The sequence below is a fragment of the Tasmannia lanceolata genome, unplaced genomic scaffold, assembly GCF_043159265.1.
Source record: "Tasmannia lanceolata isolate RefF3 unplaced genomic scaffold, GAP_Taslan_0.1 ptg000008l, whole genome shotgun sequence".
NCBI classification, from domain to species: Eukaryota; Viridiplantae; Streptophyta; class Magnoliopsida; order Canellales; family Winteraceae; genus Tasmannia; species Tasmannia lanceolata.
The window spans coordinates 54,399,169-54,471,257 of record NW_027518685.1 but is presented as its reverse complement, the minus strand read 5'-3'; the positions used below and the strand labels follow the sequence as shown (position 1 = coordinate 54,471,257).

General features: G+C 37.8%; 1 non-coding gene and 1 pseudogene across 1 annotated transcript; one reads left to right on the top strand and one right to left on the bottom strand.

Annotated features, from left to right (window-relative positions):
• The first annotated feature begins 29,838 nt into the window (after positions 1 to 29,838).
• On the top strand, positions 29,839 to 57,651 carry LOC143883054 (uncharacterized; annotated as a pseudogene).
• LOC143885673 (small nucleolar RNA R71) lies at positions 41,334 to 41,440 on the bottom strand. The gene has a single exon (XR_013253540.1). It is a non-coding gene; the product is annotated as a small nucleolar RNA R71 (small nucleolar RNA).
• Positions 57,652 to 72,089: the final 14,438 nt, after the last annotated feature.

The following is a 72,089-nucleotide window of genomic DNA, read 5'->3' as shown; positions in this document are numbered from 1 at the left end:
TTACCGATTGTGAGCTTATCTTACCTTTGGTTGAGTTGTGGGAATCCTTTCTAGCGTCGTCATGCTGCCGGATTTTTTTTCGCAGAATATTTTGAGCATGACCGATATCTTTTAGAGTTAGTTAAACTATGAGTTTACCTTACCTTGGCTTTCTTGTCTAGTTGTTATGCTGCCGAATTTTTCGCAGAATATTTTCAGCATGACCGCTATCCTTTAGAGTTAGTTAAACCATGGGTTTACCTTACTTCGACCTTCTTGTATAGCTGTTATGCTGCCGGATTTTACCTGGAATATTTTGAGCATGATTGCTATTCTCCAAAGTCAGGGATAAACCATCAGTTTGTTGTATCGTGATCATTTTGTTTATTCCTATTTATCCATTTGTGGATTATCATCAGATTCTTGACTTTGGTCATAATCTATTTTTTTATATCTTTTGTGCATATAATGATTCATATTTTTCGTCATGGATTTATCCTTCTTATACCATGATCATTGATGGATTAGCTAAATCTTGCCTATCTGTCGCGAGTGCATGACTATTGTTGAGGTCTAAAGTCATTTAGATTAGGGGTGTTTGTCATTCCTAACTTTTTCATACCCCAAAAGAGAGCAGTCATATTCCAAAAAGACTTAAAGGGATAAATTGAAGATTCCTTGAGATCCTGTTGGTGTAGGTCATGCTATCAGTGCCTACCTTTCCTTGACCTTCATAGATTGACTTACCTGTTTTGTAATTTAAACATGTTCAAGACTGTTTTTGCCTCTATTAGTACAAGATATTTTATCTCCGTTATCATCCATTTAACCTAGTGTTTTAACCTCCATTTCAGGATTCTAAAGAGTGCAAATCACTGTTCCTAAAAAGACAATCCTAGCCAAACCTGCTTGGTCTAGATCATCTTCCATATGTAGACTCAGTTGATTCTCCCATTACATCGAGAATACCTTTACTCTCTTTGTCTTAACTGTTTGAATTACCAGAGGTTCATCCAATGGTTGACCCAGTTGATCCTATGATAGCCATTCAGGAGATGCTGAAAAATCTCACTCGCGACATGGCGAGCATGAAGGAGGAGATTACCCATTTAAAAGTTCAAAGTACTGACAAGGCCCCCGATTCTAGAGGGCCAATACCCCAATTTCCTCAAGTTACGTCTCCAGATTCGAACAGACCAACCGTTTCACCATTTGAAATCAATTTAGAGGATGGGCAGTATGCTGAGGAATATTGTGTACCTATGGTCAGTAAAGAAAAAGAGATGTATGACAAGTTAGAGAAGGAGATGTATGACAAGTTCAGAAGGTTGGCTCAAGATGTAGAGAATATGAAATTTCAGGGGCCAAAGAAGTTCGACATTTCTGAGTTTATGATACCTCCTGAGGCTATTCTACCACCCAAATTCAAAACCCCTGAGTATGATAAATATGATGAGATTGGGTGTCCTCGGGGTCATGTAGGATGGTTCATAAAGCTTTCCCAACAACATGGACTCAACCCTGAGCAGATGGCACAACTATTCCCTGTGTCCCTTGTGGGAATCGCAAAACAGTGGTTCTTGCGCCTGAAACCCGAAGAAGTCAGAACTATGGAGGCCATAGCAAACAAACTTGTCGAACAATTTTGGATGGAGGACGGAATAGAGGTTACGAAGAGGGATTTGAAGCAGTTGAAACAAGGTCCGCAGGAGACCTTTACCTCTTTTATCCGGAGATGGAAAAGAAAGTTAGCGCAATTGAGTCAAGCACTCTCAGAGGCAGATCAAATCAAGCTGGTAGTAAAGAGCCTATCCTCCGAATATTTTCATTTCATGGCACCTCAGCACTACCCAAGTTTTGATCATCTGATAAAGACGGGAACTCAAATTGAAGATGCTTTGGTAAAAGGCTTGAGGTCCAAGACTTTATCTGATATCAAAGAAGGGAAAAGACCTATGGTCCAGCCAAAGGAGGTGCATAATGTCAATTCTGTTACGACTCCAGTCAAAACAGTATTGGAAGGGGAAGAATCAGCAGAAAAGAAAACAAGAAAATTTACTCCGCTCCTTTGCTCGTTATCCTACCTTCTCAGGAGATTGATCAAGGACAACAAGATCGAATTGCCTGAACAAAGGGTCCTCCCTAATCCTCTGCCTAAGAATTGGAGAAAGGATTTATTTTGTGCATATCATCGTGGTTCGGGTCATACGACTGATAAATGTTATACTCTGAAGCATAAAGTGCAAGATATGATCGATGAAGACGAGCTCACTATTGAAGAGCCTTTCGATGTTCATGGTGTCCCGCCGCTAGCTTCGATAAATGTCATTTCTACTGAAGGACCAATCTTGGATCCTGCATCTCTCATTCACCCTATTTCTAAGACGTCACTTGTCCCACCAAGCGCCCGATCTGTAGAAGAATCTGTTGAGAAGACTACACTTGTCAGAATGGAAAACTGGATGGTCAAGCTCTTTGGTCAGATGGCTATGCTAACTGAGGAAGTGAGGGAGATGAAAATTCAGATGCAGCACTTGTCCATTAAATGTGACTCTGTTCCAAAGCAACTTGTTGATATGGGTACTATGACAGAAGAGGCCTCTGTTCAGAGTTTAATCCTTGATAGATATGTTGATTTGCATAATGGGAAAAAGCCTTGCATTGCTCCAAAGAAAGTTAAAAGTGTTGGACCTTCTCGCCAACCTCTTAAGAAGCCTCTCATTGCTCCGAGAGAGGTTAAGAATGTTGGACCTTCTCGCCAACCTTTAAAGAAGCCAGTGGTAGAGGAAGAAAAGATGGGTCAGAAATGGGAAAGAGAATTCACTCAAATGCCTTGTTCTCTTATAGCCGTCATGAAGAAATGGGTCAGTGAAGGTTGTTTGAGACTTCCAGATATTAAACTTGTGCCTGAACCATTCCCCAACAATTGGAGGATGGATCAATACTGTGAGTATCATAGAGGCCCGGGTCACCTAACAGAGAATTGTTTAGCTTTGAAGCATGCAATCCAGAACCGGATAGAGAAAGACTTTTCTGCTCTTACTGAAATCTATGCTTTTGTGAACCAGACACTTGAAAGAACAATTCAACCTCGCAGAGATCCCGTCACTTATGTCACTCCAGAGCCAGGGAATAAGTTGAAGGGAAAAGAAAAAATGTCAGAGTTTGAATATCTTGAGAATGTTGAGGCAGAGAAGGTGCTGTCACCAGCAGGTTTTCAAAGACAATTTGGGCCAAGTCAACAGGACTTCAGAGGACCACCCTTTCCAAGGTTTCTGAACCAGGGTCGAACTCCTTAGCCAGCATTAACATGGAGGAAGGCGTGCTACTTGTGAACTTCAGTGCCAAATCCTTGCCTCTATTCAACTGTTATGTTTCAAGAGTCATATGTCAAGTATCTTGTTTCTAGATTTATTTTTTGTGAAGTTTATACCAACTCCTAGGTTGAAAGTTGGTGAGTCTGGTAGTGTCAATGACACCCAAAAAAAAATAGAGTCAGTGTTTTGTTTTTTATCAGAACTGATGAAGAGCCCATAGAGGCGTGTCTGTGAGTCATCTATGTACTTCAAAGTTTTCAATTCAATATAACATTTGGTTCTGTATCTTCAAATTTTTATAATTCACTCTTGGATTTAATGTTTAAAACAACTACAGACCCCTTTATCGGATGAGAATGCAGACGAAATTCACCTCGAGATCTGAAAGATGGTCAAACGAGAGGAAGAGCGTCAAGCATAGCCACTTGAAGAAGAAATCGAAGCCATTGATAATGGTATCGAAATTCGAAACTCGAGAAAGATGGAGTGGCAAAACTTTATCTCCCGAGGAGCGCAAAGAATTGATAAACCTGTTTAGAGGGGTTTGAGGTAGTCTTGCTTGATCCTATAAGGATAAACTAGGGGAATGCCCTGTCGTTGAGCAAAGCATGACTTCATTGTCTTTAGACATCCAGTTGAAAAGTGAAGATTTTAAAGAGTGAAACATCAGACATCCTATGGAGCTGATGAAATATTGAGAGAAGACTTTCTGGCAAGAAAGTTGTATGATAAATTTGAGCCTTAAGAAAAAAAAAAGAAGAAAAAAAAAGAAGAAGAAAGAGACAAGGAGTTGTGGAAACTTGAGCATAAATTCAAGATCTTCGAGATGGGACTGGAGCACAGCGGTTGAAGTTTTGCCTGACATGCCGTCAGACTTCTCGAAAAAATTCTAAGTCTTTGAACCTTAAGCAAAAGAGCTTGTACATCAAATACATCAGGAGGCCATCATTGGACGTCTGAACTTTTATAGCCAAAATCCTAATGTTTTAAAATCCATTTGTAAACCCTTTGGGCCAAAAAGTCAAATCAAACCATATTTTTTTATAATCTATATGAACCTTGGGACTCTTGGAACATCACCTAAGGACTTTACAAATATTTTAAGAGCACTAAAAGGCATTCATTCTCCTCCTCCTCAAGATCTTTACTCTCAATCTCTCTTGTGCCATTTACCTTAGATTATTCTTGAGAGACTTTAGGACTTTTATTTGTTCATCTTGTTCTTGTGAGAGTGAGTGAACTTTACTTGTAAACTAGCCTATCTAGAGGCAAGCAAGCTAAAACCTTTCATCTTCTTTGTATTTGGCACGAAGGGCACCGTAGAAGACCCTTGGAGCTTGAAGCTCGATTTGTACAAGGCGGAAGGAACGCCGTATTTAAGTTCATTGGAGAAAATAGTGGAATCCTCAAGGAGAGTAACTTGAGAAGAGTGGAGTAGGTCTTGAGCTAAGACCGAACCACTATAAAAATCCTTGTGTCAAAAGCTTCTTTGTCTCTTCACCTCTTCTCTTGTGGTAAGCCTTTTACTATTGCTTTAAATATTATTTTTGATTTCCTATTCAAATCTAAAACTAGTGCTATCTATGTTTTCAAAATCCTTAAAATTTAGAAAGAAACCCAATTCACCCCCTCTTGGGTTGCTAAGTGGAATTTCACTTGGTATAAGAGCATAGGCTCTTACATAGGATTTCTCTTTGAGAACCTACAAGGGAAAGATCCAAATGGCAACCTTTTCTCATAGCAATGAGAGGCAATCTACTACTAGACCTCCCTTCTTCAATGGGTCAAACTATCCATATTGGAAAGCTAGAATGAAAGTGTTTTTGAAATCTTTAGATTTTGATGTTTGGAGAAGTATCCAAAATGGATATAAAGAACCTAGTGTTGATATGGAACTATGGGATGAAAATGAAAGAAAGGAGTCCACTATCAATGCAAAAGCAATGAACGCCTTGATTTGTGCCTTATCTCCCGAGGAGTTCAATGAAGTTTCTACTCTTGAAACCGCTAAGGAGATTTGGGATATGCTAGAGATAGCTCATGAAGGGACAAATCAAGTGAAAGAGTCCAAGATGAATCTTCTCTTTAGAGAGTATGAACTATTCATGATCGACCCTAATGAAACCGTTGCCGAAATGCATACTAGGTTCACAAACATAACAAATGGGTTGAGATCATTAGGTAAACAATTGTCTAGCAAGGACTTAGTTACGAAAATACTTAGGTCATTACCTAAAGATTGGGATCCCAAGGTCACCGCCATTGAAGAAGCAAAAGACGGATCAAAAATGGGCTTAGAAGACTTAATAACTTTTGAAATGGTTTTAAAAGGAAGAGAAACCTTAAACAAACAAAAGGAAGATACAAAAATGAAAGGAATAGCTTTTAAAGCAAGAGTTGAGAGTGAAGAGGAAGAGAGTGAAGAAGACACACAAGATGATTTTGCTCTCTTCACCAAGAGATTCAAGAAATTTCTCAAGTTCAAGAGAGGAGGCAACTCTAGCCAAGGAAGAAATAGGCCTTCAAGCAAAGAGAAAATGAGATGTTTTAAGTGCAACAAGGTTGGTCATATAAGGCCAAATTGCCTACTCATCAACAACAATGACAAGGATAAGAAGAATACAAGAAATGGCAAAAAGGCTTTGTGTGCGACGGCTTGGGATGAAGGGAGTGCTTCATCCGGAAATGAATCCAATGGAAAGGATGAAGATGACCTTTGCTTCATGGGACTCGCCGACGTGACACAAGATATCTCCATATCCGAGGTAAATGATGTTGATGATATATCTTATGAATTCTCTAATGATGAACTAATATTTGCTTGTGAAAAACTTCATGAAAATTTGGATTTACAACTTGCGAAAAATAAAATAATGAAAAAGTCCTTACAAGATATAACTAGGGATTTTGGGTTCTTGAAAAAGGAATTTGATTTACAAACCAATGCAAGTGAAAAATTAATTTTGGAAAACAAAGCTTTGAATGAAGAAGTAGACAAATTAATCTTTGAAAACAAAAGCTTGAAAGAGGAAAATGAGAAACTTGTTTTGAAATGCAAAGAACTTGATTTAACGTTTAGAAAATTCTCATGTGGCAAAAACAAACTAGATGAAATTCTTGAAAATAAGCTTGTCTCTTTAGAAAAAAATGGTCTTGGTTACCAACCTCTTTCTAAAGGAAAAGCCTTATTCAAAAATAAGTTTATGATGAATTCCTCCCACATTCATGCTAACACTAGTGCTTTTATTCCCACTTATCACTATTGTGGTAGAATAGGACACTTAAGGTTTGCATGCAATGTTAAGAAATCAAAAGCATCTAAATTTATGTGGGTTAAAAAAGATGAGCTTTATGATGTTGCTAACCTTGAAGGACCCAAGAAAAAGTGGGTACCTAAAACTTCAACATGAGTTTTGATTCTTGTAGGTGTGCTTTAAAGGAAAACCCTCAAAGGACAAGTGGTTCTTGGATAGCGGTTGCTCAAGGCATATGACGGGAGACGTAACGAAGTTCGCCTTTGTCACCATGAGTCATCAAGGAAATGTCACCTCTGGGGATGATACAAGAAGCAAATTCATCGGTGAATGTACCATTAAAATTAAGGACATTAAAGTTGAACATGTTTTGTCGTTGCCAGTCTTTCATTTAATTTGATAAGCATTAGTCAACTATGTGATCTTGGTCACAAAGTTCTTTTTGAAAAAGATAGATGTAAGATTTTGAAGGCTGAAGATAATGAAGTTGAATTTGTTGCATATAGAGATGGCAATGTGTATTCATTAGCATTAAAAGATCTTGAAAATCAAAACATCCAATGTCTCTCCGCCATGGATGATAACCCTTGGTTATGGCATAGGAGACTTAGTCATGCTCATAAGGATTTGATTTCAAGATTATCTTCTAAGAATCTTGTGAGAGAGTTACCTAAACTCAAATACATTAGAGATAAAGTTTGTAGTGCTTGCATTCATGGAAAACATGCTAAAGACTCTTTTAAACCCATAAGTGTATTATCTCCCTCTTGTCCACTACAACTCCTTCACATGGACCTATTTGGCCCCATGAAGACTCGTAGTAGAGGAGGCAGTAGATATGTATATGTGATTGTTGATGACTACTCTAGGTTCACTTGGGTGTTGTTCTTAACTAGTAAAGATGAAACCTTCAAGAAATTTGTCAACTTGTGCAAGCGAATTCAAAATGAACGAGGGATTTTCATCAATGAAATTAGAAGTGATCATGGAACTGAGTTTGAGAACATTGAGTTTGATACCTTCTGTAATGAAAATGGAATCAATCATAATTTCTCGGCTCCAAGAACTCCCCAACAAAATGGGGTAGTTGAAAGGGAAAATAGATCAATTATTCAATGGCTAGAACCATGTTAAATGAGCACAATGTTCCAAGAAACTTTTGGGCGGAAGCCGTTCACACGGCTTGCTATCTTTTAAATAGAGTGCTCATTAGACCTCACCTTAACAAAACACCTTATGAACTATGGAGTGGAACACCCTCCAAAGTTAGCTATTTCAAAGTTTTCGGTTGTAAATGTTTTATATTAAACATGAAAGACACCCTACACAAGTTTGATTCAAAATCCGATCAAGGTATCTTCTTAGGCTATTCAACCCATAGTAAAGCTTATAGAGTCTACAACAAAAGAACTCAAATTGTCGAAGAATCCGTGCATGTCAAATTTGACGAGTCATTTGAACCTGCTAAAGTCATTAATGAAGATGATGATGGTGTCAATCTTCTAGAGCCTCATAGTCAAGTAGAGTCCATTGTTCAACCCTTAGAAAATCTTGATTTAGAAGGTCAACCTATAGAAGAACTTAAAGTAGAAGGTCTTCCCAAACATAGTAGAATAATGTCTAGTCATCATTCTACTCAAATCATAGGTGAAACCTCACAAGGAGTTAAGACAAGATCTCACTATAATAATGTTTGTGCCAACATGGCCTTTATCTCCCAAATAGAACCCAAGTCCATAAAAGAAGCTAAAAAGGATGAATTTTGGATGATTGCTATGAATGAGGAACTAAACCAATTTGAAAGAAACCAAGTATGGACGTTAGTTCCTAGGCCTAGTGATCACCCGGTTATTGGGACTAAATGGGTGTTTAGAAACAAACTCGATGAGCATGGAGATATTCAAAGGAATAAAGCTAGATTGGTAGCCCAAGGTTATAACCAAGAGGAAGATATTGATTATGATGAGACCTTTGCTCCGGTTGCTAGATTGGAAGCCATAAGGATGCTACTTGCATTTGCATCCCATAAAAATTGTAAGTTGTATCAAATGGATGTGAAGAGTGCATTCCTAAATGGGTATATTATGGAGAAAGTTTATGTTGAACAACCTCCCGGTTTTGAGGATTTCAAATACCCTAATCACGTATATAGGTTGGACAAAGCCTTCTATGGTCTAAAGCAAGCTCCTAGAGCTTGGTATGAGAGGCTTAGCTCCTTCCTATTAGAAAGTGGCTTTCAAATGGGCACGGTTGACAAAACCTTGTTCATTAAAAGAAAAGGAAAAAATATGCTTATTGTTCAAGTTTATGTAGATGATACAATATTTGGTGCTACCAATGATAAGATGTGTGAAGAATTCGTACAATCCATGCAAAAAGAGTTTGAAATGAGTATGGTGGGAGAGCTTACCTATTTCCTAAGACTTCAAATCAAACAATGTAAAAATGGAATTTTCATCAACCAAGAGAAGTATACTAGGGAACTCCTTATGAAATTTGGCATGGATAGCTCACAAATCAAGCCAACTCCTATGAGCACTTCCACCAAATTAGAAAATGATGAAAGTGGGAAACCGATTGATGAGAAAAAGTTTAGAGGAATGATAGGTAGTCTATTATATTTGACCGCTAGTCGGCCGGATATAATGTTTAGCGTGTGTATTTGTGCTAGGTTTCAATCCGGTCCTAAAGAGTCTCATTTGAGTGCCGTTAAGAGGATATTCAAATATCTCAAAGGAACTCCTTCTTTAGGTTTATGATATGAACGATCGAATGAATTCAACCTAGTAGGATTTTCGGATGCCGACTTTGCCGGTTGTAGAATTGATAGAAAAAGCACAAGTGGCACTTGTCAATTTCTAGGAAGGTCTCTAGTGTCTTGGTTTAGCAAAAAACAAAACTCGGTAGCCTTGTCTACAACTAAAGCAGAATACATTGCGGCCGGCGCTTGTTGTGCACAAATCCTATGGATGAAGAACACTCTCATGGACTACAATCTTGCATTTAGTAATGTTCCAATCCATTGTGATAATACAAGTGCCATCAACTTGACAAAAAATCCAATTCAACATTCTAGAACTAAGCAAGTAGAGGTAAGGCATCATTTCTTAAGAGATCATTCTAAAAAAGGGGATATTGAAATTAAGTACATCCACACCAATGAACAATTGGTGGATATCTTCACAAAACCCCTTAATGAGGATCGATTTTGTGACCTTAGGAGTGGACTCAACATTTGGAGCTCGAATCAAGTCAAAGAGTTTGCACATGAAGCATGAATAGAAGACACAATTCTCCTTGTATATATCTATATATATATATCTCTTGTTTTGATAGTGACTATATGGTTTTAGATGATCCAACCCTAACTCTAAAACTCACTCAATTGGTACCCATAGCCCACTTCATGTCAAGGGGGAGTCGGTACCATCACCCTTAGTTAAGATACTTAAAACTTTGGCCATGTGCCATCATCTAAACCTTCGGTAAGTCATATGTGTAATTCATGCTTTGGATCATGGTTTATACTTGCAATGTCACATATATATATATATATATATATATATATATATATTTATGTGTATGTGTGTAACTATGTCCTCCTTACAAAAAAATAATAATTCTCAGAACTCCGAGATTTGGTCTCGGAACTCCGAGAATATGGGCAGAGGGCACCTGGAAAGGTTCTCAGAACTCCGAGACAATTTCTTGGAACTCCGAGATTTCGTCCAGGTGGTCTTCGGAGCTCCGAGAATCGGGCCAGTAGAAAATTAAAAATAAAATAAAAATCGTGTGTTCTCGGAACTCCGAGATTTTTCTCGAAGCTCCGAGATTTTTCTCGAAGCTCCGAGAATCGGGCCAGGAGCGTTAAAAACCCTGGACCCGGTTCGTTTTTTCTTATTTTTCTCTCTTATTTCCCTCTTCCTTCCCCTTCTCTTCACACCTTAACTCCATTTTTCTTGTTTTTTCGTCATTTTCTCCCTACATCTTCCTCCAAAACCCTCTTCTCCATTCCAAATCCCTCTCTTCTTCCTAAAACCCTAGTTCTTTCCATTCAAACCCTAGGATTTTACCCTTTTTGTTTTTTTCTTTCTTCCTTTCTCTATTTCTCCTATTTTCCTCCATTTTAGGGCTATTTCTCTTCTTTATTTTTCTCTCCACCCACATTTTCTCTCACAATGCCTCCTAAAACCAAAAATCTCAGCATTGGAGGCTCCTCTCAAGTTGAAGACCCCGAATACGTTCCTGAAGAAGTTCCCGAGGAAGAAGGGCCTTCACGGAAGAAGGCGAAGGCGAAGGCTGTGGCGGCCGAGGTTGTGTCCAACTCCTATTTCACTGGGGATAAGGCCAAGAAACTCTGGGCCGACGTCGGCACTCGGGGCATCCTCACCGGTAGGTACATTAATCCCCCTGTCCTTCAAAATTTTGATTTAAAGGCCAAATTTTATGCTCTTCATTGGACACCCATCCTTCACATCAGCGAACCCGTTTACCCTCGATTGGTGCGTCTCTTCTATGCCAATCTCACAATTTCCCTTTCCTTCTTCAAAATCGAATCTAAGATCAAGAAAACTGTCATCAAACTCAACTATCACACTTTTGCCACACTATTTGGGATTAGCCATGAGGGCCTCTTACACTATTTTTGGCCGGAAGATGGGACACATTCACTTGATGATCTTGATCATGACACTATCTATGGTCGGATAACACGGTGCTACCATGCCAATATGCCCGTACAATCTGCAGACCTCATTCCGGTTGCACGCATGCTTCATAACTTCATGTACCACATCTTCATACCTCGTGCTGGGATCCGTGAAGCCCTACGACCCTTAGAGGCATATATTATCTACAGCATCCTAGAGGGCCGCCAGCTCTGTCTGCCTTATATCATGTTTCGCTACATGTTTCAGACCCCTGGCCGTTACCGCTCTTCCTTGCCATATGGCATGATTCTCACCCGTGTCTTCCGCCACTTTGGAATCATCTTGGATGGAGAGATGACCATGACTCCGACTGCCCCGTTTGATGTTTAGACCTTTAACCGCATGGCTCTCAATCAAGCAGCGATTGACATTGATTATGACGATGGAGGCGGCTACGAAGCCGAGGACCAGGCTGCACCGGCACCCCAGCCGTCACAGGATACATCTCAGTTCTGCACTCGCCAGGATTTAGCTCACATGCAGGAGGCTATTGAGCGATTCATGGCCTCACAGTTTGTGCGGCTGTCTACCCATGTCGACTATGAGATTTCTGCTCGCTTCCAGACCATGACTACCCATGTTGATGACCAGTGGGCCGCCTATTATCGCTACCTCTCCGGTGACTAGTGGGGCCAGGCGCCGGGCAGTTCTTCTCATCAACCACCGCCTCCTCCGCAGCAGTAGATGGCTTTCGCTCTCTGATGATGGATCCTGTCTTGCTCAGATTTCTCTTTATATTAGGCTTATCTATATGTTTCTATAGTCTTTGAATTATCAGTTGGTGGTATGGATCCTATTTTGCTAGATGCTTCTATAGTCAGTTGGATCTTTTTGGGATGTATTCCTTTTTATCTAATTCTGTCACTGTTATGATGTGTCGTGGATGCTATGTCCTTTGACTGGATTGTATGCACTTTTATGTATGTCATTTCACATCATCTATATATATATATATCTCTTTGGTTTACTGTGCGGCGTGCTTCTCTGTTATATTTTTTTTGCTTGCATACCTTGTCTTATGCCTGCTTTCTCTATTGCATTGCACTTCACTTGTCTCATTGGCTCTCACCTACACTCTTTCCTTTTGTTCCACCTTTTTGCTGATGACAAACGGGGGAGAATATTTGAGCTCCAAAGTCATAATAACATGCATATATTAAGGGGGAGCAAAGCTCTATGCTTATAATTTTGCAATCAAATTTCAATCATTAAAAGTAATGCCTTAAATGTTCAATTAAATCGAACTCTTAGGGGGAGCTCCTACCCTGAAACAAATTATGTTTGTCATCATATAAAATGAGGAGATTGTTAGCCCAAGGGTTCAACAAGTACTCCCATTGAAATGTTTTGATGATTAACAAACTCAATTTGTTATAAAATAAAAGTTTTATACACTAATGATTTCTGGTGGCAAAGTTATGGTGTTGATAGCATAGCATCCTCAAGAGTGCATGACAAATGGCAAATCATTCAAGCTCAAAGTGATATCAAAGGCATGAAGAAGGCATCACCATCTCAAAGGTATTCGAAGACAAGGTTGAACTCTAGCCTAACAAGAATGGTAATCAACTCAAAAGTTCAAGCTTGGCTCAAGCATCAGTGGAGCTGAGTGAAGACATGTCAAAGCCTCTACAAGGTGCCAACAAGATTGAAGACCAAGTAAATTTAGAATGTAAATGGTCCTTCATGTTTAATCTAGGTCTATGGCACAAAGGAGATTTAAAATCAAACTAATTAGAACTTAATGGGTTTGTCAATGATCATAGTGGTGTCCCAACATTGTTGGACCCTCATGATATTCCATTTCACTTGATAAATTAAAGTTTCAAAAGCCCAAACAAAAACAGCAAAAATATAAGAAAAAATATGCTGTTCGTAGGCTTCTCGGAACTCCGAGAATGGTTCCAGGTTATAAAAAAAAAAGGACTCGGAGCTCCGAGCCCGGAGTCCGAGAAGACCGTTGGGGAGCTTAAAATTGTGTATTTTTCTCCCCTCTATTTATATGAACCTTGGGACTCTTAGAACATCACCTAAGGAGTTTCCAAATATTTTAAGAGCACTAAAAGGCATTCATTCTCCTTCTCCTCAAGAATTTTACTCTCAATCTCTCTTGTGCCATTTACCTTAGATTATTCTTGAGAGACTTTAGGACTTTTATTTGTTCATCTTGTTCTTGTGAGAGTGAGTGAGCTTTACTTGTAAACTAGCCTATCTAGAGGCAAGCAAGCTAAAACCTTTCATCTTCTTTGTATTTGGCACGAAGGGCGCCGTAGAAAACTGAAAAACCGATATAGGGGGTCCCAAGTTATAATAGAAATGGCAACTATGAGGAGGGAGAATACGGTTGTTTAAGAAAACTAGAATTTACCAATTTGAAAAACTTAAACCGATTAAGAGATCAAAAACAATATTTTAAGCATACAAGTTAAATCTAATGGTGCAATGCAAATGAAAGAGCAAAGAGATAGAAAGAGTGCACCCGAGATTTAAAGTGGTTCGGTCCTCAAACCCGAGGCCTACTCCACTCCACCAACCAAACCCGTTGATGGCTTCACTATTTGATCTTCTTAACCTTGGCGAAGATCGGTGCCAATTACAATTGCTTTAACCTTGGTGGCAATCCTCACCACGGAGAAAAAGGGCTCCGCTTCTCCGAATACTCGCCCGAATACAAATCTTGAAAGATGAGAGAAAGAACTAAAAAATCCCTTCACAAGGGTTACAAAAGATGTACAATTGAGAGCCTATGATCCAAATCCTAGAGTTGGTGATGAGAGGCACAATTGAAGCTTGATTCACTCTCGGGTATTCAAATGAAGTTTAAGAGTGTTAGGATTGATAGTTTGTATGTTTAGAACACCCATATTTATAGGAAAAACAAAATATGACCGTTCAGTGGCATTACGGTAATTCCAGCAAAATTCCAAACGGCTCTTTTTCAGACCGTTGGAGTGTTCTCGGAGTTCCGAGAATAATTCTCGGAGTTCCGAGAATTCTCGGAGTTCCGAGAAAAAATCTCGGAGTTCCGAGAAGCCACACAGAAATTGGAAAAAGTCTACTGGACCATTTCTCGGAGTTCCGAGAATAATTCTCGGAGTTCCGAGAAAAACTCTCGGAGTTCCGAGAAGCCTATGCAGAGCAGATTTTCAATTCTGTTTTTGGGCTTCCAGTTCTCAACCAAGATGGGATTGCTATGAGGGTTCCAAGGTGTTGGAACTCCACAAATACAATCACTTGTTTATTTAGGGTGTGTGAGATTACCTTAATTATGCCTCTAAAAACCTAATCTAGGTTTGGATCAATTACATTCTAAAAGACAAAAAAAATGGTCTTCAATATTAATTTCTTCATGTATTCAAGTCTTCATGACTTCTTGCTTGATGACTTTGGCCTTCCAATTAGTGGTCCAATGTGGGCTTCTTGGCCTTCAATCCAAGCATCCTTGATCTTACTATATCAAGATCTACAACTTAGACAAACAAACACATTAGTGATAAATGATCACTTGTGTATTGGAATCATCAAAACAAGATGGGAATGCCAAGGTAAAAACCATTGGGCTTACAATCTCCCCCTTTTTGATGATGACAAGCACAAGAGATTTACAAATCAAAGCACATACTCTTTTCACATTTTTCTTACACTAGAGACTTTACTCTAGATTCTTCTCCCCCTTTGTCATCAACAAAAAGAAGGGGTAAGAAAAACAAGGGTTTAAAATTTACAATTTTAAAGCTCCCCCTTTTTCAAAGAAAAATTCAATTTTAACTCCCCCTAGTTAAAATAATTTTACAATACAAGAGGGGTTATAAAAAAAAACATACAAATGAAATATATTCAATTTTAAGTTCAAAAACCCCTAATCTACACAATATGAATATCATCATATGGGGGTTTTGGGAACCCAAGATTTCTTGGTCCCACATCTAGCCCTACTCTTGGATGCACATTGGAATTGGTAATGACCATTCATTCCACAAAAATGGCATCTAACAAGAGGGTTAGATACACTAGTCCTATCATGATAAGCATGTTGAGGTCTAAGACTAGTTTTACTTAGGATTATGTCAATAATTTTATTTCCATTTAGAAATCCATGTAAACATAATCTAAGTCTTTCATTTTCATTATGAAGATGGGATGTTTGAACTAAAAGCTCATTTCTTTCATCTTCATAAGAATTGGAGGAGCTTGCCATATTTTGAAATTTTAAAAGTTGGCAAGTTTTCTCATCCAAACTACCCTTAAGGGTATTAATCTCAAGTTTATGATTTTCAAGTGTAACTTGATCTTGAGATATGGAAGAAGATAAATCACTTTTCAAAAATTCAAGTTCTTTTTCTAACTTTAAAATGGATTTTTTAAGAACTTTGTTTTTGGAAATTTGGGTATGCAAGGTTTCACATAATTCATCATAAGGTATGCTATCACTTTTACTACTAGATGAAGAATATGAGGGGTTAGAGTTTACCTCAACTTCATGGGTGAATGTCATGAAGCAAAGATCATCTTTTTTATTTTCTTCCCCTTCACTTGAGCTTTTGCCCGATGTGCTTAACGCATCCCAACCGGCGGCAAGAGCCTTATGCTTCTTCCAATCCTTCTTACCCTTGTACTTAGAGGAAGTTGATTTTAGAAGTGGACAATCCGGTCTTTTGTGTCCTATCTTCTTGCAATTGAAGCATCTTAAGGCTCCATCAACATCACTTTCTTCTTTCTTTTTCTTATCTTTCTTATGCTTCTTTCTCCACAAGCTCTTGAATCTTCGTAAAGCTTCTTCTTCGTCACTATCCGCTTCACTTGATGAGTCTTCCTTGGAAGCCTTGAGTGCTAGGGATCTAAATTCCCTCTCCTTCTCCTTTGGCTTCTTTTCCTCTTGTCGGCTAGTAAGGAGCATCTCATGGGTGATGAGAGATCCTACAAGCTCCTCTATGGTTAGCGTCTTGAGATTTTTTGACTCTTGAATCGCGGTCACCTTTGGATCCCAATGGGGAGGAAGAGACCTAAGTAACTTACTCACAAGCTCATCGTTAGGATAAGATTTACCAAGATTAGCTAGTTCGTTAGAAATAATAGAAAAACGAGTATACATTTCCGAAATACTCTCGTTTGGACTCATTCTAAACATTTCATACTTTCTCTTTAACAAGTTTATTTTGGAATCCTTGACTTGTGATGTTCCCTCATGGGTAGTTGCAAGGGTATCCCAAATAGTCTTGGCGGAATCAAAAAGAGCAACTCTATTAAACTCCTCGGTAGCTAAGGCACAAAACAAGGAATTTATTGCTTTGTAGTTCAAATTAGCTTGCCTTTTCTCTACCACATTCCATTCTTCAAAAGGTTTGGAAGGTACATTGTATCCATTTTCAACAATGTACCAAAGTTCCACATCTATCGAAAGAAGATAGATGCGCATCCTTGTTTTCCAATGTCCATAGTTTGACCCATTGAAGAAAGGAGGTCTAGTTGTGGAATGGCCTTCCGGAAGTCCGGTTCCAATTTGGTGTGCCATTTCACAATTAGAAGTTGCCAAATAAAATCTTTCCCTAGTTAGATTTTGAAATAACTTTCACAAAAAATTTTAAAATCTTTTAAGAGCCAAGGCTTTGATACCAAGTGAAAAACCGATATAGGGGGTCCCAAGTTATAATAGAAATGGCAACTATGAGGAGGGAGAATACGGTTGTTTAAGAAAACTAGAATTTACCAATTTGAAAAACTTAAACCGATTAAGAGATCAAAAACAATATTTTAAGCATACAAGTTAAATCTAATGGTGCAATGCAAATGAAAGAGCAAAGAGATAGAAAGAGTGCACCCGAGATTTAAAGTGGTTCGGTCCTCAAACCCGAGGCCTACTCCACTCCACCAACCAAACCCGTTGATGGCTTCACTATTTGATCTTCTTAACCTTGGCGAAGATCGGTGCCAATTACAATTGCTTTAACCTTGGTGGCAATCCTCACCACGGAGAAAAAGGGCTCCGCTTCTCCGAATACTCGCCCGAATACAAATCTTGAAAGATGAGAGAAAGAACTAAAAAATCCCTTCACAAGGGTTACAAAAGATGTACAATTGAGAGCCTATGATCCAAATCCTAGAGTTGGTGATGAGAGGCACAATTGAAGCTTGATTCACTCTTGGGTATTCAAATGAAGTTTAAGAGTGTTAGGATTGATAGTTTGTATGTTTAGAACACCCATATTTATAGGAAAAACAAAATATGACCGTTCAGTGGCATTACGGTAATTCCAGCAAAATTCCAAACGGCTCTTTTTCAGACCGTTGGAGTGTTCTCGGAGTTCCGAGAATAATTCTCGGAGTTCCGAGAATTCTCGGAGTTCCGAGAAAAAATCTCGGAGTTCCGAGAAGCCACACAGAAATTGGAAAAAGTCTACTGGACCATTTCTCGGAGTTCCGAGAATAATTCTCGGAGTTCCGAGAAAAACTCTCGGAGTTCCGAGAAGCCTATGCAGAGCAGATTTTCAATTCTGTTTTTGGGCTTCCAGTTCTCAACCAAGATGGGATTGCTATGAGGGTTCCAAGGTGTTGGAACTCCACAAATACAATCACTTGTTTATTTAGGGTGTGTGAGATTACCTTAATTATGCCTCTAAAAACCTAATCTAGGTTTGGATCAATTACATTCTAAAAGACAAAAAAAATGGTCTTCAATATTAATTTCTTCATGTATTCAAGTCTTCATGACTTCTTGCTTGATGACTTTGGCCTTCCAATTAGTGGTCCAATGTGGGCTTCTTGGCCTTCAATCCAAGCATCCTTGATCTTACTATATCAAGATCTACAACTTAGACAAACAAACACATTAGTGATAAATGATCACTTGTGTATTGGAATCATCAAAACAAGATGGGAATGCCAAGGTAAAAACCATTGGGCTTACAAAAACCCTTGGAGCTTGAAGCTCGATTTGTACAAGGCGGAAGGAACGCCGTATTTTAGTTTCTTGGAGAAAATAGTGGAATCCTCAAGGAGAGTAACTTGAGAAGTGTGGAGTAGGTCTTGATCTAAGACCGAACCACTATAAAAATCCTTGTGTCAAAAGCTTCTTTGTCTCTTCACCTCTTCTCTTGTGGTAAGCCTTTTACTATTGCTTTAAATACTATTTTTGATTTCCTATTCAAATCTAAAACTAGTGCTATCTAAGTTTTCAAAATCCTTAAAATTTGAAAAGAAACCCAATTCACCCCTTCTTGGGTTGCTAAGTGGAATTTCAACCATTGATCTCGTTCAAGCTTCTTGGGTTCGAGTCTCTTCTCGGTTAGTATGGAAGTCACCTCCCCCACCTCCTTTAGAAGCTACTCTGTCACCTCCTTCTACACCCATGACGGAAGACATTGAGAACCCTCAGACCAATAACCATGAAGTTCTGATGGCTGCACTCCTTGAGCAAATGAATGAAATCAAAGAAGATAATCAATTTATTAAAGGCCAATTCGCCGAGAAGCTTGATTCATCATTTCCTTCACCTTCAAAGGGCAAAGAATTCATGAACCATGTCATGTCGGAGCATCCTTCTAAGCCTATGGTGATCCCCATTCCTCAAGGCCCATTTGATGTTACTGATGAAGAACAATATGGTGATGAGAACTGCAATCCGGTCTCACTGCCAGTTGATAAGTCGGTCATGGAGAAGTTGAAACAGCTAATTAAGAAGGTTGACAATAGACAGATTCAGGAGCAAGGGGCATTTAGCTTGAATGATCTCACACTCTTTCCAGAAATTCATCTCCCTGAGAACTTCCAGATGTCGAACTTTGATAAGTATGATGGCAAGGGATGTCCTACTTCCCATCTCCAAATGTTCACTATCATGTGCCAACCTCAGAGCTTATCTTATGAACAAATGGCTCAGCTTTTCTCAGTCTCTTTAACTAAGGTTGCTAGAAGGTGGTTCTTGGGGTTGGACAAGACCTGTTATGGAACATAGAAAGATATTGTTGAACAGTTCGTAAAACAGTTCAAGTATGATGACGGAGCGGAGATCACTAAGAAAGACTTGGAGAAAACCAAATAAGATTCAAATGAGTCTTTTTTGACATTTGTGAAAAGATGGACGGGGTTGGCAGCACAGATGATTAACCTTCCCACTGAGAAAAAGCAAGTTCAGATGATACCAAAAAACATGTCCCCTCAGCTTTATTATCACATGTCTCTCTAGTATTATCCTGACTTCGAGCACCTCATTAATGCTGGCACACAAATTGAAGAAGCAATGTTTTAAGAGGTGTATAACCGAAGCATTCCTAATACCCAAGATTTTAAGAAGCCTGCACCCGCACAAGTCACAGAGGTTGGCAGTGTCTCTCGTGCCAACCCTCAACCGCGAAGACCTCAAAACCCCATAGTCATGGATTATGATCAACCCATGATCACGCCCCAACAGAAACCAAAGAAGGATTTTGATACTCTACATCTTCTACCTTCTAAAATCCTACAAGAATGTTTAGCCTCAGGTGCATCACTTTACCTCTCATTAGACCACCTCCCAATCCATTACTCCAAAGTTGGAGAGCACATGAGGACTTTGATTACCACCAGGGCCCGGGCCACATCACTGATCGATGCATAGCCTTGAAGTATGTAATTCAGAAATTGATTGATGAGAAAAAAATAGCATTTCAACAGAGGTTGAACATCGTCAATAATCCTATGCTAACTCATGCAGTACCATCGCCGGCAAATTTCAATGCTTAGACAACCCAGGGCTCAAAGAAGCACATGTCCAGTTGCAGTGAAGAAGAATCAGAGGTTGAAAGTACTAGACGTGAGCCAGCCTTTGCCGAGCCTCCGAAGCTAGACCATTGCAGCAGTTAATTTCAAAGTTTCGGTCATTTACTATTTTATATTGAGTCGAGTCTTTGTGGTCAGTCCAGTCATTGTGGTCAGGTCAGTTATTCAGTTGAGTCAAAGTCAACGCCTGGTCTGGGTGAGTCTTTTTCTGCATTTATTTTCAAATCCTGAGCATGTTTAGGATGGGTCATAATATTTAGTTACTTTCTATTCGATAAAATTTGCTTCCCAATAATGTTCCAGTGATTGTTTCTGATCTTAACAAATAATGAAAATGGGACTCCCCTCAAGGGGGTCGACAAAACTCCACTTGAGTTACAGCGAACGCTTAAACAAGTGGAGCAACGCCGATCTCCGCCTTTCAAGGAGGAAATTGAAATTGTAAACAATAGTACTGAAGTTTTAATTCAGTAACTGTGAATGGGAAATGAACTACTCTCTAAGGAGCATGAGGAATTAATAAATCTACTTTGAGGAGGAAGAGATGGTTCAGTCAGCATTACCATAGATACCAGGAGCATGGCCCAAAGAAAAGTTCAAAAGAATAAGGATGTGAAGCATACCTATTATACTAGGGGCATGGATCGAAAATCTCCTCTTCTATTTTCAATCATTGGCCTTAGTTTCTAAATTCATTTCAGACACTTAACATGGAAAAAGGTTCAAAAACAGACATCGCAAAGCAATTGTCAATGTCAACAATCGAAAAGAAAATTTGCAGAATAAAATTCAAGTTCAGATATTACATTCAAGGATATTAAAGATTGGATCGCATCCTCAATAACAAAGTATACATTAAGATTCAAAAGAAATAAAACTCATTAATTCTTACCTGGATATGTCGTCAAACACCGAGGAAAATGATCAAAGATGAAAGTCTGTCAACCTAGATCAATTCTAAGCTTGAAAATTAGAAGGCCTCTTTTGGCCGAACAAATCCCCAAAGTCATAACCCAATGTCAAAAAGAAAAGAAAAGAATACCCTTTTGCAAATCCTTTGAGACTAAATAATATTTTCTTTGAAAGCCCATTACACTAGGGGCATCTGCCCTGAACTATGCTCGGCCTGATCCCTACACTGGTACGTAGGCAGCTTGGTCAATCCAAGTTCGGTCGCTTTCAAAATCAATCCATCAAAGATAAAAAACATTTTACCTTTATACTCGGTCAATCCAAATTTATACATTCTCAAAAAAAAGAAAAAAAAAGAAAGAGACAAGAAAAAGTCTATCACAAGAAAAAAAAAAGAAAAAGCAGAAAAAAGAACTATTTTACCATTATACTAGGGACATCTGCCCTGAACTACGCATGACCTAATTCCTACACTGGGATATGCAGGCAACCTGGTTACAGATTCGGTCAAAATTTGCAAGCCTATAGCCTTTTCTTGTCTAACCATATCCAACCTACAAAGTCCTTCAGGTGTTTAAAGTTAAGGTTCTAAACCCAAAAACAAAAACAAAAAAAAAGAGTGAAAAGAGAAGAACACGGAGTTTGAAGATCCGCTAGGCTGAAAACCCAAAAGGGCGGTCTAGGCAAAATTTAGGATCATCCACCTGCTGAGTTGAAAACCTAAAAGGGCGACTCAGGCAAAAGTTAAGGTGAAATGGTCTGCCAAGTTGAAAAATTGAAAAGGGCAACTTGGTCGTGGTAAGAGAAAATATCCAAGGAGGTTATATCCAGTGTCAAGATCAAGGATTCAAGAAGTTCAAGCAGGCACACTTTAAACCCTCAAAACTAGGGGCATGAAACCAAGACATCCAAGGGGTGGTAATCGAAACCTTGGAATATTACTGTTTTAAAGGAAACGTCCAATGTTTATTAATTGCAAAATTACTCTTTGAAAGGCCAGACCTACCAAATAAAATGCTAACTAAGTCAGGAGCATCACTTTGTGTCCGTCTAGTCAGTCAATTCATGTTCCGTTTTATTCATCCGTTCAGAAACCTCAATCCCTTGAATAGTATCTTCTACCAAGTTTTTCTCTTTTAAGTAGAGTCGGTCATTGTCTTCATATTGAAAGGTCACAACTGTCTTGGTGAAAAAGGTAAGGCATTAGATTATCTGCAACAGTACGTGAGCCATACAAATCTTGAAAGAAGGACTTCAGGAATCAAGTGAAATAAAAGCCAGCCACTTTCGAAAGCATTCAGAAGCATAAATACCAGAAAGTGCAGTTTCCATAAGAAGACCCTGTCCCAGAAAGGCACCATAGACTTAGGAGAGTCTCATAGGTCATGATGATTGGGCCGATTTCTCAGCAAGATGGATCATTAAAATTTTGAATTTCCTTTCAGTCAATTGAATACCATCCTCATCAAGAAATGTTTGTCCAAAGTACTTGCTAGGAGAAAAAGCCCACCTTCCAATTTTAGTATCTAAGAAAACCGTTGTTCTAGATTACAAGTTCAGGTATTTAGATCAAGATTTCAATTGCCAATACTAAGAATCCCCAGTAGTAAAGACCAACTGTCTCTATGCAATAAACTCTTTTTAATGCTTCCACAAAGCATTCTTAGCAATTCTCATAAAGTCATGTTTCATCATTTCTTCTCTAGGGATTAATGTCAATAGCCGTTACATTTAGCTCATTATAAGGGTTGTCTCGTCATTCGTTTGAATTTTGGTCTTGCACAATATTTATTGTCCTCGAATCCAATTCCACACATCAAAAGTTTATCTATTTCCAAATTTATCAAATTCTAGTCCATTTCAAATTTTCAAATTCAAGTTCATTTTAGGTCAACAAATCAAGTTCAGATTAAAGTTTAAAATTTCTTTTCAGAGAAAAAGCTAAAGTTCCTCTAGATCGAAATTCATCTTCTATTTTCTTTTCAGAGAAAAAGCGAAAGTGCCTCTGGATCGAAAATTCATTTTCCTTTCTTTTCAGAGAAAAAGCGAAAGTGCCTCTGGATTTAAAATTCCTTTTCCATTTCTTTTCAGAGAACAAGCGTAAGTACCTCTGGATCAAAATTTATCTTCTCTTCAGAGAAAAAGAGAAAGTGTCTCTGGATCAAAAATTCATTTTTCTTTCTTTCCAAAGAAAAAGGGAAAGTGCCTCTTGATTGAAAATTCATTTTTCTTCCTTTTAAGAGAAAAAACAAAAGTGCCTCTGGATTGAAAATTACTTTTTTTCAGAGAAAAAGCGAAGGTGCCTCTGCACTGAAAACTCCTCTTCTTTTCAGAGAAAAAGCGAAAGTGCCTCTAGATTGAAATTCATCTTCCTTTTCTTTTCAAAGAAAAAGCGAAAGTCCCTCTGGATAGAAATTCATCTTCCTTTTCTTTTCAGAGAAAAAGCGAAAGTGCCTCTGGATCGAAATTCATCTTCCTTTTCCTTTCAGTGAAAAAGCAGAAGTGCCTATGGATAGAAATTCATCTTCCATTTCTTTTCAGAAAAAAAGCGAAAGTGCCTCTTGATCGACATTCATCTTCCTTTTCCTTTTAGAGAAAAAGCGAAGTGCCTCTGGATCGAAATTCCATCTTCCCTTTCTCCTCTTTCCAGAGAAAAAGTGAAAGTGCCTCTTAATCGAAATATTCTTCTCCTTTTTTGTTTAGAGAAAAAGCGCAGGAGCTTCTAAACCAAAAAGATTTTTTCTTCTGTCCTAGAAGAAAAAAACTTAGTGCCTCTATGGCAGAGAATTTCATCTGAATAATCCAATTTCTCAAAATTCTAAGACTTCGTCTAGGGTCTTGCATTAGGAAGCATTTAGTATATGTTTGCATTTAGGGTGCATTGTGTGTAGTAAATCTTTTGATGATTAAAGCTACGCAAAACGGCACTGTCATTTTTGCTTTGGTATTCGTTGACTATGTCATCTCTACCAAAGAGGGGCATCTGTAGATACCCCCATTTTGCTACGCTTTAAAATGCGAAAGGTTTGTTTAGTCTGTGTCAGTCATCTGCATTAGGTTAGGCATTCTTGCATTTAAATTTCACCTCATTCTAAGTGTTTTAGTGTTGATTCATCATCCCGAATGTCTCTAGGAGGTTCCATTAGTCTTTGGAAGAAGAGAATTCAAGTTTTCAATTGAGTAAGAAAACCTGCTATTTTTGGAATTTCTCAGGGTTTTCCCTATGTTAATCAATTTTTGCAACACAGGGGTATTTTGGTCATCTCCACTGTGTCTCATTTGACCCCCGGGTTGTGTCTAATAAATCATGAGTAATTTCATTAATTTTGGAAAACGTGCCAAATTTAGACTTTCTCATGGATTTTACTTGTTTTGGAAATTTTATGTGTTGAGGGCATTTTCAGGGGATTCCAAGTGATCCTGTTAGATATCACCCACTAAAATGTACTAACTTAAAAACTTTATATTTTAGAAGTTTGACCATGAAGACTTTCCATTTTTAACTTTGTCCTTCAAGGGCAATTCAGTTTGAGGACATTTTGGTCACTTTTTAATATGTGTTGATCAAACGAGGTCATTTGGGCAAAAATGATTTTTCCAAGGGCTGAATGAGGTTAGGCCATGTGTGTAGGACCCACCATATCCATCACATGGTGTGGGCCCACCATAATAAATTTCGAATTATTCTTTGTGGATTGGATTTCATAAAAGATGAGAAAGAGAAAAGGGCTAATACGGCCAGGTTACTAAAACGGCCATACCCTTTTAACCACTTGTCCAGAAAATTTGTAGTTGTACTTGTTGGAAACGTCTCAGGAAGCGCTATAACTTTTTGGTTTGTGACTTCTCGTGATTGAGAAAATCATTAAAAATTGAATTTAATGCTAAATACTATGAAAATTTCCTGAATATCATAATTTTCCAGAAAGCATGGAATTCTTAAATGGCATAAACAAAAACCTTAGGAATCATTAATCTCTTTTGTAAACTTGTTATTCTAGATGCAAAGATTGTATTCATAATCGTATCATAATTGCAATCAATCCTTAACAGTTTAAGCATTTAAATTATAATATGTTATTGGCTCCGAGGACGTTGTCCACGAAAATCCTGAGAAATTGTATAAGGATGGAAGGCACGATTCCCTTCCATGAATGCAATCTGAGCACGGATCTTGTCAACCCTTAGAGCCTTGGATTGTTTTCCAAATTCTAAGTATTAGGAACCCTTAAAGAACTGAAAAATCAGCAACTTAATGAATTGAGTTGAATTAATCCAATTTCAAGCTATTTTTGGAACCGTTAGATTGCGGTATCACCTCATAGGAACCCTTAGAGCTGATTAGGAACACTTACGTCGTGTTATGTTCTAGGTTTTAGGGTGTCCTAGAGTTAGGAATCCAGCCTCATCACGGCCGGTTGCTATTGATAGCAACTGAGTCTTAGACTAGTTTCACTAGTTAACCCTTTTCCATATAGGACAAGCATAGTTAACCTAGGATGGTCAGTTACATTAGTTTAGGGAACGTTTTACACATTAGATATGATTATATAGCATCTTAGATGGAGTCCTAGGATAATAAAAGTCATCCAACTTGAATTAAATAAATTTTCTTAAACTGTTGAAACAGTCCTTTCAGTCTAGATCAATGTCTTAGATGTCTTAGGCATGTAGCTTAGTCTAGGCCACTGAACTATGTCGACTCTGATCCTAGTGAGGGTTGGGTATGTAGGCAACTTGGATGTTTGGATGGCATCCCAAGCACGAGTCGGCCCCACACACTTCAGTAGGGTTTTATTTTGTTTGTTTCTTTATCATTTTCAAAACCTAAATTAAATTGATTAAATCACATAGGATTTTTTCCAAAATTGGAATTTAGGAGAACTCTCATATAGATCGAATCTAACCAATTTAAGAAAATCAAAAAACACATCTAGGAACCACATCGAAGTTAGATTTAGGGTGCAAGTCACATAGATCACATTAACAGACTTTAAATGAGCATTTCAAAAGAAATTCAAGAGAGTTAACCTTTTGAATTGAAGACCGGATTATCGGGCAAGAATGGTGCATGTGGTGGTAATTCTCCAAACCTTCCATTCTCGTAATGAGGTAACGAATCTAGACTTCTGGGACTGCAGATCATTGCAGTGCCACTTATGGGTCATAGGTCTCTTACTTAGGTGGCAACTCTGATTATTCTCTTTTGTGTGAAATTTGGATTATTTTAGTGATCCCAAGTTCACCGAAAAGATGACTTATATTAATAATAAAATGGCACACGCCATTCGCATGGGTACGAGAGACAAAGAGAGGGAGACGGGTCGCGCCCCCCTCGCGGGATTGGGTCCCACAACATGATTTTGATATGATATTGTATTACAAACAATGTTTGATTTTGATGAGCTACCGTGTACAAACGAACTTTCTCGGGCTTTCATTTGATTTGCAGGATCACTGCATGGGAGTGGACTAATCTAGTTCAGAGGTTTACCGCATATGAACGGGCTCACCTTAGAGAGCTAACATGTCGGAACGGGTTTGCTCGGTTTTGGATACCGTGTCATAACGGGTTTACACTGGTTCAGAGGGTTAATGCGTTGGAACGGGACTACCCGGAAGCTAACGCGTCGGAACGGGTTTACTCGGATCGGATACCGTGTGATAACGGGTTTACACTGGTTCAGAGGGTTAACGCGTTGGAATGGGTCTACCCTGGAGAGCTAACACGTTGGAACGGGTTTGCTCAGATTGGATACCGTGTGATAACGGGTTTACACCGGTTAACGCATCGGAACGAGTTTTCCCTGGAGAGCTAATGCATCAGAACAGGTTCGCTCGGATTGGATACCTTGTGATAACGAGCTTACACCAGTTTTGAGGGATAAAGCGTAGGACGGGTTTACCATGGAGAGCTAATGCTTCAGAACGAGTTCGCTCGGATTGGATACCTTGTGATAACGGGTTTCACCGGTTTGAAGAGTTAAAGCGTCGGAACTGGTTTATCCTGGAGAGCTAATTCGTCGAAAGAGGTTCTCTCGGATTGGATACGGTGTGATAACGGGTTTACATCGGTTTGGTGGGCTAAAGTGTCAAAACGGGTTTACTCTGGAGAGCTAATGAGTCGGAACGGGTTCTCTCGGATTGGATACTGTGTGATAACGGGTTTACACCGGTTTGGAGAGTTAAAGCGTTGGAACGGGTTTACCCTGGAGAGCTAATGCGTCGGAACGGGTTCACTCGGATTGGATATCGTGTGATAACGGGATTACACCGGTTTGGTGGGTCAAAGCATCCGAACGAGTTTAACGAGGAGACCTAATGAGTCGGAACGTGTTCGCTCATATTGGATACCGTGTGATAACGGGTTTACACAGGTTTGGAGGGTTAAAGGGTCAGAACGGGTTTGCCCTAGAGAGCTAATGCGTCAGAACGGGTTTGCTCGGATTGGATACCTTGTGATAATGGATTTACAATGGTTTGGAGGGTTAAATTGTCGGAACGGGTTTATGTGGATTTGGATACCGTGTGATAGCGGGTTTACACTGGTTTAGAGGGTTAACGCATCAGAACGGGTTTACCGTGGGGAGCTAACGTGTCGGAATCAATTCGCTTGGATTTGGATATCGTATGATTACGGGTTTTCACTGATTTGGGAAGGGCTACCGTGTTCAGACGGGTTCACCTTGGAGAGCTAACACGTCGTAACAGGTTCACTCAGATAAGATACCATGTTGGGACGGGTTGACTCTGATTTGGGAAGGGCTACCATGCGCAGACGGGTTCACCCTAAATAGCTTGCGCATTGTAACGGGTTCGCTCAGATTAGATACCATGTTCGGACGGGTTGACTCTGATTTGGAAGGGCTACCGTGTTCAGACGGGTTCACCTTGGAGAGCTATCGCATCGGAACAAATTAGCTCAGATTAGATACCGTGTTCGGACGGGTTGACTCGAATTTGGAAAGGGCTACCGTGTTCAGACGGGTTCACCCTGAAGAGCTAACCCATCGTGATGGGTTGGCTAAGATTTGGATACTATGTTTGGACGGGTTGACTATGATTCAGAAGGGCTACCGTGTTCAGACGGGTTCATCCTGGAGAGCTAACGTGTCGGAACGGGTTAACTCAGATTAGATACCGTGTTCGGACGGGTTTATTCTGATTTGGAACGTTTCTGTGGACTCTTGCTGGACATGACGCCTTAGGGGAGTTATACTGGTTTAATGCCTGATTCGGTCACAAACTCTGTTGTGGATGTGGGTGCAAATTCCTCTGGGGATTTAGCTTCAGACTCCGCTGGGGATTTGGGTTCAGACTCCGCTGGGGATTTGGGTTCAGATTCCGCTGGGGATTTGCTCATAGACCCTTCTGAAGAATTTTTGTGTTTTGAAGTTCTAAGATCGTACGTCCTCTGTTGAGGGCCGGGTACGAAAAATTCTTTGGAGGCAAGAGGCACATAATTCACTAGGAATATGAAACGCGCAACTCTTTGGGGATCTGAATATTTCTGGGAGGGAAAGTCGATATTTTATCGACGAATTGGGGAATCGACTCTGAAAGGGATGTAAACATCCACTGATAGTGTCAGAATTGGTCGTGTTTGAATGAGTTTTGATGAATCCGTTGACAGACGGATTGTACGAGCATGAATTCATGTTGAAGGGTGATTGGGAGGTCTCCGTTCACCGTGACCTTGCTAGGGATTGCTCGTCCGATTGGAGAAGAGGACCAAAGGCGCACATTCTCTGTGGGGAGTTTAAACGTATGCGAATTGCTGGTGAGCATGACATGAGGATGATATGAACAAAAGCAGCATTTGCCGAGGAAAAGGGATTTTTCGATTGATTAGAACGGCGTTTGGATTGATGATCGAGTGAGTCAAACTATGTTGGTGAATCGATGTTCTATCGAACAGATGTAAGGTTTCGACTCTACTGAGGAGAGAGATTGCTCTGATGGAGAGGTTTTTGGGTGGCAAAGGATTGCCTTGTAAATTTCCCAATAGTGAGTAGGCATTGGCATACTTAGCTGGGGAGAAACGGGGTGGTTCCGTCTCATGGTTGGCTTTGACGAGATGCGAAACTCGCTCAGAGTGATTGGACCTTGCCAGAGATGCGAAACTCGCTCAGAGTGATTGGACCTTGCCAGAGATGATGCAAGGTGCCCATGTGGACTCTGTGAAGAAGGATGTGCAAATCCTTGATTTTTCGGGAGTAGGGGAGACCTGATCCTGTTGGGGATACTCCGAATAAATGCATTTTGAAAATCCTAGGGACTGCCTAGAGAGTTGATTTGATTCACTGTTGGAAGATTAGCGAAATTCGTTAACGAATTGCACGTAAAACGGGCGAGAACCGGCGAAAATGGGCAAAATGGGGGAATATTCCCCCAATTTCGCCCCAGGCGAATTCCAATTCGCCCTGGGCTAAATTCAGGAGGTTCGTACGGGTATATATCCGTACGACCTTCATTTCATTCATTTCTTCTTTGCTTGAGTTGTTTTCTCTCTGAGGTTTTTGAGTTTTCTTCGCATTCTTCGCATTCTTCGTGCGCTCGCAGAGTTTTCTTCAGCTTTCAACAGATATGGTGCGCCGGCCTCATAATCGGGGGAGAGATATAGGGCGGGAGTACTCTGGGGATGAGGAGCATGCTCGCGCTCCATTGTACCGAGGTACACTTTTGAGGGGCACAAATACTCATATCGCACGATTGTATCACAACGGAGAGGTATGTCCTTTGAATTAAGCTTTTGATGTTTGCTCTCCTTTCAGTAGTATAACTCTTTTATTTTCCTCTTGTTATTTTTGTACAGGCCCTTACTATTTGGTTACGAGAGGGTCAGTGAGATACACTAGGACTAGATGAGATGCCCTAAATCCTTGGGCTCGAGCGTATATCGTGGGGACAGGTATGGACAGATTCGTCCATACTGATTCAGAGGGGGTGGGTGCAGGCTTTGTACTGGCTCTCGCTGAGCGATGGTGGGAAACGACCCACACTTTTCACTTCCCGATCGAGAAAGTTATGATGACTCTTGTGGCCTTTTCTGCGCTAACAAGACTCTGTATGGGAGGGATTCCCATTCTGCTGACCGATGTTACAGCGGCAGAAGTTAGAGAGCTTCTGGGGGTGCCAGAGCAGGATCCGCAGGATGAGCCCGGTAGGCCTCCACATGCTTCCTTGCCGAGGCTACAGATGAGCCGATTAGATCACTGTAGACACCTCCATTTTGCTACGCTTTAAAAAGCGAAAGATTCGGTAGTATCATCGAATCTTGAGTCCGTATTCAGCATTAGATTAGGCATCTATGCATTTTAGGGTAGATTTCACCTCATTATGGGAGTTTTCAAGTTAATTCGTGATCCTGAAGGTCCCTAGGGGGCTCCTTTGGCCTCTGAAAGTTGAAAGTTCAAGTTTCCAAGCAAATGAAAAAACCTGCTATTTTTAGAATTTTCAGGGTTTCCCTCATTTTTGCCTATTTTGAACTGCACGGGTATTTTGGTCATTCCCAATGTGTCTCATTTGACGCCGAGTTATATTTGAGAAATCTTGAGTGATTTTACAAATTTTGAAAAAGCTGCTATTTTAGAAACTCATGGGGCTTCCACATTTTCATCATCTTATGGATATTTCAATCATTTATCATATGTCTAAAACCATCTCGAGGGTACGACTGATGGATTAAGAGTAATTTCGTAAGATTTGGGAAATCTGCTAAATTTAGATCTCTCAAGATTTTCTCTTAGTCTTGCACTTCGGGGGTATTTTAGACATTTCCCAAACATATCATATTTGGTCCCTAAGTTGTGTCTAAGAAATCTTGAGTCCGTTCATAAATTTTCAAAAATCTGCTATTTTTAGAATTTCTCTGGGTTTTCCCTAGTCTTGCCAAATTCTATCACCTCGGGGTAATTTGGTCTTTTCCTGTGTAATTCTTTTGATCCCCGAAATATGTCTGAGAGATTATGAATGATTTCCCGACTTTTGGAAAACCTGCTAAATTTAGAATTTCTCATGAGTTTCGCTTAATTTGGAAATTCTAAGTGTTGAGGGCATTTTGGGTATTCAGGGGGTACCAAATGATCCTGTTTGATATTGCTCATCAAAAGGACCCAACTTTAAAAGTTTCTATTTTTGAAGTTTGATCACAAAGACTTTCCATTTTTAGCTTTTCCCTTTAGGGGTGAACCAATTTAAGGTTATTTTGGTCACATTTGGATGTGTATTTGTCAAATAGGGGCATTTTTGTCCGAAAAATTATTTTCCCAAAAACAGATGGTTCGATCATGTGTGAAGGATGCACCATAAATGTCAAATGGGTTTGGTCCATATATAGAATGTTGAATTTAGAAAGATTTTATTGAATTTTTACGGAAAAACCCGAAACCCGTGTGAAATGGCCCATTGGGCTAAAGCCCGTAAAGATGGAGCTCATGTGGGTTCACCCATATGGGTCGACCACCATGGAGGGCGCCCCACATGGCTGACCCACATGAATTGAGCACCCAACCTTGATGATGTCACAATGGTGACATCATATTTGTTAAAAGAAAAATAAAAAGAATATAAAAAAGAAAAGAAGGAAAAGAGGAATGATTGCTTAAAAAAGGTTTTCTTCCAAAGAAGCAATATGGAATAAAGAATATCATGTCTTGATTGAAAATAAATTAAGATTGGAATCAAATCCAATTTGGAAACAAGAAAGAAAGCAAGCAAGAGGGGAAAATTGGAAACAAACCAAAAATGAGAGCTCTCACATTGAGAACTACTATTTCTCTCTTAACCCTAGCTTTTTTGTATAAAAATAAAAGCAAACAATCCTAAAAAAAGATGGGAAAAAGATCCAAATTCGTTTTTTTGTCTCTCCTCCCAAGAAGAGAAATTTTTTTTTTTTCTCTTGAAGTGTGATCTCTCTCTCAAGTGTTCTTCACAAAAGGAATTCTTGAATTCCTTCTTCTTCTCCAAGGCATCACACAATCAAGAATTATTGGAGTGTTCTTTGGGTCTTCTTCATCATAAAAAAGGGTGCGACAAAGCGTATACCTCGGATCTACGCACCCTAGAGACAAGGAGCGCGATCAACGGTAGGATTTTTATCTCTATAATATCAAAAGTAGAAAAGCATGCTAGCGTTTTACTTTTGATAGATCAAATCAATGAATTTTTTCTTGAAATTCCATTATGTTATAATATAGATTATAAGTTTTCAAAATTCAAAATTTCACCAAAAAATTAAATTTCCTCCATTTAATAATGATTTTTTTCGTTTTTTATTCAATATGGTTTTAAATCGGATTATCAAAGCAAGTGTTAGAAAACGTGGGTTTCTTTAAAAACTGATATTTTTTGGGATTTCTATAAAATAAAATACTGCTGGAAACTTAATTTTCAATCACGGTTTGGCCGTTTTAATTTTCATTCTAATTTTCAAACAATAACCCCGAAAGGGGTTATTTCTTGATGAACGAATCCAAAAGTATATCAAACCATGTCCAAAATTTATAAAATATTATTTCCAAATTAATTTTTGGATTTGCAGAATACCCAAAAATTTTCGGATTTTTTTGAATTTTTTTAATCCAGTTTTAAATTATTTTAAATTTTGGCCATTTTTAATAAATATCAAAATATTTTAAAAATTAATGAAACTCTCCAGAATTAATTTTCAATAATAAATTAAATTTTTCATGAGATTTGTTTTTGAAAAAAAGTTTTTTTATTTGTTTTCTAATCGCTTTTTCGTTTTACGTGCCGTAATTCTTTTTTGTATTAAATTAGTAAATTTTTAAAAATTTTCTTTACAAACCAGTAACTTAGGTTACTGGAATGTTAGATAAAAATTTTAAATTATTTTTGTAAAGTTTTAATATGGTTTTGTAATTTATTTTAATAAATGGGTTTCAATTTCTAGGAAATAAATTCCCCTTTTCTATTTAAAAATCGATTTTATGGAGGAGATTTAATTTTTAAGTTTTGAAATTTTGATAGAAACTTTTAAAATCTATTATATATCTACTGGAAATTTTTATTTGATTTTAGGATACTATTAGGTTTGCTTTTTAAGTAATTCTTTGGTTTCATCCGATTTTTGTGTGAATTTCAATTGGCATCGAATCGTAATAAAAGTTTATGAAAGTCATACAGGAGTCTAATCTCATGATTATCTTTATGCTGTAAAAGTTTGGATTAATTTGAAATTGATATGCTACAAGTTGATGTCTTAATCTATAATCTGATTCAAATTTTGGAAAATCCGAAATGGACATAAAATCTTAATGATAATTCATGTAATTTTTCCAGTAAGCCAAAATCATCCATATATTATTATTGAAAAAGTTTCAACTGATTTGGAGTTCTATTGCTTAGGGTTACTGTGTATTCCTAGCAATCTGGTCTTAATGATATTAAATCGCAATTTAATAGCAAATCAATATAAAAGTCAGTAAAAATCTCCAAAAAATCTTAACTTTCAATCATAAATTCAATCCCTAACTTTTTGAAACAGAAACCTTAGGGTTCATAGATTGCCTTTGTAAATTGGCTATGCTGTGACAATTTACCTGCCGAGATCGTAACCATAATCGTATACTAATTGCGATCGATCCAGCATAATTAGAGTGCGTAAATTATAGTATGATATTGGCTCCGAGGTCCACTGTCCACAGAAATGCTGAGAAATATGCCAGGCAATAAGATACTATAACTTAAATGCTAAATTATACGAGGGTTGAGAGCACGATTCCCTTCCATGGTTGCGATTCAAGGCTGAAGCTTGCGAACTATAGAGCCTTTGGTATTCCTTAGAGGTTTAGGAACCGAAATCCCTTGAAATCTGAAAATCATTAACTTCAACAAATTGAATCAATTTACCTCATGTCTTTCGGAACCGTTGGATTGCGGTTTCCATCATAAGAACCATTAGAGCCCCATTTAGGAACACTTACGTCATGTCATGTCCTAGGTTTTAGGGAGTCCTAGAGGTAGGAGTCCAGCCTCATCACGGGCGTTTGCTATGGATAGCAACCGTGCCATAGATCTAGTTACACTAGTTACCATCTTTTCTCATAGGACAAGCCTAGTTACCTAGGATGTAGGTTCACCTGCATTAGTCTAAGGGACAACTTGCACTTAGATAGGATCATATAGTATCTTAGATGAAGTCCTAGGATAATAAAATCTTCAACTTGAATTAAATAACTTCTCTTAAAATTGTTGAAACATTCAATCCAGTCTAAATCGGTGTCTTAGATGAGTTAGGCATAAGTAGCTTAGCTTAGGTGCACCGAACTACGTCGACTCTGATCCCAGTGAGGGTTGGGTACGTAGGCAGCTTGGATGCTTGATGGCATACCAATCACGAGTCGGCTCCACACATAAGTGAGGTTTTGTACATTAATCCTTAAATTAAAAGTAATTAAATCACTTAGGACTTTCCATGAAATTAGAAGTTTAGGAGAACTTTCACTTAGATTGAATTCAAACAAATTAAGAAAATCAAGATACACATTTAGGAATTACATTGAAATTAGATCTCAGGATGCATGTCACATAGTTCGCACATTAATATAGAGTTAAATGAGCCATTTAAAAGAAATTCGAAAGAGTTAACTTTTGGAATTGAAGACCGATTATTGGGCAGGAATGGTTCATGTGGTGGTAACTCCCCATACCTTCCATTCTCATAACCAGGTAACGAGTCTAGATTTCTGGTCAATTATGGGTCCTAGATGCCTCATCTAGGTGGCGACTCTGTCACTCTCTTTTGCGTGGAATTCGGATTGCCTTAGTGATCCCAAGTTCACGAAAAAGATGAATTAAATCACACCTTGCTAGGCTCGGCGGCTTACCCCTGCCGTTATGGGTACTGGGTTGCACATTTGTTTGCACCCTATGGCTTGGTTGCTGCCTAAGAGAGCGTGGCGGCTCGCGCCCTACCCCTCTCGCGGGATCGGGTCCCACAATCACTGGTCGGCGAGACCAAAGGTGGAGGAGGACGACTGCTATCGTCAGCTGGCGAGTGTGGGACCCGATCCCGCGAGAGGGGGACGCGGCCCGCCTCCCTCTCTCTTGGTCTCTCGTACCCACGTGGTTGGCGTGTGCCTTTTAATATTGATTTTATCATCTTTTCTGTGAACTTAGGATCACTAAAGCAATTCGAATTTCACACAAAAGATAATGATAGAGTTGCCACCTAGATGAGAGATCTATGACCCGTAAGTGACCAGAAATCTAGATTCGTTAACTGATTACGAGAATGGAAGGTATGGAGAGTTACCACCACATGCACCATTCTTGCCCGATAATCCGGTCTTCAATTTCAAAACTTAACTCTCTTGAATTTATTTTAAATGACTCATTTAACTCTATATTAATGTGCGAACTATGTGACATACATCCTAAAATCTAATTTCGATGGAATTCCTAATGTGTATTTTGATTTTTTTAATTTGTTTGGATTCAATCTAAGTGAATGTTCTCCTAAAATTCTAATTTGTGGGAAATCCTATATATTTTAATTAATTCAATTAAAAAAAACTAACATACAAAACCCCACCATTTGTGGTGGGCCGACTCGTACTCGGTATATCATTCAAAGCATCCAAAGCTGCCTACATATCCAAGCCTCACTGGAATCAGAGTCGATCGTAGTTAGTGACCTAAACTAAGCTATATGCCTAAGACATCTAGGATACCAATCTAGACTAGATTGACTGTTTCAATAGTTTTTACGAGATTATTTAATTCAAATTGAGTCGATTTTATTATCCTAGGACTCCATCTAGGATGTTATATGGTCCTATCTAAGTGCAAGACATCCCTTAAACTAATGCAGGTGAACCTACATCCTAGGTAACTAGGCTTGTCCTATGAGAAAAAAAAGGGTAACTAGTGTAAACTAGATCTATGACTCAATTGCTAATAATAGCAATCGGTCGTGATGAGGCTGAACTTCCTAACTCTAAGACACCCTAAAACCTAGAACGTGATGTAAGTGTTCCTAATTGGTTCTAAAGGTTCTTACGATGGGAGACCGCAATCCAACGGTCCGAAAAATATGGGTTTGATTAACCCAAATTGTGAAGTTAATGATTTTCAATTTTCCAAAGGTTTTCGGTTCTTAAGCATCTAAGGAATACCAAAGGCTCTAAGGTTTGACAAATTTTAGACTTGAATTGCATCCATGGAAGGGAATCGTGCTTTGCACCCTTGCATAATTTAGCACGTAAGTTATAGTATGTTATTGCCTGGCATGTTTTCTCAGGATTTCCGTGGACAGTAGACCTCGGAGCCAATAACGTACTATAATTTAAATGCTCAAATTATCGAGGATTGATCGCAATTAGGATACGATTATGAATGCAATTGTGGCGATTCCTAAGGTTTCTGTTTCGATAGTATAATGATGGAGAATTAGAATTCTCTGGAAATTTTAATTTTCTTAAGGATTTTAAAATTTTCAGTTCAGATTATAGATTTACACATAAACATATAGAAACTCTCATCTAAATGAGTTGAAATTTTTACAGTAGCTTACTCTTGATCAGAGAAGATTACTGTAAAATTTTCATTGATTTAAAATTTGATTTACTATCAGTTTTTCAATGTTGAAGGTGTTTGTCCAGGGTATAGATTTACACACCGACTTGTAGCAAATCTAATCTAAATGATTTTAATTTTTTACAGTAGCTTTCTTTTGACCAGAGAAGGTTACTATAATATTTTCATGAATTTTAATGCGTTTTGCTATCAGTTTTCCAATGTTGAAGAGATCTGTCAAGATTGTAGATTTACACATCGACTTCTAGCAAATCTCCTCTAAATGAGTTGAAATTTTTACAGTAGCTTTCTCTTGACCAGAGAAGATTACTGCAAAATATTCATGGATTGTTAATCCAAAATATCAGTAATCGATTTTAAAGATACCTGTCTAGATTATGAAATTACAAAGAAACACATAGTAAACATAATCCGAATTAACCCAAACTTTGCGAAAACATGTAATTCGAGTAGTAAATCTTAATAAAATATTTCCAGAATTGTTTATTTCAATTTGCTATTTTCTTCTGATTTAATATGGCATGCTTAATTTGGAATAAAAAATCATAAGACATATCTAACAGCAACCAAAAATCTTGAAAAATTTACTAGAGATCAGATCATGTTTTAGCTACTTTTCGTCCAAATTATACTTATGAAAACCCTATATACTTTTCGAAAATTGATTTTTTCCAAAAATGCCCCTAGAATTAAATAAATTTTTAAACCCCTTAAATTAAATCCAAAATTCTTCAAAACATTCGTACTGTTTCAGAACCTTAAAGTTCTGTCACGTTTAAATGTTCATTGATTTTTGATCTGTTATGACATCTTTTTAAATTCGATCTTTAGAATTTTACCCCTTTAAGGGTAAAGTTTAAAAGGTCAAAACGCGGTCAAAATGAAATTAAAATTCTTAGAAATTTCAGATTTCTATACATTTTAATACACAAAAGACTCAGGAATTGAAGAATTCAAGAAATTTCAAGGGCTTATTATAGTTGCTTTGTAAAGTGGGTTTAAACCTTCTTATTTTCAAAAGTCAGATTTTAATATTAAAAAATAGATTTTCCAAGAAAAATTTCATATTATAAAATAACTTAAACCTAATCTCATCTCTTCAAAATTTCACATGTAAACACTTTCGTTTTGATAACTTTTCAAGGAAAATCCTAACTTTACTCTTAATATGCTTCTAGTTTAAACTACATGAATAAGGGTTTAGAAAACCAACCTTACTAGCTCTCTTTGTCTCTAGGGTAAGTGATCCTTAGATATACACTTTGACTTACCCTTTTAATAGCAAAAGAAAATCCAAAAGAATAATAATCTAGCCTCTAATATGTTGTTGAATATGTTGAATATGTGAAAGTACTTTGTGTAGAACCAAGTAGAAGAGATGAGCACCAAAGCACAAAAAGGATGGAATGAATTCCAATGGGAGAGAGAGGTGATGAGCACATTTATGTATGAATAGTAGGTAAGAAAAACATGCATTTTTTATGTTTAGAGTGGTACTACTAAGGTATTTTATTTGTTTTTGGTGTTTCAGGACTATTTCTGGAATTACTAAGAAGAATAGAGCTAAAGAGCTGAAAATTCAAAGAAAAATCAAAGTTCGGAAAATTCTTGGCCAAATCCAAGTGTGTGATGCAACCAATGGCCGAGATCAAGGATCAAGGCAACCCATCGACATCATGGCCCACTAAATGAATAGTTTAGGTCATCCAATAGAAATGGTTTGGGTCAAGTCCATCAAAGCTCACAATTTGGACGGTCTGGATTAGTGAGCAAGTGGACCCCAAGATGCGTATAGACCAACTTGGTAGGGGGAATTAAGTGTTTGAAAATTTCTAATTTTAAAGGCACGAATTAGCTATATTGTGGTCCATGCAATGGACAGTTCAGATTAATCTATTGAAGCTGGGTTGGAGGTACTTCTAATTTATATTGCAGCTATCAATTCAATTTACATTGAATCCCATAATTGAATGGTTTGGATCATGCCATGGGTGTAAACGGATGGGCTTATGTCATCAGAACACTAGGTTTAAAATGGTGGGGCCACCTTATGCATGAGTTTGGATAGAAACAGTGGACCCTACCTCATCAGTAATATCAAGCAAAGGTGATATCAGAATTGCTAGGATCTGTGAACAAAGAAGACCTTAGGTAGCAACAAACGCTGCATTGGTGTGGCGAATCAATGAATGGTTTAGATATTATTTTCTTGAAAAATGGAATTTGGGCCACGTGTGGAGTGAAGTGGCTGATGGCTACTAAAGAAGAAAAAAAAAAGGGATGCATATATATATATATATATATATATATATATATATATATATATATATGCATGGAAATATGACAATAAAAGGTTAACTTTTATGGCAATACACTTGGGACCCACTTGCTATTTTATCCTTAGTTGCTTGCCATACTAAGTGTGGTAATTGAGAATTGTTGACCGAACAGGGAGGAGACCAAAAAGGAAATTGGGACCCACTTGCTAACTTGCCATTCTTCACATCTTTGGAATATATGCATGTATTAATATAAAGTTGCAAGTATTGGGAAACGTCCACTGTTAGGGGGTTGACACATGTTCCTTTACAATTTTCCCTAAGATATCCAACTGGCCCCACCCATTTCATATATATAACGCCCAACTTCAAACCAATTCAATTACTGCATTAATTCGACGGTCCAGATTCCACTAATGGAGTTGCTGTTTAAAAAGGCAACAAGCAAGTTGCAGAAACGTTTTTTTTTGGGACATTGGTTATATATATATATATATTCCTCTTGATGAAAATGGCAACATGAAGCTAATGTGCTACTAATTTTCTTGGCCGATTGTGCAAAGCCAAGATGGGCTACAAATTAGTGAAAGTAATTTGAACGTGTTTGTGAAGCTAGCAAGATGCCAAAATAAGAATATACACGTGGCAAGTTTTTTTTAGAGATTACTTGTGGGCTGAATGAAGAGGAGTTTATAAAAGACAATATCAAGTGGTACGAGGGCTCTCTGAATGGGGGATTGAATTAATTTTCTTGGCTTCTTCTCCACTACTCTCGGCTCTCTCTCTTTACTCTCTTTTTTTTTTCTTTGCTTTTGTCTCTTACTCTCTTCTCCTCATTTTCTTTTCTCTTTTACATAGATTAGATTACCCCAATTTTTCGCTCAACTTTGTCTTGCTCTTTTTCTTTCAATTACTTAGAGACATTTAGAGTTTTCTTTGGCAAACCAACTATCTGGCATCATCCAAGGCAATTCAAGGCGACAACAAGGTTCGACGGAAGGAGAACGAGGATTCAACTATTGCAAGGGGGAGAAAAGAATAAGTTTTCCTTACTTTATTTTTATAGTCCAAATTCCCAATTCAATGTATTTTTGTTCAAATTTCATTTAAAGAAGTTATTATTGTTTCTTCTCCTCTCACTTTCTCCCAATGTCTCTCTCTTTTTATTTCATTTTCTGTGTTTCTTTCCCCTTCTCCATGAGTAGCTAAACCCACTATACTTAGGGTTTAGATGAAGCAATGGGGAAGGAGAAAGAGAAGTAATTAAAACAAGTGGCTTATATAACAAATTTGTAGGATTTTATTTTTGTATTAATCCCAGTCATCCATGCCATTGGCTTTCCCCTTTCGTATGGATGATTGTTGATTAACAAAGATTAAATTGTATATAATTAATATAAATTAGAGGGTTAATTCAATTAAATACTCATAAATAATGACATCTTTTAGATCTTATTATTTATTGACTGTTTAGTTGGATTTTCAACCTAATTCAAGAGTTGTTTTAATTAATTAATTTAATCCAAACCCATGGTGGATTCTAACCCTAAGTAATCTTTTATATTGAATTAAAGTTTTTTACACTATTCCAAATTACTTTTGCAATTTTCCAATTTACTTAAGCCCTTAGAATTTAGTTTTCTAATTAAATTAGATAAGTAGTTAATAGAGATCATTAAAATTTGGTACACTTTGCCCAAATTAGGATTTTAAATCAAAAAGATCTTAGTTGAATTCGCTTCTTAGATTGAATAGAACATACGCTTATATATAGTGTTGGCTCCGAGGTCTAAGTCCACGGAAATCCTGAGTCCATTCCAGGCAACATTATATCATAGCTAGTATTCTAATCGGTACAAGAATAAGATTGACAACTAGATTTCTCTTCCCTGAGTTCAACCCGTATTTACACGATCCGTGCACTTGCGGTTATTTAATTTCTCTAACAAGTTTTTGGCGCCGTTGCCGGGGAAGAGGGTTGCATTAGAATCTTAATTATTCGAAGTGTTAGATTAGTAGTTATTTTTAGTTTAGTTATAGTTTTGGTTTCTTACCTATCCATCTCTCTTACTTGGTTTTCTTGTGTTTATGAGTGCAGGTTGGGTGCGGAACTCGGCCAATCGACTAGAAAGAGCAAACCGGTCAGAGACGGCGGAAGACATCGCACCAAATCCAAATCAAGTAGTCATGGCGGAAGAACAAGAGCCGCCCAAGGGATTGCGCGATCGCTTCTATCCGGCCCGAACCGCGCAACCTTCTTGCATTAGATTGCCGATTGCACTGGGCAGTAATTTTGAGCTAAAATCGCAATTTATTTCTTTACTTCCTCGTTTTCATGGCCTCCCTTCGGAGGATGCTTATTTATTTTTGCATGAGTTTGAAGATGTATGTGCTTTGATTAAGTTGCAACAACTTACCAATGATGCGGTAAAGTTGCGGTTTATTACATTTTCACTCAAGGATGGAGCCAAAAAGTGGCTCTATGGCTTACCAACGAACTCCATCACCACTTGAGAGGAGTTCGCCGTCACTTTCCTAAAAAAGTTTTTTTTATTACATAAAACTAATAAGCTTAGGAACGATATTTTACAATTCAAACAAAAGCCATTAGAGTCATTTTCTAAGTTTATGGAGAGGTTCAAAGACCTACTCCAAGAGTGTCCTCACCATGGAATTGATTTGTGGCACTTATGCCAAATTGTTTATGAGGGCATAGATTACCAAACAAAACAACTTCTTGAATCCATGTGTCCTAACAGTTTTACATCTTTCACGGATGAGACCGCGGCATGGAACTTCTTACTTGATTTGGCGGAAAAAACAAGAGAGTGGGAATCCACTCAAGACTGTGAGAGAGCCACTTCAAGTAAGGGATTTCTAATAGAGGGTGCCGTGGCAAAAGAGGCCCATCTTGATAACCTAATCAAAAGGCTAGAAGCCATAGTTGTCAAAGGACCTTCAGAAGTCAATCAAATTGCACATAGTGTTCCTATGTGTAGTTGATGTCAAGCCACGGACCATGTCATGGAAGAGTGCCCAACTCTTGCTAAATTTGGTAATTCTAATGAGAATGTGAGTGCTCTTTATGCTAATAATCCTTATTATAGAACTTATAATCCGGGATGGAGAAATCATCCTAACTTTTCATGGAGTCAAAGTGGGCCATCTAATTTCCAAGGCCAAGGCCAATTCGGCCAACCTAGACCCACCTTCCCTCCCACTTTTGTTCGGCCATCCCCTTCCCCTCCTACTTTTTAAAACCCTATGATTAATAATGTTTCAAATCAGCAACCGCTGGGTTTTCAAAAACAAGGAGAGTCGGCACGCATAGCTTCCTTAGAAAAAAGCATAGAACTTCTCACTAGCACTTGCATGACAAGCCAACACAACATGGAGAAGCAAATCTCCCAACTTGCTATGGCGTTGCATGAGAGGAAAAAGGAAAAGATGCCAAGTCAACCCGTTCCTAATCCAAGGAACGTGAATATGAATGTGAATCAACAGGTACCGTCAAATCAGTTGAATGCCATTCAACCAATTTTGCCGTCGCAAGAGCCCTCCAACGAATGTAATGCCGTATATGCTTTAAGGAGTGGTAGAGATTACCACAAAGGAGGAGGTCAGATCTGAACCTTCTAAAAATGCGCAAGATCTTCCAAAGGAGGTAAGTGAAGAACTTTCCTCCACAGGCTCAGAAGAGGAGCCCAAACAGGTAAGTCCAGAAGAGGTAACTTCTCCCCCTACGCGAGATTTCATTCCTAAAGCTCCTTTTCCAAGGAGACTTACTAATAATAAGAAGGTGAATGCGATGGATAAAATTTTAAATGTGTTTAAACAAGTGCAAATTAATATTCCTTTATTAGATGTGATTTCTCAGGTCCCTACTTATGCCAAAGTGTTGAAAGATTTGTGCACACAAAAGCGCACAACTAATGTGCCCAAGAAAGCTTTCTTGGCCGGAAATATAAGTTCCATCCTGTCTCAACAAATGGTGGCTAAGTATAAGGATCTAGGATGTCCTACTATTTCTTGCACTATTGGTAACACAAATATTGAATATGCTCTTTTGGATTTGGGTGCAAGTGTAAATCTCTTGCCTTTTCTGTATTTAAGCAACTAGGATTAGGAGACCTCAAACCAACCACTGTCACTCTTCAATTGGCGGATAGATTAATTAAAACACCCAAAGGGATGGTTGAGGATGTGTTACTTAAAGTAGGTGATTTTTTATTACCCGTAGATTTTGTTGTGTTAGATACCGAACCCGTTGCTAATATCAAGGATCAAATCCTTATCATCCTTGGTAGGCCTTTCCTTGCTACTAGCAATGCTTTAATTAACTGTAGGAATGGCTTAATGAAATTGTCTTTTGGAAACACATTGGTTGATTTTAATGTCTTTAGATTGAGTAAGCAACCAAATTTTCATGAAGAAATCAATATGTTGCATTCCTTTCCTGATGATATTGTTTCTAACTTTGAAATTGATTTTGATGCAGGATTCTGTGGGACCTGATCCCGCGAGAGGGGTGGGGCGCGTGCCGCCACCGCTCTCTCTTGGTCTCTCGTACCCACGCGATTGGCGTGTGCTTTTTATTAATTATTTTAATTACCCAACCAAGCAGGCAGCAACCAAGCCATAGGGTGCAAACAAACGTGCAACCCAGTACCCATAAGGGCAGGGGTAAGCCGCCGAGCCTATAAGGTGTGATTTAATTCATCTTTTCCGTGAACTTGGGATCACTAAGGTAATCTGAATTCCACACAAAAGAAAGTGACAGAGTCGCCACCTAGATGAGAGATCTAGGACCCATAATTAACCAGAAATCTAGACTTGTTACCTGGTTACAAGAATGGAAGGTATGGGGAGTTACCACCACATGCACCATTCCTGCCCGATAATCGGTTTTCAATTCCAAAAGTTAACTCTTTTGAATTTCTTGTAAATGGCTCATTTAACTCTATGTTAATGTGCGAACTATGTGACATGCATCCTATGATCTAATTTCAATGTAGATCCTAAATGTGTATCTTGATTTCTTAATTTGTTTGAATTCAATCTAAGTGAAAGTTCTCCTAAAAGTCTAATTTCATGGAAAGTCCTAAGTGATTTAATTAAGAATTTATAAGAAAATTAATATACAAAACCCCACCACTTATGTGTGGAGCCGACTCGTGATTGGTATGCCATCAGACATCCAAGCTGCCTACGCACCCAAGCCTCACCGGGATCAGAGTCGACGTAGTTCGGTGCACCTGAACTAAGCTACTTATGCCTAACTCATCTAAGACACCGATCTAGACTGGATTGACTGTTTCAAAAGTTTTAAGAGAAGTTATTTAATTCAAGTTGAAGATTTTATTATCCTAGGACTTCATCTAAGATGCTATATGATCCTATCTAAGTGCAAGTTGCCCATTAGACTAATGCAGGTTAACCTACATCCTAGGTAACTAGGCTTGTCCTAGGGAAAATTTGGGTGACTAGTGTAACTAGATCTATGGCACGGTTGCTATCCGTAGCAAACGGCCGTGATGAGGCTGGACTCCTAACTCTAGGACTCCCTAAAACCTAGGACACGACATGACGTAAGTGTTCCTAAATAGGGCTCTAATGGTTCTTACGATGGGAAGCCGTAATCCAACGGTTCCAAAGACATGAGGTAAATTGATTCGATTTGTTGAAGTTAATGGTTTCCGATTTCAAGAATTTTCGATTCCTAAACATTTAAGGAATACCAAAGGCTCTATGGTTAACGAATTTCAGCCTCGAGTTGCATCCATGGAAGGGAATCGTGCGCTCTTCCCTTGCGCAATTTAATACTTAATTTCAATTTTTAATGGATTTTATCAATTTCAGATTACATGAATGATTTTACAAATGAACTCATTGCAAACAAATTTGAAATAAATTGAAATTTCTACAGTAACAAGATATGAATGAATATAGCTTACTGGAAAATTTTCATAGATTTTATATTAATTTGCTATTAATTTCTGATTTAATAACAATGAGACCAGATTGTTAAAATTACAAAAAAACCCTTAGAAATAGAAATCTAAATTCATTGAAATTTCTGTAGTAACAAGATATGAGTGAATATAGTATACTCTGAAATTTTCATGAATTTTAGATACGGTTTATTATCAATTACGGATATTTAAAGATTCAGACCAGATTATGAATTTACACAACATCCCCTAGGAAACAAATTTCAAATCAATTGAAAATTTTACAGCAAAATGAAATATGTTATATAAGACTACTGTAAAAATTTTGAAAATTTTAATTATGATTTAATATTAATAAAAAACCTCACAAAATCTGGTTGTTTCCAAAGAAAATATCAAACAACATACCAAATGAAACCCTAAAATCATTAAAAATTCATGACATTATATATTAGCATCATATTATTTTTCCACGAAATTTCATTAATTTTGGACCTTATTTGGTATATTTTCCATTTTTCTTTTTCAAAAAGATGTTTTTTAAGAGTTCTCTATTTTTTTACATGATTTTTGAGAAAATTACGACTTTGGAAAATGTCATTTAACATTGTTCTGATGTGATGAACACAAATTTTTTTTAATATTCCAAGAAATAGGTCATCCTGAGATAGCTATTTTTTCCAATTTCATAATATCTCGGTCATTATTTCAAATGAAATTCTAATCTTCATTCAAATTCTCGAAATCCTTTGATCCAATGTCCGATCCGATCCGATAGTTCTTTTAGTCTATTTGAATAGATGAGTGTATTAAATTTTGAGACGAATCGGACTTGAAACACTCATGTAAAACACGATTTTGAGCCCACCCATATAATATTGAATTAAATAAACTTAAATGCTAAAACCATGTAAAAATATGTAAAACAAATACAGAATAATTCTGGAAAAATCTGAGAATAAAGAACCTACCTTTAATCGAGATCCTTGCCGAATCCAAGAGCCTAAGAATCCGAGAAAGTTCGCCGATGTGCAATCCGATTCCTGTTTTTCTTTTTTTTTCTTTTTTTCTTCACCACCGCGGAGAGAGAGAGAGACTTAGGGAGGTGGAGATGGCTTGCTATTCCAACAAAAGAGATGAGAACTTGAGAGAACTACTGTTGAGCGAGAGAACGAACGAGAGCTGTTGGGCGAGGAAGCGAGAGAAAGAGCTGTAGATGTGGATATAGAGAGGGATGTGAGATGAGAGCTTGAGAGGGTGAGATGTTGCTGTTGAGCGGGTGAGATTGAGAGCTTGAGATAATGAGAGTGAGATGCTCTGTTTTTTCTTTAATGGGCTAGAGAGGATGAGAGTGAGATTTTGAGGGAAAGAGTGAGAGCTAGAGAGGGTGAGAGTGAGAGCTAGAGAGGGTGAGAGTGAGAGTGAGAGCTTGAGAGGGTGAGATGCTCTGTTTTTCTCTTTTTTTGAAATATAAATCTTGAGATTCTGCTTTGAGAGATGGAGAACTTGGGATTATGGGGATACGTCAGAGAGATCGAGAGGTACCTTGAGATATGAGAGAGACCTTTAGAGAAGAAGAGAATGCTCTGTTTTTCTTCTTTTTTTTTCTTTTGAAATAAAAATCCAAACCGTCGCTGCCCGGAAGAGAATGTGCGATCTGCCCTCTCCAAAGACCACCGATCCACCACCTTGTTTTGTCTTCTTTTTTTTTATATTGTGAGAGGGACAAGAGAGAGTGAGCTCGGCCCCATTTTTCCAAATCTTCCTCTTCTGTCTTTTTTTTTATATCTTTTCTCATGGGTGCTAAAGAGAGTAACAAGCGTATGAAAATAAAGAAAGAGTGTTGGGTTGCTGTTTTTTTTTTCTTTTCCAGCCATTCAATTAACCATACAATCTCCATCCGTGTGGCAATTTGAATATAGAAAGATTCCAAATGGATCATCTCGTGCTTGCCTTTTTTTTCTTTTTTTCTTTTTAATCGGTGGACATCACAATTGCTATTATATATATATATATATATATATATATATATATATATATATATATATATATATATATATATATCAAAGATAGCTGCTGCCATGTTGGGGAAGTTACTGCTTCAATGATTCTATCTTTGGTAAAGACACTCATCCTCTTGATACTAATTTCTGAACGACCTTGGATGGGCCCAACTGTTTTGACCAAAACCCATAATTGTATAAACGTCCATATCTTCCCACTTTGGCAATAGTGGGCCCTACTTTCTTTATTTAAGAGATGATCCAAATCGTCCATTTGTTGGGTTACACATACGTGGTCGTCCCTCTTATCCATGGAATGATCCAATTTGTATATTTTAGTGGCTTCTGGGGTAAATGAGCTACGCTTCTCAAATTATTCCCAAAACTTATCCGAATCGTTCACTTCATTGGGCCACAATGACAATTAACATTGACCTTTATACAATTTCCATCTGCTGATTCAATCCGTCCAAATAATGGGTCCGAAAAGGTTATATCCCAAAATATTATTTCCATTGGTAGGGCCTACAACTCGGCTTTTATGGGTTGATCTAAATCATCCGTTTCAAAGGGGCCACAATTAAATTAATTGTACTCCTTCGTAAGGTAATCCAAATCGTTCACTTGATAGGCCGGTTGTGCACCCAACATCACAATTATAAGACCACGAAATTCGCACAAACTCCTCTCATTAGGAATTTTATAAACACTATTTCTCAACACTTGCTGGAAAAGATGGAAAACACGGTAGAAATGATCAAAAAGATTGAGATAATGTAAGAAACGGACCCGGAAATAGAAAACACTGGAAAACCGATAGAAAAACACTAACTTCTTTATTGATTAAAGCGGAGCAAAATGGGGGTGTCTACAGATTCCAAGAATGCTTGGATGCACTAGGAGATGATGGAGGAGATGACTTCTTTTCTAAAGCTTTTGCCATTCAAAATGTGGAGCCCGTTGGACCACTTGCAACATCTCTTCCAAAGACATTAATCGAAAAGGCACCACAGTTGGAGTTGAAGTCCTTGCCTTCTCATTTACGTTATGCATATTTGGGTGATAATTGTACTTTGCCTGTAATAATTGCTACGGACCTAACCTCCCCTCAAGAGGAGGAACTCATTAAATTGCTAAAAGATAACAAGGAAGCCATAGGTTGGACAATGGCCGACATCAAAGGAATTAGCCCTTCGATTGTGCAACATCACATCCATTTTGTTGAGGGTGCCAAACCTTCAAGGGAACATCAAAGAAGGGCTAATCATGTGATGAAGGAAGCCATCCAAAAAGAAATTTTAAAATGGTTAGATAATGGGATCATTTATCCCATCTCGGATAGCCAATGGGTGAGTCCCGTCCAAGTAGTGCCTAAGAAGTCGGGAGTTACCGTTATACAATCCGCCACCAATGAACTTATTCCTACTCGTATTCAAACAGGGTGGCGGGTTTGTATTGACTACCGAAAGCTTAATGCCGCTACTTGGAAGGATCACTTTCCTTTGCCTTTTATTGATCAAATGTTAGAAAGGTTAGCGGGTCATGAGTATTATTGCTTTCTTGATGGATATTCCGGTTATAACCAAATTCCCATAGCTCCTGGAGATCAAGAGAAAACGACATTCACATGCCCCTTTGGAACGTTTGCTTATAGACGCATGCCTTTTGGCTTATGCAATGCTCCGGCAACTTTCCAAAGATGAATGATGAGTATCTTTTCTGACATGGTGGAGACCTTCTTAGAGGTTTTTATGGATGATTTTTCTATTCATGGATCCACCTATGCTGAATGTTTACATCACTTAAAATTGGTCTTAGAAAGGAGTAGAGAAAAGAACCTTGTCCTCAATTGGGAAAAGTGCCATTTTATGGCAAAAGAGGGCATAGTTCTAGGACATGTGATTTCTAAGGAGGGAATTAAGGTTGATAAAGCCAAGGTGGATCTCATTGTCCATCTTCCACCGCCCAAAAGCGTAAAGGATATTCGATCATTTTTGGGCCATGCTGGCTTTCACCGGGGTTTTATAAAAGATTTTTCTAAAAATGCTAGGCCTCTAACCAACTTGTTAGCAAAAGATCAAAAATTTGAGTTTTTCAAAGAATGCTTCGATTCTTTTGAGTGTCTGAAAAAGGAGCTAACTACGTCTCCCATCATTCAAGCACCTAATTGGACCGAACCGTTTGAAATTATGTGTGATGCTTCCGACTTTGCAATAGGAGCCGTGTTGGGTCAAAGATTCAATAAATTATCACATGTAATCTATTATTCAAGTAGAACTCTCAATGATGCACAACTCAACTACACCACTACCGAGAAAGAATTTCTAGCGGTTGTGTTTGCATTAGAGAAGTTTCGGTCCTACTTGATTGGATCGCATGTGATAATTTATACCAACCATTCGGCAATCAAGTATCTTGTTGGAAAGAAGGATGCTAAAGCTCGCCTCATTAGGTGGGTTTTACTTCTTCAAGAGTTTGATTTGGAGATTAGAGATAAAAAGGGTACGGAAAACTTGGTTGTCGATCATTTGTCTAGACTTCCTAATGCAAAGAATGACGAAGGTCCAATTAATGAAAACTTTCCTGATGAGCAATTGTTTGCTACTTTTAGCGAGCCATGGTATGCGGATATTGTGAATTACTTGGTTACAGGTGCTACACCGGATCATTGGTCCAACCAAGACAAATACCGGTTTCACTCACAGGTAAAGTATTTCTTTTGGGATGACCCCTATTTGTTCAAAACTTGTTCGGATCAAATTGTCCGACGATGTGTGTCTGATCATGAGCACCAATCGATTCTATCTTTTTGCCATGATCAATCCTGTGGTGGCTACTTTAGTGCAAAGAAAACCGCGCACAAAGTTTTACAATGTGGTTTCTATTGGCCAAGTATTTTTAGGGATGCTTTTGATTTTTGTAAGGCATGTAGATCTTGTCAGTCGTTAGGAAGAGTTACAAAGCGAAATATGATGCCCCTCAACCCGATCTTAGTGGTAGAAATCTTCGATGTGTGGGGTATTGATTTTATGGGTCCGTTTCCCAACTCTTTTGGAAACTTGTATATTTTGTTAGGTGTAGATTATGTGTCAAAATGGATTGAAGCCATTGCTTGCAAATCCAATGACCACAAGGTGGTGGTCAAGTTTCTTAAAGAAAATATTTTTTCGCGCTTTGGTACACCTCGTGCCATCATTAGTGATAGGGGTAAGCACTTTTGTAATAGATCGTTCGAAGCGCTTATGAAGAAATATGGTGTTACTCATAAGTTGGCCACCCCTTATCATCCTCAAACGAGTGGCCAAGTGGAGGCTTCAAATAGGCAAATTAAGCAAATTTTGGAGAAGACAGTGAATCCAAACCGCAAAGATTGGTCCATTAGATTAGTGGATGCCTTGTGGGCTCATAGGACGGCATTCAAGACTGATCTTGGTCAGTCTCCTTACCGCCTTGTGTATGGCAAAGCTTGTCGCCTCCCGATTGAATTGGAACATAAAGCTTTTTGGGCTATTAAGAAACTAAACTTTGATTTGTCTTCTGCAGGTGTTCAAAGGAAATTACAACTTTCCGAATTGGAGGAGTTGCGCAATGAAGCGTACGAGAATGCAAAGATCTATAAAGAGAAGACAAAAGCTTTTCATGACACACATATTTTGAGAAAATCGTTTCAAGAGGGCGAAAAAGTGCTTCTCTACAATTCAAGATTGCATATCTTTCCAGGTAAGTTAAGATCCCGTTGGGATGGACCATATGTGGTTAACAAAGTTTTCTCCCATGGTGCGGTCGAGGTACTAAATCCCAGCAATGGTGAGATTTTTAAAGTTAATGGTCAAAGATTAAAGCCGTTTATTGAGTTGTCAAAGCCGGATATGGAAGAGGTCATGGATCTCCATGAACCTTCATATTCGAATCATGCCTAAACAAATACGGTACGTACCCTCTTTTCTATTTTTAGTCCTCATATTTTTCTTTCTATTTTTAGTCCTCATAATTCAAGTATGGGGGGGTAGCTTTTAGAAACTTTCCTTTTCTAGTCTTTTCTATAAGTTAAAGTTAGAAATTTTCTTTTCATTTTGTTTTTGGTAATTTTTCAAATTAGAAAGAATTTGGTATTCTTAGAAAGAAAGTTGTTTTCCTATTTTAAGAAAGAAAGTTAGTGGATATTTTAATTTTGAAATTTGAAAAAATTAGAAAGAATACTTTCCTTTCTTAGTTTTGTTTTCTTTTGGAATCTTTCTTTTAAAAGGATTTGAATAAGAAATAGAAATAGAAACTTGCTTTTTATATGGTATGGATAAAAAGGAAAGAAAGGTTGAAACAAAAGAAAGAAAGAATGATTTTTAGAAAGTTTGCTTCTTGATTATAGTTTTGATTTGTGGCCTTTTTGACTTGAGCTATTAAGTCTGAAGGGTTTTTACGCCTAGTTCCTTAAAGCCAACTGGCTTGAGAACAACTGACTGAAAACTCCATACATGGGTCAATTAGAAAGCTTAATAAATCAAAGCATTGCACATAATCAAAGGTAAAGCTTGAATTCATATGCATCAATGTCTATGATATATGCAAATCAAAGATTAGTCGGACACTGCTTAGTAGCCTGGGTGTCTGGTGCATGCCCTGCATGTCATTCACGCCAAAAGCAGTAGATGATTACAAAAAAGTGAGTTCTATTCTTAGAAAGTATGGGAAAAGTGAAAAGTATGGTGGGCCATATAAATTTGCAAATTTTCTACGAAGTTTCCGAATCAAATTTCTTTTATGGTACGATTACATTAGAGGCAAGTTTAAGGGAGCAAAGTAGGACAAATTCAAAAGAGGATTCCTGGATTAAAATATTTTTCTAGTTTTTCTAACTTGGGATAGGATGCAAAGTTTATGTATGGGGTATTCTTGTTCTTCTATTTTGAGTAATTTATCAAAGAAAAAGGTTTAGAAATTTTTGGTTTTATTCTATAGTGTGATTTGGAAAGAAAAGTTTGTTTTTAGAATTTTGTGTGTATATTCTCTGCAAACACTCACGAGACAAAACTCGTCCACTAGGGTAATCTAGGGGTTTAAAGGCTTGTTGCACGTGCTAAGTGCAATCGTGATTCCTACGAAAGTGAGTTAGGATTTTGTTTTTGTTTAATTTTTATGTTTTTTTTAGTTTTTCTTTTGGTTTGCTTGAGGACAAGCAAAGCAAGCTTAAGTATGGGGGAATCTGATGAGCACATTTATGTGTGAATAGTAGGTAAGAAAAACATGCATTTTTTTATGTTTAGAGCGGTACTACTAAGGTATTTTATTTGTTTTTGGTGTTTCAAGACTATTTCTGGAATTACTAAGAAGAATAGAGCTAAAGAGCTGAAAATTCAAAGAAAAATCAAAGTTCGGAAAATTCTTGGCCAAATCCAAGTGTGTGATGCAACCAATGGCCGAGATCAAGGATCAAGGCAACCCATCGACATCATGGCCCACTAAATGAATAGTTTAGGTCATCCAATAGAAATGGTTTGGGTCAAGTCCATCAAAGCTCACAATTTGGACGGTTTGGATTAGTGAGCAAGTGGACCCCAAGATGCGTATCGACCAACTTGGTAGGGGGAATTAAGTGTTTGAAAATTTCTAATTTTAGAGGCACGATCTAGCTATATTGTGGTCCATGCAATGGACAGTTCAGATTAATCTATTGAAGCTAGGTTGGAGGTACTTCTAATTTATATTGCAGCTATCAATTCAATTTACATTGAATCCCATAATTGAACGGTTTGGATCATGCCATGGGTGTAAACGGATGGGCTTATGTCATCAGAACACTAGGTGTAAAATGGTGGGGCCACCTTATGCATGAGTTTGGATAGAAACCGTGGACCCTACCTCATCAGTAATATCAAGCAAAGGTGATATCAGAATTGCTAGGATCTGTGAACAAAGAAGACCTTACGTAGCAAAAAACGCTGCATTGGTGGGGCGCATCAATGAATGGTTTAGATATTATTTTCTTCAAAAATGGAATTTGGGCCACGTGTGGAGTGAAGTGGCTGATGGCTACTAAAGAAGGAAAAAAAAAGGGCATGCATATATATATATATGCATGGAAATATGACAATAAAAGGTTAACTTTTATGGCAATACACTTGGGACCCACTTGCTATTTTATCCTTAGTTGCTTGCCATACTAAGTGTGGTAATTGAGAATTGTTGACCGAACAGGGAGGAGACCAAAAAGGAAATTGGGACCCACTTGCTAACTTGCCATTGTTCACATCTTTGGAATATATGCATGTATTAATATAGAGTTGCAAGTATTGGGAAACGTCCACTGTTAGGGGGTTGGCACATGTTCCTTTACAATTTTCCCTAAGATATCCAACTGGCCCTACCCATTTCATATATATAACGCCCAACTTCAAACCAATTCAATTACTCCATTAATTCGACGGTCCAGATTCTACTAATGGAGTTGCTGTTTAAAAAGGCAATAAGCAAGTTCCAGAAACGTTTTTTTTTGGACATTGGTTATATATATATATATATATATATATATTTTTCCTCTTGATGAAAATGGCAACATGAAGCTAATGTGCTACTAATTTTCTTGGCCGATTGTGCAAAGCCAAGATGGGCTACAAATTAGTGAAAGTAATTTGAACGTGTTTGTGAAGCTAGCAAGATGCCAAAATTAGAATATACACGTGCCAAGTTTTTTTTAGAGATTACTTGTGGGCTGAATGAAGAGGAGTTTATAAAAGACAATATCAAGTGGTACGAGGGCTCTCTGAATGGGGGATTGAATTAATTTTCTTGGCTTCTTCTCCACTACTCTCGGCTCTCTCTCTTTACTCTCGTTTTTTTCTCTTTGCTTTTGTCTCTTGCCCTCTCTTCTTCCTTTGCTCTCTTACTCTCTTCTCCTCATTTTCTTTTCTCTTTTACACAGATTAGATTACCCCAATTTTTCGCTCAACTTTGTCTTGCTCTTTTTCTTTCAATTACTTGGAGACATTTAGAGTTTTCTTTGGCGAACCAACTATCTGGCATCATCCAAGGCAATTCAAGGCGACAACAAGGTTCGACGGAAGGAGAACGAGGATTCAACTATTGCAAGGGAGAGAAAAGAATAAGTTTTCCTTACTTTATTTTTATAGTCCAAATTCCCAATTCAATGTATTTTTGTTCAAATTTCAGTTAAAGAAGTTATTATTGTTTCTTCTCCTCTCACTTTCTCCCAATGTCTCTCTCTTTTTATTTCATTTTCTGTGTTTCTTTCCCCTTCTCCATGAGTAGCTAAACCCACTATACTTAGGGTTTAGATGAAGCCATGGGGAAGGAGAAAGAGAAGTAATTAAAACAAGTGGCTTATATAACAAATTATGTAGGATTTTATTTTTGTATTAATCCCAATCACCCATGCCATTGGCTTTCCCCTTTCGTATGGATGATTGTTGATTAACAAAGATTAAATTCTATATAATTAATATAATTTAGAGGGTTAATTCAATTAAATACTCATAAATAATGACATCTTTTAGATCTTATTATGTATTGACTGTTTAGTTGGATTTTCAACCTAATTCAAGAGTTGTTTTAATTAATCAATTTAATCCAAACCCATGGTGGATTCTAACCCTAAGTAATCTTGTATATTGAATTAAGGTTTTTTACACTATTCCAAATTACTTTTGCAATTTTCCAATTTACTTAAGCCCTTAGAATTTAGTTTTCTAATTAAATTAGATAAGTAGTTATTGAGATCATTAAAATTTGGTACACTTTGCCCAAATTAGGATTTTAAATCAAAAAAATCTTAGTTGAATTCGCTTCTTAGATTGAATAGAACATACGCTTATATATAGTGTTGGCTCCGAGGTCTAAGTCCACGCAAATCCTGAGTCCATTCCAGGCAACATTATATCATAGCTAGTATTCTAATCGGTACAAGAATAGGATTGACAACTAGATTTCTCTTCCCTGAGTTCGACCCGTATTTACAGGATCCGTGCACTTGCGGTTATTTAATTTCTCTAACAAGAGGGACGACTTTTCCAATGGACGGGCCAAAGGTTGTGTGTGCTTGCTTTTATAGAAAAGATTAAGGTTGAGAGAAGATTAGTAGTTTCCAATGTGAGAGCTCATTTCTTTAGCTTGTTTCCAATTTATGCTTTGACTTTCTCATTCTTTGATTTTCATGTTGAACGTATTTCTAAATCTTGTTTCATGCAAGCTAAGAAATGCTAAATTACACAATTGAGATCCTTCAAGATGAAGCCTTATCACATAGGAAACTAGCTTTTATGAATGATTTTCGTCCAAAAAGGGTTGTCCGACGTATGAGCTCTTTTTTGACCTATTTATAGGTTGATTTAGGAAAAGTCATAAACTAGAAAGTTGTAGATCTTTTCGAGACATTCAAAACAAGTATAGAAATAAAAATTTTAGCCAAGAAAGTAAAAAGTTATGGCCATTTTAGTAACCTAATCCTACAAGCCCTTTCTAATTATAACTCTTCCTTTCTTTATTAGTTTTTCAAAACAAATATGATGTCACCAACCACCTCATCCCATGTTGGACATTTTTGCATGTGGCCTCCTCATGTGGGGCACCCACTTATGCGGCCGACCCACATGGGTGGGTCCACATGGACCCCTACCTTGTGGGCTTTAGCCCAATGGGCCTTGTGACATGTATTTTGGGGTTTTTTTCAATGAAAATTCAAAAAAATCCTTTAAATTTAATTTTTTTTATTGATGAACCCAACCCATATGAAATTTATGGTACACCATCGACATATGGTCAAACCATCCCCTTTAGAAGAACTAATTTTTCGGACCAAAATACCCCTATTCGATCATTGCACATCCAAATGCGACCAAAATACCCTCAAATTGGTTCACCCCTTAAAGGGGAATGTTAAAAATGGGAAGTCATTGTTAAAAATAGGAACTTTTAAAATTGGGTCATTCTGGTGGCAATATCAAACAGGATCATTTGGTACCCCTTGAAAATACCCAAAATGCTCTTCACACATAAAATTTCCAAGTCAAGTGAAACCCTTGAGAAACTCTAAATTTAGCAGGCTTTCCAAAATTCATGAAATGATCTAAGATTTCTTAGACACACCCTAGAGGTCAAATGAAACATATAGGAAATGGCCAAATTACCCTTGAGGTACAAAATTTGGTGAAACTAGGGAAAACCCTGAGAAATTCCAAAAAAGCGGATTTTCCAAAATTCAAGAAACGACATGGGATTTCTCAGACATGGTCCAAGGATCAAATGAATCACACAGGAAAAGACCAAAATACTTCTGGAGTGCATGAATAAGGGAAACCCTGAGAAATCTAAATTTAGCCGGTCTTCCAAAACTTATGAAATTACTCATGATTTCTCAACCATACCCTCAAGATGATTTTGATATATAGGAAATGGTCGAAATATCTATAAGATAATGAAAATATGGATGCCCTATGACTTTCTAAAAATAGCAGGTTCCTTAAAATACTTGAAATTTTCAAGGATTCTTCTGTCATACCATAGAGATAATCTTTAGGCACACCAGAAATGACCAACACAACCCCAAGTTACACAAAATGGGAAAAATCTTGAGTGATTCTAAAAATAACAGCTTTTTCAAAATTCATGGAATCGCTCAAGATTTCTCAGGCACAACTCGGGCGTCAAACCGGATACATCGGGAATGACCAGCATACCCCTGTAGTGCAAAATGGGCAAAATTGAGGGAAACCCTGAAAATTCTAAAAATAGCAGGGTTTATCACTTGCTTGGAAACTGGAACTTTCATCTTCCAGATACCATTGGAAAATCCTAGAAACCTTTAGGATTGCAAATCAACTTCCAAACACCTAAAATAAGATAAAATCTACTATAGAATGCATGGATGCCTAATCTATTGCAAAATGTGCACTTGAGACTTGACAAACTACTGAGTCTTTTGCTTTTCAAAGTGTAGCAAAATGGGGGTGTCTACAGCGAGGAGCTTTGTTATGTCCCTTCTGAGGCGCACCTTGTTCAGCAACACAGGGAACACGGTCCGGAGAGAGTTTCTGAGCATTGTCTGCAACATTGACAAGCTTGCGGGCTATGACTGGGCAAGAAATGACTTATGCTTATCTGATCAGAGAGATGGACACTCTATCTTGAGACGGTTCGCACTCCTTGTGTGGCGTCTGGTACATATGGGCGGTACGCTTCTTTCCCTTCTCTCTTTAGTTTGGAAGTTATTCTGGTTGCTCCTTTTAATTCATTGTTTGTGATATGATTTGTTTAAGCAACTGCATTTGACTCTGATGACACTGAACAGGCATGGGCCTATGAGTGCTTTGGCCTTCTTGCCCCTGTACTGAGGGAGCCAGCAAGATTTTTCTTTCTAGCGCAGATGCGATGGACGGTTGGACAGACGTGATCTCATCCCTTATACTCGGTGGAGCAGGTTCGTCGAGCGATAGACCGGATTCATCTAGATACCGTGAGTACTTCAAATTGCTTTCATTTTCTGCACTGCACCTTCTTTTTGTTTTAAATTGTATCCATGCTTGTGACACATGGTCTATGCCTTGACAGGTCCGATGGAGACCTTTGGATGATCATGAGGAGATCACGACAGACGAGTATGCACATGCCAGGAGCGTTACTTGGAGGACAGTGGCTTTCCTCTACCACTTGGGGCCGACCGTCTACATGCCAGGCAAGATAGCCAGACAGTCGCTTGGGCATGAGAGTCAGGGGATTTCCACTGATCCGCTTCGTAGCTTGAGGGTTTTTTAGCCAAAGGGTTCCCGTGGGTTCAACCAATCACCATGTTTTGATGATTAACAAACACAAATTGATTAATCATTTATGGACTAATGTGTTGCCTTGAATGTTGTTCTATAGACAGGGTTTCACAGGTTGACATATACTAGTACATCACCATACATGGCCTATGCTGGAGGATGAACCAAACAAACGTCAAAGGATTTGGACCAAACATGATTCATCATGCCTTGGAGGTACAACCAAGGAGAAACTCTATCTCAACCATCCCAAGTATTTGAAGACTCAAGGGAAGATCAATGAAGGCTAAAGTTGAGGATTAACATGCTTAAAGGACGAAGAAGCTCGAACACATTGGTAATATCATCCCACAAGAGAAGAGCTTGAAGAATGGAAGATGTCAAGCAATCAAGCTCAAGACGAAGATCCCAAAGGCAAGCCACGCATTGAATGGAAGATCAAGCAATGGCTAGCACAAGAGTCATTCAAGAGAGTGAACATATTCCTCTCTCTCATGGATTTATTCTTGATCAAGGCACTCATAAAAGGACACAAAACACACATCAACAATCAGGTCACTCACCTCTGACTCATGATGCTCGGTCGACTCAGTCAGTGGAACAGTCTCACATGCCTCAGTCACAATGTCTGCCTCTATTGTAGAAGTGTCAAGATTTCTCTCTAGATGCTCGGCAATCGGTGCTCGGAAAATCTCTGACTCCTCATGCTCATCGTCGTCAGCCTCAACAATCACTGAACTATCTGGCTCCAAATCTGACATCCCAGACTCAGTATCTCCCATCATGGACTCAGTATCTGACATAATCATGGTCTCAACAACTATAATTGTCTCATCCACAAGGCCAGCTGGTTCATCATGCAGCTCTGCAGTAGTGGTAGCAAAATCCTTCGCATGCATGTAACGCTCTTGATATCTATTTTCTGCTGCAATTTCAGCCTCTTGTGCACGACGGGCGGCGGCTTTTCGCTCATGGCGGGCGACGACTTCTTTTTCACTGCGAGCTGCCTCCTCGCGTACTACCCTCTGCTCGTACTGATAAAGAGCTAATTTTGCATAAGCGTAAAGAAACTCCTCACGAACCTCCTCCCGTCGACGGAATGGAGGTTCGCCTAAGCGACGACGCTTCGCCTCCAAGTGTTTCAAATAACCTTGACCTTGTCCTCTCACAGATTTTCTGAGACGGTAGATGGGCACTCTGTCATCATAGTCATAGTACACACAATATGCATCCAAAGCAGCGAGCCACTGTAAACATGCATCCTCATAATAGCTATAATGAGTTTGGCCTTTCAAATAACTATCGTCGTACCCGTCAAAATATGGAACATATGGTGGAGCCATTGGGATTGGAGTCAAAAATTGAAATCAACCGTCTGATCTGTCTAGCATGTCGAAAGAAGCACAACGTCTGTCGCGGATCTTACATCGGATGAGTGAAAGCTGATTATCGGAAGAAAGGCCGCGATCAACGGCTGAGATGGCTCTGAAATTGTGCTGAAGACTGCTGTCCGCTGCTGAAAATATGCTGGATGCGCTCTAAAAGTTGTCACGAACAAATTTTGTGTTGAGGTCGAGGGCCAATTTTGAGCAGAAATGGCTCGAGTCCGGAGAAAGAAAATGAGATGGAGCAAGGAGAGAGAAAGAAACTCCCCTTTTCTTTATTTTTTTTCTGATATTTGTTGGGGGTGCCTAAAGGAAAAAGAGGGGTTAAATCTAGTATCACTAATATGAGGGGGTGCCCAAAGGAAGAAGTGGACGGGGTAACTTAACAAATATACTTTTTGTTTTCTTTTGCCACAGACACATGTGACAGAAGCGTCACATGAATAACTTATATGGAAAAAAACAAGAGGGGTGGCTAAGGAAACTTGCCTATGAAACCGGCTATGCCTTCTTTGGAAAACTGCTATGCAGGTTAGTAACTTGATATGCAAGTCATCTAAAGGATAAGGCAACTTCACGAAAAGAAACTCTGAGTTTCCTTGTTTCTCATAAAAACATGTGCCTGAGAGGAGAAGAACTCCGATGAACACGGTGAAGGTCTCCGACCAGCTGGTGGATGTCTCGGATCAGCAGGAAAGGGCTGGGCTGGTAGAGGTGAATGTCTGGGTATTTGGTGGTATTATTAGAGGCTGAAGCTACAGGGATTGTTTTGCATGCAAGGGAAGAAACAAGGGCTGGATGAAGGGGGTTTTGGGGGAAGAAACAGGGCTGTCTTACCAGGTGGGGCAACAACAAAATTCTGATGAGGTTTTTTTATAAGCAAAGGACGGTAATAAGGCCGAGAATGGAAAGAGATGGATTTGGGAACTGATTTGTGGGTTGTGGCTGCGAGAATAATTTTGGCTGTGATTTTCGCAGAAATAATTCTTGGAAGAAACAGATCTTTGGATTTGATCGTCCGACGAAATCTTGGATCTTTAGCTCTGATACCAAATTGATGCAGCACCGTGAAGAAAAATTGAGGAAAGGACAAGCTCAAGGTTATTTGAAACACTTGGAGGCGAAGCTTTACTTACAAACTTTCTTTGCCTTGAACATATCTCTCCACCTCATTAGTGCCTTGATCTTGATTAAACCCTTTTGATAATGGATTAAGCTTTACTTGTAATCTTCTTTGAGAGAATTTTTGTGTAAGCTTCAACTTGTAATCAAACCTACATAGAGGCTATATATTCTTCTTATTTCTTCAAGATTGAAAAGAGGGTCTTCAATTCGGCCCGCTAAGAAAGGTGAATCAAGGTTGTAAAGAGGGTCTTCGATTCGGCTTGCTAAGAAAGGTGAATCAAGCTATGTAAGAGGGTTCTTTGAGCCAGCCCATTAAGAAAGGAGGATCACATAGTGGAAGCGCTAAGAAGGTCTTGGTAGAGTGGACGTAAGGCTTAGTAAGGTGCTAAGTGCCGAACCACTATAAAAATCAATGTGTTCATCTTCTTGACTCTTTCTCACTCCCTCCGTCACACTTGTTTGGTATGCTCTTTACTTTACCTTATTTTCTTCAATCTTTAAATCAACAAGGGTTAGTTGCATTTACATTTACAATTTGACAAGAGATCCTTAAACAACTTAGCTTGAAAATCATTTTGTGTAGATTGATTTGCTCCTTGTGCCCTTTGTGCCAAACTTGCAATCTTGATTTAAAATCTATATTAGTAAACCTAAAAGGACAAAATTTTTATAACCCCAATTCACCCCCTCTTGGGTTGCCCTATTGGGATTTCACTTAGTATAAGAGCCAAAGTGTCTCTTATATAGATTTTTGAACTTTCAAATTTCTTCAAGAGAAAAGATCTATATTGGCAACCTAATGGCTTCTAGACTTCTATGTTTTCATGGAAGCGACTATGGATCTTGTTCGATCCGTATGAAGTCCTATCTTAAAAGTTTTGATGGGGATATCTTGAGAATAATCGAAAATGGTTTTATCTTACCCAAAAGACTAAGTGATTATGACGGAAAAATGTTTTCTCAAAATTGCAAAGCTATGATTGCTATATCTTGTTCATTACCTAGTTGTATGTTTGAGACAATTGCATCTTGTAAAAGTGCTAAAGACATTTGGAATGAAAAAGAAAATCCCATAAAACAAATCCTTGTCTTTTAGCATCAATTGAAGAAGAGAATCCCAATAAAGTGTCATATGAAGAACTTAGAAATGGATATAATGACCTCTACAACGAGTTAATAGATAGAGACAAAAGGAATATACTTATTAAGAAAATCATTGACTCAATGAAATATAGAATAGAAACCCTCCAAAATGAACTCAATGAAACTTCAAGCAAAGAAAAGAAGTTGCTTGACAAAAATGAAAAATTTGAGAATGCAAACATTAAGCTCATTGAAAAGTGTAAATTATTGAGTGAAGATGAAGAAGAATTAAGATCTAGCTCATCTCATCAAATAGATTACTTAGGAGATGAAACTACAGAAAGAAAAGATTATTTTAGAAAGAAACTGCAAGATGAAAAGGACAAACATGCTTGTAAATGCTCTTGTAGTTCATCTTTATGTTCATCTTGTCATTCTACATGCTCTTCTATATGTTGTGATTATTGTGGTAGATATAGACATTACAAATCTAGGTGTAGGCTTAGATTTGTAAAAAGTTTCAAGTTTGTATGAATTAAAAATGATGCATTGTATAAAACAAACTTGAATGAACCCAAGTTGGTTTGGGTTCCAAAACCCCGCACTTGAATCTTCATCATGATTGTATAGTAGATTTAGGGGTTGTGCTTATGTTGTGAAGTTTGTTGAAAAATCTCAAGAAGATACATGCATTTGAAGTTGATCATTACTTTGTATCTCATATGCACTTGATTGTCGTATCTTTTGAAAAAAGGTTCACTAGATACTTCACTTTATGTATCTAGCTATTTTGTGCTAAAATGATAAATCATTTGAATTCCATACTAGACATGTTGTAATTATTAAATATCACATGTCTAGATGTGAGTACTTAATGATCACATCATTTTAAAAATGTATTATAGATACACATATACTTATCTTGCCTTATCTATATGTATCTGTATTTAGGTGTTCATACCATTGATAAGATGATATATTTTGTTTATCTCTATAAACTTATGTTAATGTGTATAATAAATTACATTCATTTATAATGGTATGATCATGTCCATTGGTCTAAGTGTTTAGTATCACCTTAAAAATTTTTTATACACTTAGTACGTAAATTGACCCATAGGAATAGCTTAGGATGGTTCAATCTAGATTCCTAAGTATTATCTTGTCCCCGCTAGGCTTTTCTATTTTAGAGTTACTAATAATGTCACTTTAGCAAATATAAAAGAAATGATGAAAAATCAAGAAATATGCATAAATATTATGTCTAAGCAAAATCATTGTAAATCAAACATTAGACTTCTCCAAATAAACAAAGATGGGTCAAAATACAAAGCTTAATGAATTTCAAAATCTATAATATATATCATGAGAAATTCATAAGTTGATTCATTAGCCTAAGGTGACTCTCATCTATGACATTTTTTTCAAATCACTTGGTTTTTGAAATAATCCATTTGAACTTAAAATCTTACATGATTTAAGAAAAAATGATATTAGTTCAATATGGGAAATCTATATAATTTATCTTATCCTCTAATTGAACTAGTCATGTCTATGAACCTTATATGATTATGTATATTTGACATGAAAACTATAAGATGATATCACTTGTTTTGAAGAATTCTAAGACGAACTTAAAATATGCAAACAAGTGAAATTTTATTAAAGAAAGAGAAACTCTAAGAGTGCTTAATCACTTAGAACCCTTCACAACAAACATAGGTGGACTAGAAAATGAAAAATCATGTAAATCTTACATAAGTGTGCACATGGGAATCCAACATATTGTCACTATGGAGTGTATTTTATATTTGAACATATATTGTATCCATATGACTTATGATGAGTTCACAAAGTTTAAATAGTCATGAATAATCCAAATTTGTGTGAACTTCAAATTAAAGAGGGAACATTAATAGTAATAGTCATTGAAACCCTTCAATTAAAAGCATTTGATTTGAGTTGATAAATTTTTGCCTATTACATATATGTGATCTATGTATATCGTATTGGAATACTCTAAAGCTAGATCACTATGTATCATATAAGTTTGAGTTAGTTGAAATCACAAATTCTTCAAAACACTCAAACTTGTATCTCATGAGATTAATGTAAATTATCATGAAAATCATGAGGAAGTACCCAAAAAGGCCTAAATTGTGCTTAAAATTGAGATATGTGCATAATTGGCTTTAAAAGAAAAACTTGTAATGAAATGTGTTGTGTTCACAAAGTTTAATAAATCAAATCTCATGGATCATCTTAATAAGGGATAAGAAAATGAAAATGAAAACATGTATTCCCTAAAAGATGAAAACTAGTTTGTTTCTTCAGGAAAATTAAATATAACTAGTTGTCTTACAGTTCCTTCACCTAGGATATGTTCCTTAAATGGTTGTATCTACTATCCTTGGTATATGTGTTTGATGGTTGTAATATGTAGCACTCTATATATATTTATTATTCCTTGATCCGTATCAGCTGCATGGTAAAGATGCTAAACGTTAAAGTTAAAAGCTACTCAATCGGTGCCCATAGCCCACTTTGACCAAAGGGGGAATCGGAACCATCACCTTAATTAAGACATCTAATTCCTTTCGCTTCTTGCCAGCATCTAAATCATTATCAGTCTTATATGTCTTGCCTTACTATATATATACTATATTGACATATTCAGGGGGAGCATGTTTTGCTTAGTTATCCCATGATTCTATTTGGTATTAGCAAACATGCAATTGTAGCCCAATGGTTCACCTTCAACTATCCACCTAAAGACTAGGGCTGCAACAGGGTCGGGTTGGGTCGGGTTTTTGGAAACCCTAGCCCAACCCTGGAACCCATTATCTCGGCCCTGACCCGCCTTGACCCTGAGTCAGAGACCCTGAATTCAACAACATGACGGGCAATAGAGACAATTAATAATAATAATCTAAAGAAACATCAATCCAAGATAATAGAAAACATTAGCAAAAGAAACATGCACATATGGTTCAATTCTATAATAGAAAACTTAGGGTTGGGAAGGGTCAGGGTACCCGAGGCATTAACCCAGAACCCGACCTGACCTGAGTCAGGGTCTTAAAAAATTAACCCTGACCAGCCCTCAGGGTTGGAAAATCCAGCCCTGACCCTGTTCAAGCTCAGGGCGGCTCAGGGCCAAACTTGCACCCCTACTAAAGACCTTTGGAGACTATATTTAGTACAGTCCTTTGGATTCATACCATGTATGAGTCAATAACAAAGGGGGAGCTTTAAAGTTATATATGTCCTATCTTGGACTTATCATATGTTTTCCCAAGTATATATATCTTCACATGTGATAAGTACTCACATTTGAAGCTACATAGCTTCATTTATGTTGTTGTGTTTGTCTTATGTCTCTATTATGAGAACATCTCTCATATTTGGTATCGACAAAAGCCCTTAACGTGTGCTTAAATTTCATATGCTCCTTAGGTCTCAAACTTATCTTGAATGGCCTCATGATGGTTATCACATTTGCTATTGATAAAGTTTCTATTTTTTAGCTTTATCCTGCAAATCTTTGAAATTTTATTCATAGGATTATATCTTACTAGATCAATCCTATAACCTATGAATCTTCATGATTATCATGTGGTTTTGAAGCTATATTCACCCATTCTCCATGATATGTATCTCTGGCCAAACCCTCATTGTCATATCTTTAGCCATTTTGCCTTGTCATGCCTTGCCTCACAGGTTTCACCCAAGGCCAATGACAAATACTTAGGGGCTGAGCCAAAGTGTCTCATCTTTATATTTATATGGATCATAGTGATATGCTCACAATGTCCATTGCCCCATTAATTGTGCTTAAATTACAATTCCTCTAGATCGAATAAAAAAAACTGTTTATCATGGACTTTAACTGAATTTTCTTATTGAATCTCTTATGATAAGCATTAGGAGAGCTTAAATTGACATATCCTTCATGTTCTCATAGGCCATAGAGTTAGTTTGTAGTATTTATATATCTGTTTCATCTTCCCATCTTACATAGCTTCACATAGGACCAAACATAGAATTGTCTTACAAATGCAAATCATATCTCTATGTGTTGCTTATCCCTATTCTTATCATGTGTATTTCAAGATTGATTATCCTATATTTATGATAGTTTCATAATAGAACTGTAAATGTTATATGAACTCAATCACTTTGCTTGTTATGCTATATTTTCTAGTGATCTATTGTATATGCATAACTAAAATTTAGGGGGAATGCTTAATTATAAAATCTTATATGTTTATATGATTCATAGGATTGTGTTTAGAATATTCATACTATTAAACACCATTTGATTGTGCTTAATTTGCATATCTTTCTCTATATACTCAAAAAAATTTGGGGGCTTGTCATGCTATAACTTGAAATTGTACTATTTCTCTCACGATAAGTATACAATGAACTTTAACTTATCATATCTATTCTAATTGAATGGGTCATAGGGTTACTTAACTTTAGATATCTTCATATACACCCTAAAACTAAGTTAAAATGATATATATCTCTTTTGATTTTTCAACATAGGATTGCTTTGTCTTAGTTCATCTTCTTTTCTATGTTCTTATGCTCTTATCATGTCTCTTATAACTTGTTTATCTAGCATCCATGATAAGTAGTTAGGGGGAGTGCCTAATGAATATCTCTTATGTCAAGTATTGTGCTTAAATGGCTAGTCCATCCTTTTTGGTAATGCGAAAAGGAGGAGAATATGTAAAATTGATTAGTTGTCCTTGATTTCCTATGCATTACATACTATATATTTATATTTTGGACGTGTGGATATGTTGAGTGGTAGTGGTAAAACATTATCTTACGCATATATGCCTCTACAGAGGTTCCACTCACCTCCTAATCAATTTTATTTGTCATCATAAAAAAGGGGGAGATTATTAGCCCAAGGGTTCCCATGGGTTCAACCAATCACCATGTTTTGATGATTAACAAACACAAATTGATTAATCTCTTATGGATTAGTGTGTTGCCTTGAGTGATGTGCTATAGACTATTTTGCCCCTAAAAGTGAGTTACTGTTTTGCCCCTATAACGGCTGGTTATCATTTTTAGCTATATATATATGGGTTTAAACTCTCATTTTAACTTGAGAAAAAGGTTTCCAACATATCTAAGGCCTATACAAACACTTGCAAACCTTCTTTGCCTTGCAGATCTCTCTCCACCTCATTAGTGCCTTGATCTTGATTAAACCCTTTTGAGATTGGATTAAGCTTTATTGACGAGGAGGTTTAATGGGAGGTAAATAAATATGGCCTGAAGCCAATTCTTGTTGCAATATGACCGATGGTGGAAACAGAAGAGGGGTAAATTCCCTATTGGGCTTTTGCTGAGGTGCAACCCCTAATTGATCGTATTTGAATACCATATGGTTCTGCGACTGGTTAATCCTTTATACAGTGTCAACCACGCTGATCTAAGCTAGGGTTTCTTTCTTGACTTCTTTTGACCCTAGGTTGCTTCTATTGTAAACTCCATGTGCCATTGCCTCGTCAATTTTTGTTCCTGCTACAATAAAGTGTTTGAAGTCCGGATAGTATTGGAGAGACATGTGGTATTAGAGCTGACGGGAGATGTTCTTCATGATTATCTGGACTTGCTCTTCCTCAGAAGGGCGCTCCATCATTTGCGCTGCTAACCTTCTCCATCTCTTCACAAAAGTTAGGAAAGACTCCTTTTTGTCTTGCTTAGTTCTCTCCAGATTCTTCCTGGTAATTTCTGTGCCATCATCATACTTAAACTGCTTTATGAATTGTCCACCTATTGCCTTCCACGTCCTACAACGAGTCTTGTCTAGGACCATGAACATATTATATCAATCTTTGTCAAAGAAATAGAGAGTAACTGAGCCATTTGCTCGGGAGATAGACCTTGAGGTTGGCACATAATGGTCAACATCTGTAAAGGTGTGATCGGACATCCAACGCCATCGTACTTGTCAAAGTCTGGCATCTGAAAGTTTACTAGAAGACGGATTTCAAGACACAGAGTGAGATCACTTGGATTAAAGCCTCCCTGATCTTGGAGCTGGATATCCTGAACTTTCTTGGTGAGACTGTCTAGTTTCTCCATGACTCTTATCAACCACTGTATGAGACAGTTTGCTGTTATCCTCACTGTATTGTTCTTTCTCAAAATCTTCTTCTGTCTTATCCGGGATAGAAACAAACACAGGTTGGATAGGCGCCTCTGAAGTAGTAGTATGATGCATAGGCCCCTTGCCCTTGAAATTGGAAGGTGATGATCCAAACTTCTCAGAAAGCTTGGCCTTGATAACATGTTCTCCTCTTTTATTTCTTGCAATTGCAAGAGAACTAAGGCCAAAGTATCCGCAACAGTGATAGGCTAATAATTATCTGAGTTTTTTGCCATTGATGTAAATGGAAGAGAAGGAGAAGATGTTGGAATGATCACAGAGGGTGGTGGAGAGACATGTCTCCTTTCCAACCGCGAAGAAATTCGAACCAAATGAGTGGTAGGCTTATCTATGGAGACAACTTCCTGTCATGAAAACAATGAACACGAGGTATAAGCTTGACATTCAAGGAGTGTTTCTTCTAAATGACTGAAAAAATGATTGTAGGCTAAGCACGCAATGGGGGATGATAGAACAAATCCTAAATGACCGAGATATGATAATGATGACACGACTATACAGGGGAATGCCCCTAGTTTAAGGACTATCAGAATGAACTCTGAAGGGCTTAGCAGATGATCTTAAAAAGGGTTGCCCTTAGAGTAAGAAGAGATTGCCCCTAAACTAGGGATGCAATGAATCTAAGAGAAAGATGACCTAGGCTATATGACCAAGGATGGAAACCCTACCATAGATAAATGAAATAGCTTAGGGAAACTCTAAGCTACAAGACGCATGACCTTTAATGATAGGAAAATGAGTACCAAGTGATGCGTAGAATGAGTCCTAAATAAAGGCTCACAAAATGAAGACCAAATGGAGGACAATGAAGGTAACCATATATGAGAAAGACTAGATACCCTAAGAAATAAATTTTCCTAGCCTAGGCTAATGATAGAGATTAGACAAATTGTGATTGCCTATGACTAAGAACGGTGGAATACAATGATAGGCAATGACATGACATAATGAGAGAAGCTACATAATTTGAGAATTATGGAATTGAAGGAGAGGAAATTTATTGGATTTAAAAATGATGGTATCTAGAAGAAATGAGGGCGGATATGAGTATAAGTAGACCATTAGGAGAGAGATCACAATTTATGATCGAATGATTTGACGAGATCGTACAAGATTGATTTTAAGGATAGATCAAGAAGAAACTAGCCGATGAGATCTTGGGAAAGATGAGATTTATATCCTAATCTCAAAGGGATTTTTTTTAATCTTCTTACATTTTATCTGGTGCTACCTGAAGGCATCACATCCTAATCCTAATCTAGCGGAGTGGAGAGAGAATCTCGATTCATGACTTATTTGTGTACCCAAAGCTGATCGTAGCCATTGAAAAATAGACTACGGCCTAATCTAGACACAAATGGGTAGGATATCCTAATCTAGGTTCACACATGTGATGCACACGTGTTCGTACTATATGCATGTGTGGGATAATCTAGGGGTAAGGCCAAGAGTTCTCTTAATGTGAATCCATGTTCAATATACTCTACCGGTGTCCGGGTAGTAGTACGTGAATCAACGGATCCGTTCACGCACTATAAAGGTACTAGGCTAAGGGTGGAATGCTTTTCTAGCACAGAGGCACCGGGTCATGACCTTCCAGTCAACCATGCTAGATAATACTCCGAGTTCCTAAATAGTACGTGTGTGTATGTGAGATGCAAGGTTTTGATGCAAGTGATGTAAGTGTCTGCAATAAGTTCTCGCAATCTATGATGCCTTCAAATTTTGTTAGATTTAGTTTGTAGTATAGTATGATAAGAAAATAAAGCATAACATACAAACCAATCTAGCAAAGAGCAATAGAAAGATATAAGATAGAGTTTTTATGAGCCAGTTAAACTAAATTCAAATGAGTTATCATTTGAAATATTAATGAAGTTAGGTGCACTACAACAAAACTGGGCTTTCCCTACGGAAAAATCCGTAGGCAAAAGTGGCAAAATCCGTAGGGACAAACCTTTCCCTACGGATTTTGTTGTTCCCTCCTTCCGTAGTGTAGGTGGGGGTAGGGAAAGCCTTTTCCCTACAGATTTTATGTTCCGTAGGGATAAACTACTTTTACCTACAAAATAATCCATAGGGGAAGTGTTGAACATTCCCTACGGATATTCATAACTCTGTAGGTGAAGGTGTGGTTATGCCTACTAAATATCTAGAAAATCCGTAGGGATAATGTGTTTTTCCCTATGGTGTTTCATAAAATCCGTAGTTAAAATGTTGTTTCTCCATACGGATTGTCTAAAAACTGTAGGTAAAAGGTTTTTTCCAATTAGTTTTCCTTACTAAAATTTAAAAAACCGTAGGGTAAAGAGGGATTTCCCTACGGATTGGTAAAAAACAAGTAGGCAAAAGGAGTTTTTCCCTACATATTTTTCAAGGAAAAAGTAGGAAAAAGGCACTTTTCCCTACAGACAAGTTAAACTCAGCCGTAGATAAAAGGTTCTTTCCCTGCATAAATGCAAAATAAAATCTGTAGGGATAAACTTTTTCAATTTTTTTTTAAAATCCATTATAAATAACCATTTCCTGTGACCTATGATACCTGTACTTTCCACAAACAATCTAAACATATTATCAAAATTTTTATTATAACACCCATTTCCCACAACATATAAAAATAAAAAAAAGTTATCTAAATTTAGAATATTTATGAATTCACGATTCGTCCATAGCTAACATCTTATAATTGTTCCATCAACAAAATACTACAATGTTCCGAACCACATATCAAAACAAAATACTATATTATTCCCATCCACATCAAAACAAAGTGCCCAACCACATCAAAACAAAATAATAGCTACATTGTTCCCAACCATATCAAAACAAAATATTATATTGGTCAACATTCTTTATCTTCTCCTCTCTTCATCATCTTCTTCATCTCCTCTTCATCATCTCCTCAATTCCCATTATCATTTGCGATTTAACAATTTAACCTACAAACACATACCATGTATAAATTAATGATAAATGAACATATGCATATAAAGTAAACCCATTTTAAGAATTTAAATTGCCTTTCAAAACAAATTATACACTTACAAATGCACGAGGCCAAGCAACATTACTTCCTAAGACATCGCCGACGACTTGAAGTTGGAAACTCTTCTTGAAAAATTTGTCATGTATTAGAATGGCACAAAAAAAGTAGGTATGAAATATAATATAGGATGGCAACTTCAATGAAAATAAAAGGTGAAGAAGAAAGACATGTGTTCAGATAAAAAGGTTCTCTTTCTTCAATGAGTGAGTGATAAGCTTCTCTGCAGGCAGATATTGAACTGAGTGGAGAAGATATTATTTTATCATGTATATTTATGAGCCCACATATAAATGTAAATAATGGTGATACTATTTTATTTGATTTTCAAATAGGATATCCATGTGGGTGCTTTCACATGCGCTTTTGCCTCTTTTCAAGAAGTGGGCAATGCATTATGTGTACAGTAGGAGAAGTGCATTAAGAACCACTTGTACTTTTTCTCAGGAACTTCTTCTTGTTATAAAACCAACGAGAAAACAAGAGGGCACCCAATTCCCCCAAAAGGGTATGTATTTGTTTGCCTCTACTGAATGATGCAAGCTTTGTGGCCAACTTTCTTAGAGATAAATTCTTGTGGGTTGGGTTTTGATGTCACAGAAGCTTGAACATGAGACCTGTCTCACCCATCACTGTTACAGGCAATGTCTTCATATCTTCAAGATTAGTTTATTATATTATTGTTTTGCCATTATCTGTGACTATATCAGTAGGACCCACGTATAATGCTGACATAAGAATTTTAAGCATCGATGTTTCCAACTAACCCATTGGGGTGCCATGATACTCCTATACAAATTGATGGGGGAAATATGCCTTAATAGCTATAAAACTAATTATGATGCTATCAAGTGGAACCCTTTGCTCTTTTAAAGCTGGAGAATAGGTTGGCTTTTGAAGAAGTTTGTGATCAAAGAACATCGAATTGGAAAGGACAATGGCCCAAGAATCTGCAAAGTAGGAAGCTTTGTTTGGTTGCTTTTTAGGTACTGTTGTGAGTTTTTGTGTGGGTCTTTGTTATGTGAGAATATCAAAGAACTCTGCACATCACTGTCACAGTCATCTTGTGGCTCTGGATCCCACTGGATATGGACGAAAGTCCATGGGAGAATCATCTTAACTACGGATGGCAAGAAACACGGTCGAGTTCTAGTATAACTTGGTTCCATACGAAACTCAGCCAAGTTTTCCTTGAAAGAAAATAGTGGGGATCATATTATTGGATGATCTAGACCATTCATTTTTTCGACCAGACTCCACAAATCAGAAAGTAAGGATCATCCCCCATAAACTCATGTTTTAAGAGAGAGAGAGAGAGAGAGAGAGAGAGAGAGGGGAGGGATGTGTCGCTGCTGCCGGAGCAACATCGAGGGGCAGCGATGGTGACGGAAGTTGCCACAAACGTTGATTTCCAAATACTGTCTCGCAGAAAAGATTTGAAAATCGGAATTTTTTGCACTGTTATAACTGATTTGGAAATTCTAAGGATATGATCTAGTTCAAAATATCAACTAAATCCAAATCTAAATCTCGCTGGTATCCAAACGTGGCCTTAGTTCATGGGGAGTTGTTGTTTTTTTTAACCGAAGAGCTGCCCGGAGGCAATTGCTCTCATACCATGTGAAACTTGAACAGCTTAAAAGAGGAGATTTACATTCTAGTATAATGTACTCCCATAGAGTCCTGTTCTTATAGAAGTTAATTAGATATTTCCTAACAATGTAGCATGGAGATAAGTAAGAATTTAGAAATACGACAATGGCTACAAA